Here is a 53,291-nt window from a genome sequence, read left to right as displayed (position 1 = left end):
ACAAGGTTTTAAACAAGGGTAAGCACTATAAGTAAAACTTCGAAAATTCCTTGCCTTACTATGTATTATGTGGTCCAACATATGATTATATTGAGTGTTAGGGTAGACAGTGTTTTTTTGCATTTATGAAGTGCCCGCCACGGTTTTCAGGAAACTTGTAACTTGGAAGCCCTCCCAGTGTTGTAAATATGCCCGCCAGCCGCAACAGGAGTTTGGTGGGTTTAAGCTCTGAATTATTTCAGTGTTTTCTTCACATTATTTAAGCTAGCAGTCCTAATGATGATAACGTATGGTCGTAAATCTTACAATTGAAGTTAGGTTATATTTAAAAACTACGACTTTAATCGTCTATTCGAGTTTTCGAAAAATAAAATAATTTAGTCACATTTCATCCCTAAAAAAATAAACTGGAATAATCAATTATACATCTCCTATTAAAGATTTGTAAAAATCAAACAAGTACAAGTATGTATAATATTATCTGTAAGCTCTTTAATAATTTGTTATTTAATGTAGTGAAAATCAATTTATTATTATGTAGGAAATCCTATCAAATTGTTTTTCTTATCTGTCTGTCTTTTAAGTCGTCCATATCAAAGTGTATCTTACACTTACACTGCTATACTGTCTCTCATCTCAGATAAATTCTTGCTGTCAATCAATTCCATTGAGGGATTAAAATACATTAAGTGCATCTGGAATAATTTTGCGTGTTCTTTTTGCATAACCACTGGATAAATTTGTTCTTGTAAGTAAAGATTCAAATTTATCAAGATTTTACTATAGAATACTTTAGTCCAATCGCAAGAAATTGCGTGATTTTTTAAGCTTTGGAGGTTTGAATTATTTATTAACATATTCTGTTATCAGAAATGAAAGCGCAAAGCAATTAATAAAAAAAAACACATTGGTGGTGTGTTTTTGATGAAGGACAGAAAATTTACTGTGCACCTGCGTCGGTGCACACTTTTTTTAATTATTCAAACATAGGTATATCTACATAATAAAAATCGGTCCATAAATGACGGAATTATCGCTGGACATACATAAAAAAAACATACATACAGCCGAACGTAGTACCTCCTCCTTTTTGGAAGTCGGTTAAAAATTAAGCCTAATCAAACTGGAAAATATATTCTATTCTAAAGATATATTATATTATAAAGATATATTCTATTCTATTCTATTCTAAAATATACTTAATGTGATTCAAGATTTTTTACTTCTCCATATATTTCGCGTAAATCGCTAGTAAAGGGCTAACTTGTTAGGAGGACGTTGAAAATCCATACCGTTTTAGGATTCTACACGACATCGTACGGGAACGCTAAATCACTTGACGAAACATCTAGGTAGGGTGGTAACTAGCCACGGCCGAAGCCTCCCACCATTTAAGAAAATCCCAATCTTTATGTTGGTATGTTCACTGTGCCACGGAGGCCGTCAAAACTCTCTCTACTCGTTATAAGATACCTGGTCCTGTAGTGGACCATTGTAACAGGCTAAATAATTTAAATTATCTCAAAACTTTATTTTTTTAGTCAGCAAGGTTGCCAAAATTGGGTACTTTTGTTTTTTAAAAAATATTTGCCATATCTTTATGTATAGGCATGCCTGCGGCCTGTAGACGAGCACTCACTGAAAAAAAAACACGTAAATCGATAGGAAAATTCAACGTTAATTTGTTGTAAGACAACCTTGTACGTAAAAGTCGGCGCGTTTGTACGCTGAATACAATCTAAGCGCGTATGCATCACCGTTTAGACAGGCATCAGATTGTTCCCCCAAGTTCCATTATTCAAACCAGTTTGGTGCATCTGATCGCACTTCCTCCTTCATCCCTGAATGTACTGTCAATCAACTCTTTTGTAACAGTTAAGTGCATGGTGTGGCAAGTCATTTGTTAGGGTATTTTATTTAATGCATATATAGCAGACGCGCGCGACTTCATTCGCCCTTAGACCTCCTTAATCCGGCCGTGTTGCAAAATCTGTTCTTAGTGGAAGCTTATTAACTACTCGTATAAACTCAATCCCAATATGGTTCTATGTTAAGCGGTTTTCGAAATTTCGTGATTGACCTTCTGGTTTTATATATTTAGATCTATGTAATTTATACTACAAAACGTTACGTGGTTTTTCCAGCATAGCTCACGTTACTATGGGGATATGGGGTTAATCTACGTAACTCGCTGATAATGTAGCTTCCCATTGATGAAAAAATTAAAAAAATAGGTTTAGTGGTTTAGGCATGAAATAATATTTTATAATATTACTTAGAATATGTAAACAAAAACATCAACTACATACAAGAACCATGATGATCCTTATTTATAGGGTCTAAAATATATCCTGTGATACTCACAAATAACGGCTTTCTATTGGTAAAAGAATTTACACAATCAGTCCAGTAAATTAAGCAAGAAAGAAAGAAAATTCAGAAATAAGTAATCACCTTACAGCCTTATATATTCACAAACACACAAACCTTCTTTATTTATAATTTGATATTGATAATAATTAATAAATATAAATAGACCGCGGGAATTAATATATTTATTAATTATATTGATAATTAATAAACATAAATAAAATTCCCGCGGGATTTATGAAAAACTAGCGGACGTCCGCGACTTCGTCCGCGTGGAATTCAGTTTTTCTCAAATCCCCCCTATGAGTTAAGTTAAATTTCTATTCCAAATTTCAGCCAAATCGCTGCGGTAGCCGCAGTGTAAAGGAGGAACAAACAAACATACAAACTTACATACACACAAACTTTCGAAGTTTAGTTATGAGTGTATGAATGAAATATTAAAGTCTATTTTATATGATAATGGCTGATATATGTGATAAAGCATATTTATATAAGATAAATTTAAACGATTTCTTTACTTAGCTTAGCTTAGCTTTATAATTTTCTTAAGTCAATGTTATAAGCCTTCATTGTTCCATGCGTAAGTAACAAACAAAACCGAGAAATCAATATAACCAAGTTAGATATTTTTGTATGAAACGATTGCAAAATCATATTAATTCAAAACATACATACAGCCGAACGTAGAACCTCCTTCTTTTTGGAAGTCGGTTAAAAATTAAAGAAATTCAGCGTAGGTACATTAGGACGTACAGAAGAACTATGTTACAATATAAAAAAAAAATTTATTTCTTCAGCTTTTATCTCTGCGTGCAATGAAGTGCTTAATATACATTTCGCGTTTGGTCCAGTCATTTCGTAGAGCTATTGTGGGTGGGTAGGCTAAGGGACTTTATTTTTTTTGCATTGCGTTTACTTAATTATGCGAACCCCGCCAACGCCTCACAACAAACTATTTTAATTAATCGCTTAATTTATTTACACATGCAGTCATTAATGGAAATTGTTCTTTTTTTTTGACGCTACCATTTGCACTTCGAATCTGAATACGCGTAGGACCACTCTGGAATTGTTGGCGATGCTTTGTTTTACGAAAAAGAGGTGCTGGGTTCAATTCCCAACTATGGCTATAAGCAAAACTTGCTGATTTTGAATTATTAAGCGTTCCGATAAGATGCCGTAGAGAAACTCGACTAAGGTTCATCTAGACTAGGATGACTAGGTTTGAATATAATAGACTTTTATGATACATTAAGGTAAATAAGGTCAATATTAACTAATTTCCACATAAAAAACAAAGATAGTCTGGATATTTGCAAAATAAATAATATTATTAAAATGTATTAATTTTATCGTAATTAGATGAAAATTCACACAATTAACATTCTTACATTAAATGTGAAGTTTTTCTATAAAAAAATTATAAACATAGACGCACAAATAACAAAGATATTAGTGATTTTGTTTGAATGTCCATACAAATCTAACGATCATTATGACCTACGACGTCACTAAATCGTACCATTTTGATTGAGCGTTTTTTAGGGATCCGTGGCAGCGCCGCAAATCTGACCCTTTAAGTCCCTGTAGCTCCGAAGGTAATAATTGTAGATACCTTGTTACTTTTACAAAATTGCTTAACTATTAGCATACTCCTAATTTATATTCAATTTAAAAATCTGAAATCGTCCCTAATTGTAATATTGCTTAGCATTTTAGTTGTTAAAACATTTCTTTTTTAAATATTCAAGTTGTTATTGTCTTGTACCATTCCGAAACAAGCCTCCTTCGTACAGATACGCCATACAAAACCTTTTAGGGAAAAACTTTGGGTTACTGTCATTGAACGAGTAATATAAACTTTTAAAAGCTATTTTAGGTATCACAAGGAAATGCAAGCGCCTTAAAACGAAGCGCAAATAAAAGTAACAGGACGCAATGGCTGTCTCACCATAGATGGTGGCTAATTGCCATTGAACAGTCATCGACATCCCAGTCCCTACTGGGGAATAGCTATTGACATTTTATAGATACAAAATAATGTAAGAAATATTTTAAAGGAAGTTAGTTGTTGGCTTTCAAGAAAGCCTTTTGTTTTAAATTCCTATTGGATTAACTGTTTATGTTTTTTCAAACCGTTTTGCTTGTCATTTGTAGTGACGGTATATAATGCTACTCAAATTCAAAATAACACTTTTTTGTTTAAAAAATAATTGAAGCTTGTTTTGTTACTAATAAATTAAAAAGTCTATAAGCGTTTCATTATAGTCATTGTGTTTAGCCCAGTGGATAGGACCTGTGCCTTCGATTCGAAGGGCATAGGTTCCAATCCAGTCCGGGGCATGCACATCCAACGTTTCAGTTATGTGCATTCTAAGATATCAAGTGTTTCAAACGTGAAGGAAAAACATCTGAGAATTTTCTTAATTCTCTAAGTGTGTGAAGTCTGCCAATCAACATTGGGCCAGCGTGGTGAACTATTGGCCCAACCGCTCTCATTCTGAGAGGGGACTTGTGCTCTATAGTCTGTCAAAAATGTAAATAAATTAGTAATATGCTGCATAGCAGTGACTTAATAAAAGGGTGGATTGAAAGAAAGAAAAGAAAGGAAGAAAGATATACGTAAAGATGGTAGAAAATGGAAAATTCCTTCGCCGATACCAATTTTGTAAGGACTCCACAGGGTAGGCAGTGCATGTTTGCATGTATGAAATGCACGCTACTGATGATGAATAACCGATATGCGATTTCGAAGTAATGGTATTCTTTATATGGAAAGAATTTGCAACTTATTGGTCGTTATTTTAGGTTCTTATGCAATGTCGGGGATCTATAAAACTTAACTTATAACATTTTGGAATTTTGTGTAAATAGTAGGTATTAAACATTAGCGTCCTCCTGATACTAGAATGTAAATGAATGTTTGAGTGAAACGCTACAAAAAGTAAACTTTCTAGCGAATGTGCGCCAAGAAAGTGATTTTAGTATTATGATTTGCACGCTAGCTTTATTTATTACTTTACCTACTTGATGCTGTCACATAATGAAGATGTGAGAGTATACAACGAGAAGTTAAAATGTGCTACTCGTATGTGGAGACTCGTTTTGAAACAAATCACGCCTGTTGGATACACTACAGCTCATGTTAATTATTGCTTTTTTCTTTCTTTTCTGTGATGTGATTATTATATTATAAATGCGAAAGTAAGTCTGTCTGTCTGTCTGTTACCTTTTCACGGCTAAACGACTGAACCGATCAAAATAAATTTTGGTTTATTATGATAAATGGATCCTTGAACATAGACTACTTTTTAGGGTATAGGGTATCCAAAGCTACTAGAGCAATTAGGATCCTATGAACTTTTTACAGTGCGCGTGCGTGTGACAATTATGTGCGGTGGATTTACAAGATTTAGGTCCTGGGTTCGACTAAGGTTTTCTTAATTGATCCAGGTCTGGCTAGTGTCTTTGGCTGTGGCTACCACACTGCCGGCAAAGACATACCGCCAAGCAATTTAGCGTTCCGGTAAGATGTCGTGTAAAAACTGAAAGGTGTGGATTTTTATCCACCTAACAAGTTAATCCACTCTCATCTTAGATTAAATCATTAATTACCATCAGGTGAGATTGTAATCAAGGGCTAACTAGTAAAGAATAAAAAAGGGAGATCAAGAAGAGAGAAGGGGAGCGGTAACAATAATTCCTTTATACGCAACTAGATTTTCTATCGCCTCTCGATGGAACCGACACCCAGACGGTGAATCCATGGAATGCTAATTGTATACGTCTCACCATAGTAAACCTTAAAGCCCTTTAAAAAAGAGGCCTTCAAGGTGTTATAAATATACCTTTATAGTTTTGTTGATACATACGTAATTTGACCAATATTTCCAGCAATTAGATTAATTATTATTCATACTTTGTTAATACAGTGGCCCACATTCTCAATAGGTTGTGTAACATCCAATTTAATTAATTGACGTTAATATACAATTAAATGTAATATTACCCTATTTTCATTTAAACAGTATATTTCATTATATTGCAGGTAAATAATTCGTAAAAAAAACACAAAAAGAAGTTGCAACATCATTGCGTTAAATTGTTCAAATTAATGTTCTATTTGCTAACGATTATGAGGTTCTAACGATAATTTTCTTGCAGAACACGTAGCTTTATAACAGGATCCAAAGGTTCCCAAGAACTCGTGAGTGAGCAGTGCGACTGTATATAAATATAAATAAGTGGGAGGGAGATGGGCAAGGCAGTATAACCTTTCGCTAAGGCGTTCAGCTGCTAAGAACGGAGGACAAAAAGTGTTATTGTCAGTGCACTAGAGAACGCTGTGAGAGCATCAAGTTCCGATAACGATAAGTCATATTTGACGTTTTATTGAGTGTTAGTTTGGGAGTATTTGGAGGGACGCAAGATGGCGTTCAGGTCGACAGTGGGTGTTGTCTTTCTGGCATGTTTAGTAGGTAAGTTTGAACTGTTGCGCTTCGGAATCCCATTTCCGTTAAGCACAACGTATGGTTTGCATTTCAATTGCCTTTCTTTTACTGACATATACAGTTAGTATGTACCGTATCATATATCTTTTTTGTTTGGCTTTGATTGGTTTACTTCAAGTCTTCAAATATCAGAGCTATTTAAAAGTTCATTTTCTTTATCATCGGTTGACCTTGGCGAAACTTACGCTATCAACAGTCTATTAACAAGAATCTGACATTCAAACATAAGCCATTTAGAATAATTTATACGTATTTTTAAACGCGTTTGCGTAATCTGATGTATGTGTCGTGTGTAATATCCTGTTATAAGGCTAGCAATAATCGTAACCGTGTTAATAAACTTATAATTCGTAATTTCCAACGTATGTGGAACATTATTTATGTCATTATGTCAGTAGTTTATATTTGTAAAACTAATTTAATCATAGAAACGTGATTATTTATTAAGCTATTTAATTAATAATAATTATTCATCGATTTTAGTTGGGAAAATTTCTTGGCACAGTTTTCCAAGGTGATCTCGTCTAAAGGTGAAGTCATATGGGAATGATGGCATGTAACCCTGATCCGTGCGTGATTAGATTACCTATTAATGTCGTTATAGGTATACATATACATACTATTGTATGAATATAGTTTAAATGTTTATTAAGTCTCTAAAGGCTATACAATGATTAAGCCTTTCAGAAAACAACCTGGAAAATGCTTTTTGTGGCATATTCATTGACAGCATAGTCAGTTAACATCAGTTGAGTTATCAGTCAAACACTAACTAATCAGCAGGACAATTCACTAACTTTGACGTATGTTAGTTGACATATACGAAATTGTGATTGAGAGATACTGACAACCTGTCGTGGATATCATACAGTAGTAGGTTGTTTATAAATACCAAATTAGTGAATAGATCAGCTGATGAACATAATAATAATTTTATAATAAAACATTATATATTTTATAATACGAGGTCATGCTACTCTCTAGCCTTTAATATTCCCCAAAATGTACCGGAAAAATCATAAACATTGGTACATTTTTCATGAAATTTTTGATATTTTGATTCAATGACAAGTCCTTAATTGCGATCCCAATGACGATGCAGATAGAATGATAGCGAAGTTTATTCTTCCCATGCCTCTGACCATTCTACATGGCATCATACTAGTGCTTTAAGCCGTTTGGCGGGATGGTACGTATTTGCCGGTAGGATGGTAACTAGCCACCAGACATACTGCATGCATTGACCTGACCCGGGAATCGAATCCAGAATCTCTCAGTTAAAGTCGACAGATTCACCAACTGCGTCAGAGGTTTCTACATATAGATTATTTTATTAAGATTTTCTTCCTCGTCTATAATAATCCATACTAATATTATAAAGCTGAAGAGTTTGCTTGTTTGTTTGTTTGATTGAACGCGCTAATCTCAGGAACTACTGGTCCGATTTGAAAAATTCTTTCAGTGTTAGATAACCCATTTATCGAGGAAGGTTATAGTCTATATATTATCCTGGTATTCCTACGGGAACGGGAACCACGCGTGTAAAACCGCGCGGTGTCAGCTAGTACTGAAATAAATACAAACTATTCGAATCTAGAGTTTGCAAGGTCTCTAAAAACAGCCTTAGTTCTAAATGTCAATATGATTATTATGAATATTGGTTGGTGTCAGCTTTCGAGCGGCTTACGTAACAGAGAAACTGACAAAATAAAACATTGCTACATATCTTTGTTCACTTAGCGTTATAGCTAAATAAATAAAACTACATTGACCTTCAGTTAACAGCGATTGTGTGCGTAAAAACTGAAAGCCGGTGCATTATTTTAAATAGTAATCTTAAGCAATAACGTTATCTGATAGTCGAAAGTATAAAACACAAAGGTCAAAATATGCCAACTAGCTTAAGTTCAAAATTCGCGTTGTATTTTATATCCTAAATTAAATTTAGGTATTTTTTACATTATACAAAGTTAGTAGTAGTAACTAGTTAAGCATTTTTTAAAAAAGCTCGTCTGGGGATGTACTATAGTCATGTTTATTTCTGCAGCCCAATAGTCTTGTTGTGTTCCAAGCTGAAGTACATGGTTGTCGGTGTAATTACTCGCTTATGAGGCTTAACACAATTTGTCTCCGTTTGATAGACATATTGCTGCGTGTTGTTTATTATTAAGCGACGTCCCACGGTTTCATCTACGTAGTTCCCGTTCTCGTGAGAATACGAAGATAAAGTATGGTCTATGACACTCACAAATAAGGCTTTCTAGAATTAAAATATATTTTTTTAAAAGGTTTAGTAGATCGAGAGATTATTCCTACAATACCTCAAACTTTACTTCTCTATAGTATTAGTATAGATTATTGAAGATACATCTGCTTGATCTGGAAAATGGTATCATCATAGAAAAGTTCATATATGGGTAACATTATCAAATGTGTACATCGACAATGTAGTTCAGTGTAAACATTCTATATTTTAAATGATGATTTATTTGTCCTAGTATTGGAGAAGTAACAAGTGTACTTATCTGTAAAACTCCTTACATTAGTATAGGGTAACCTTTATAACACGTAATGTCAACATGATCGTATTTAGACATATGCTTACGTATGTGTCGTTAGGTAACGGAGCGACTGTCTCTTGTTGCTACATTGTTTTGTTCTTATAGCTGATCTGTTAGTGGAACATCACGGCTTTATTTACCGTAAAATATTTATTAAATACGAGTATATTAGGCCTAAATTATTTCAACTTAGGACATGAAAACTGTTTATGATCTTTAAAAGTAATTATTATATTAAAATGCATTAATTATCAACCAAACTTTTAAATGTTTACTGAGCTTATAATTATAGTAATAAAAAGAAATAATCAGTCATCAGATTACGAGTATTAATTAATGTTACAGTGAAAGTTGATGATAATCTCTTCGTTTTAAAGCTTAATTGGAATTATTAAGTTGAAAAACATTACAGTGCACTTTCATTCGTTATTACGTCACAGTATGTGTGTCGACAGAGTACGTGAAAATCATAATATGAGAAAAAACACATTTTGAAATAAAATCTGAGATATAAAAAAGGCTTTTAAGGTACATTTGATTAACCATTATGGTTAGTTAGCATAGTAGTTTTTATTGTGACATTAATTCGATGTTACATACTACGAGTATGCATATTATAAAATGTATTTAAACTCATAAAATAAATAAATAAATGGTTTTATTTAATTTAAATTAAATAAATAGAGATGAGATAAATGAACCATAGAGATGGTTAAATGAAACGCATTTTTTATATTTTGAATCAAAAACCTATTACAAATTTCTAATCACTATTTCTGACTTTCAAACCCTTCTGGGATTATTAATCCAAGCTTTGTTAATGCAAATTTAATTGAAAAAAATCGAAACACTACAAGATATTATGATGAATAATTTATTTATTACATAATTTAAAGCACTCTAAAGCTAGTTCAAAAGAAAGTTTGTGTAAACGGCCTTTCAATGATATTGAACTCGAATAGGAAGTCTGGGCCCTCAATGCAAACCGCTATCAATAAAATATGCTCATGCCACCGTCAGGAAATGTTGCCTATAGCCGCACCCGATACATTCACGAAATGTTTATAAATATAAATGTATTATATACTTGCTATATTTAACTATATTATTATTTTCTCATTGAAACTAGCTTGCACTTGAACTCAATGCCAATGCCTGTAGGATGTTGTTTTAGTTTGTAGTGTTCTTTTTTTAAAGTGTAGTGTAATGAAGGAATTTGAAAGTAGTTAGGCGACTAATCATAGGTAACTTTGTTGTGTATGGAACGGGATTGGATAGCTTTGTCGCTAAGTGTACCTGGGCCTTGTTTTTTTTTTGGCTTGTATTTAGAATATGTCACTAGCGGAAGTATACATGTAATTCAGGTTTGTCGGATAATTATTTTGCCAAATTTTATCTGATATAATACATAGTAATGAAAGACACATATAGATTATAACAAAAATTTGAATTCTGAAAATCATTTAGTAGCCTGATGGCCTTTTGGTGTTTATTCATTTTTTAATTTTTAGTATGTTGGCTAAAAGTTCAGACAGTCGGTTTAAAATTTTAGTATTTATATACTTAAATGAATAATCAAATTGATGATTTTTCGACTATTATAAAATCTTTTCATGCATTATTTTATTTTATTCGTATCTCAAAGGCGGAGTTATCAGTGAAAGACTTAACTGTTTTCAACATTTCCAAGAGTTACCATCAATCAATTTACATAAAACCATGACAAGTTATACAATTAAATAAATAACATTTTAGTTTTCGAGTTCATTGCGAAAAGACAAACAGTGCAGAATAGATGTTACGATTAATTTGTTTTTTCAGGTATTTTTACTGATGAACCAATCTCTTATAATATATCTGTTAACTTTCAGTATTAGCGTCATCAGCAGTACCAAAGAACTCAAAGCGGAAGCCGGCGAACGCGCCGGCGCGGGTTGCGGAGGATGCTGAGAGAGATGCGGAGATCACAAACTCTTGTCCCGAAGATGGATACTTCGCGGACGCCGAACAGTGCGACAAATACTATGAGTGCAGGTAAAGGATGACAAACAACAACAGTTTCAAAAGATTCAAATCTAAATAGTGATAGTAGTAAATGGGCCCCAGGAACAAAATATTTATTCATGACCATACTGTTACATCAAGCGAGTCGCAGGGATTCGCTGGATGCATTCGGCTCAGTATCGTGATGTTTGGAAGTCCCTACAAAAGGCCTATGTCCTACAGTGGACGTCCATCGGCTGACATCATGTCAGCCGATGGACGTCCACTGTGATGATAATGATAATACTGTTAAAGTGTTGTGTACCACTTCAATCAAAATAATATGTCTAAAAGGAACTTATGACTATGCCTTATAGTTAATAGTATTAATATTTTTTTTATTTAATGCTAAGAATACTGAATACATCAAAGAAGTTATCAAATAAAGTATAAATCAAGTTTTATTTTTAACCATTTCTAAGGAATCTGTACCTAATCTTATGTTTCGTCAGTAGAATGACGAATAAATTAAATAAATTAAAACTAAGAATTACAAATATATTAATAAATATATTTATCAAATTAAGAAATTAATCGCAAAAGACTCGGCTGAGTGCGATGTACAATTGCTGATCAACTTTGCTTAACCTATTCCCGTACGATATTAGAATACTAAATAGTATTACCGGTTTGTATTCGTAGTTATAAGTTAAGGTTATCCACTACTATAATAAAGCTATATTGGGGCAATGTAAAGTAAATTAAAAATATAGCTTATGCTGAGATTCATACCCGTACCTAATTGTTTTGTATCTACCTACTACTAGTAATTAGTAAATAATGTAAAAAAAACTATAACCCGACTACGTAATAAAGTGGTCTTAAACGGACGAAACGAAGATATTTCTGATAGCAATTGGGAAATGCATAGACTCTAAAATGTTTATGGTAAGGCCATGGTAGTTTTTAATCTTTATTATTTATTATGGACCAATTTGAATCAGTAAATAAGTCAGTAAAGTATATAGATAGCTAAATAATAATTATTACTACGTTATACCAGGTTATACTATGCAAAGTACTCTGGTTTCTCGCATAGTTGCCTAAATAGTAAGGCAATATTTGCCATTATTTTTAAATATGACTAATATTCCCATTTCCCTGCAACTATGTAGTTAGAAAAGACTGTGTTAGTAGTGTACGACAATACTTTCAGCGGGCGGGATTCCAACCACGACCCCTCGCTAATAAGTCCGGCCCCTACCGTTGAGCTGTTGAGGTTTTTTTGTACAGAGTGACTAAACATTTTCTCAATCAAAATTTAATGGACATGTGACATCATTTGTTAACAAATAACGCATGCGTTGATGTCTTTTGTACGTACAACATGAATGCACATCATGAGAAATCCAATATTCAAAACTGAGATAATATTTGAAAGGAATTTTCCTTATTTAATTTTGACCAATGGATTTATTTGCAATCACTCGCGGTATTCAAACATACGTAAGGATGAGTAAGGTTAACCTTTATAAAGTTCACTTGTCAATTTATTGAAGTTTTTGTTCTTTTTTATGTGTTTTTTTTTTGCCAATGATCTGGCGGAATTTCCCAATAAGATTCAAAATATTTATTTTGAAAGTGACCCTTTAACAACTTTATTTATGCTGAAACAAAAAATATATTGATATTAATAGATGCACAATGGTTATGTGGAAAGGTAAAGCTATTAATTTTCCGTGAAAAGAAGAAAGTTAACATTTTATATGTTCATAAAAATATTTATATTTTATATTTCATTCCTTATTTTTTTGGAGTTTACTCTTTATGAATCGATTTTTCATATATAGCCCCCGGTATAAAAAAATATGGGCAGTAAAATTCGATGAACGAATGACAGCGTTACGTTTTGTGCGCAACCTATTCTGCGCACCTTTCTGCGAGCGCACACGCCACGGCGTTCTGCTCCTCGGTTGCGCACCTTTCACTTTTCAGGCCTTAGTATTGAGACGCACGTGCGCTTCGGGTAACATACACCTATATAGACAGTCGATCTAAAAGAGTAAACTCCATTCGTGCGTCGGAGCTGACACACACTTTTTTATTTAAAGTTATAAGCTGTAAGTTTTGCTTAATTTTTCTAATAATAATAAAGTATTATGTTTATTTCAGAAATGGTGAAATAATCGAGAAGCTGTGCCCCGATGGTATGGTGTTCAATGACTACGACTCCAACGACGAGAAGTGCGACTTACCGTTCAACATCGACTGCTCACAGAGACCTAAACTTCGTAAGTATCGTCGTCGATATCAACCCATATACGGCTCACTGCTGAGCTCGAGTCTCCTCTTAGAATGAGAGGGGTTAGGCCAATAGTCCACCACGTTGGCCCAATGCGGATTGGCAGACTTCACACACGCAGAGAATTAAGAAATTCTCTGGCGTGCAGGTTTCCTCACGATGTTTTCCGTCACCGTTTGAGACACGTGATATTTAATTTCTTAAAATGCACACAACTGAAAAGTTGGAGGTGCACGCCCCGGACCGGATTCGAACCCACCCCCTCCGGAATTGGAGGCAGAGATCATATCCACTGGGCTATCACGTCTACCACTACGTGATGATCCAATCTAAGATGGAAGCGGGCTAACTTGTTAGGAGTAGGATGAAATTCACACTCCTTCTACAGGACATTGTACCGGTACGCTAAATCGCTTGACGATACGTCTTTGCCTGTAGAGTAATAACTAGCCACGGCCGAGGCTTCCCACCAGCCATACCTTGACTCATTAAGAAAATCCCAATCGGCTCAGCCGGGGATCGTACCCAGGACTTCCGCCTTGTAAATCCACCGCGCATACTACTGCGTCACGGAAGCCTAGTAGTCAAGGACTAACTTGTTGAGTATAATAAGAAAACAGATAATAGTGATATGATGACACACATCATTAATATTTTAATTTAGTCGCGCTTTGTTTAAATAACTAAGAACATATATTAAGTATGCACGATTCCAATTCGCATTGTTTAATATTGAAAACTGTTCAAATGCTTTAATTTTAATTCTTTAGGATTATCAATTATCATTGATTTAATATTGAATTATGGCAGTAAAATAGAAATCTACAAGAATTATCTCGTATATACATAAACATATCTATTTTAATTGAATTTATAATGATTCTTATTACAATTATTACTATTTTTGCGCTATTATTTGCAATGATTGTAGTGTGTTTTTATTATTGTTATTCATTAGGATCGAAGGGCGTCTTAAGTTGATATCATAGTAATTTAATCAAATTGAAATTATAATTAAAGTTAAAAGCAATTAACAAACTTTAAGTTTGTTTCTGTTATCTTTCCTAGTGATACTTCAAATTAAAGTAGTACTTCAAATATTCCTCATAATCTCCTAATCTCCTGTCGTAGACTACAACAATACATTAAAAAAAACTCTCTACATTACTAGCCTAAGGATTTATTTTATCATCATTATCAACCCATATTCAGCTCATTGCTGAGCTCGAGTCTCCTCTCAGAATGAGAGGTGTTAGGCCAATACTCCACCGCGCTGGCCCAATGCGGATTGGCAAACTTCACTGTTCGAGACACGTGATATTTAATTTCTTAAAATGCATACAACTGAAAAGTTTGAGGTGCATGCCCCGGACCGGATTCGAACCCACACCCTCCGGAATCGGAGGCAGAGGTCACATCCACTGAGCTATCGCAGCTCAGGATTTATTTAGGATTTATTTATTCTATAAATAATATACCATTATTTTTATTGTTTATTCTATAAATAATATACCATTATTTATAGAATAAATAAATCCTAAATAAATCCTGAGCTGAGCTTATATATATACACGTAAAGGGAATTATGTATTAACTTATTACCTGGTTATATATTAATACAATTTATTATTTTGTATTACCTATAACAAAATCGTACTATGGTTCATAAAAGATCCTAGATAACAAAGGTCAAAACCCACGTGAACATGGATGCTAATCATTTTATATACCACGTGTTTGTCATCGCAACCCGTTGGTGGCATCAGTATTATAATGATCTCTGTGCTAAAGGTTAACTTTGCTCGGAACAACTTTCCAATCTCAAGGGAGCTGCGACCTTGGTGGAGTCGGAATTTATTGAATAACAGCTTTTGTAGCTAAATGGATTTAGTAATGTAGACAGAACAACAACAGAATTTCCAAAAAAAAATTGTCTGGTCTGAGTTTTTATTCGATTTTAAACAACAGTATTGCTATGTCAAAATATGGAGACAAAAGTCCTGGCTAATAATATTCTACACTAATTGTCCATTCCAATTTAATAGTGTACTAAGTCATTATTCAGTATTCTACCAATTAAGTTCATCACAATTTTATGTTCCGTATTACTGACAAAATATAAAAGGCCTATCTTCAGGGATAGGTCTTTTATATTTTCGCTAAGAAATCACGAGCTATACAATTAATTTTAGAACTATATTAATTTATAAGTTATAATAATATTGTCAATTAGCTCTAAGGTTCAATTGGTATAATTTACCTCATCGGGGGATAAAGTAAAATTCGAGAATACAAACAATATTTTCAATCTTCAAATGTATCTGAAGAGTAGATATCATCATCTCCTATATATCTAATGTAATAAAAGGATTATCATCTAAATTAGATCCTGTACCTCGTTTAGTTAGTAGTACCTCGTGCTCTGTTAGCAGCTAGTAGGTGTTAAAAAGACCTATTCGAACATCATAACACAGAGTAATTCGTTAAATCGTTGACAACAGTCAACTTTAACGCTAACTTCAAGCAGAGGCGTCCCAAAAACGTCCTTTATGATCCAGACGATGAAATGACGACCGACAATACTTCCCGGGCAACACAATCACAAGCATCACAACATCTTCGCCGGCGAAGACGAGGTCCCCGATATCTAACGTCACCCGGGTTTTCTAACTCACGATCTCGGGGGCGTCCGGACTGATACACTCAGGTCACAGTTACACCTTCCCGAATGGCCCTCTCAGTCGAGGTCCGAGTCTCATAGGAGACGCCTTTAGAGAGCCGTTCTGTCCTCTATCTTTATTTCAGCCTTCGGGTCTCATCAGGCGATGCTTCTGCGCTCGCCCAAACCCCCCGGTGACGCCGTAGTGTCCCACATGGGGCCATCGGCACTTACTCAACACGAAAAAAAAATCGTTGACTAAAACTGTAGGACGTCAATAGCTTATGTTCTCTCAGTTACTGAATTTCATAGCATTATGTTTTTTACAGAGACACCAATCCCGTCCCTCCACTGCGTCCGCCAGAACGGCTACTTCTCTCACGAGGAGCCTCACGAATGTGGCAAGTTCTACTACTGCGTGGACGGCAAGTTCAACATGATCACGTGCCCCAGCGGGCTCGTGTACAACGACAAGAGCGGCATCTGCACCTGGCCTGATGAGGCTAAGAAGAAGGGATGTGGTGCTGCTGGTATGTTGAACTAGTTGTTCTATTTGCATTACCAATTTTAACCACCATTATCACCATTATGCGCTTGCTGGAAAAGTGTTATTTAATGTATTACTTGCTAAAAAAATGCTACGAGTATTCAGTGGCGTGCACTTTATACATGCATTAAAGTACTGCGTACCCTATGAGATGTTTTTCATAATGCTTATCAAGTATAGATTTGCCCAAATTAGTTAATTTTTCTTACTAGTGTATACCCTGATCGACAATGTTATGCACACCACTGCGAGTATTTAACACGATCGTATCAGGTTGAACGTTAGGTTTTTTGTGATAAGTTGAGTTAACTACGTTATTTTAATTTATTAAATGGTTTAAGTGATAACTTAGGCGATTTTATTTTTTGTTGGGATGTTAGATTGATGAGCACAAATCTCACTACCGTATGTATATTTTACAAACTGAAATACATCACAAATATTTGCTTGTTCAAAGTATAAATTATATTATCTCGTCGTATTTCATAACGCAATATCTTACTAGTAAAATTCATACAGAAGAATTACAATTACATTTTCATCATGTATTTACATTTCATCACATAGTGATGAGAAAATCTTACAAAACCGAAGAACTTATAATCAAGGTCATAGACACTCCTTTGCTGAGTTTGTTTGAGAACTCGCTCAATTTGCCAGGTCTAACTTGTAATATATTCTTCTAGTAGAAAGAAGAAGCAACAACAAGATCGTAATGTTCCTGGACACTTTACAAGGTAGGTTAAATTCTAATAAGTTTTCTTTGTTTTACAGATGTGTTCCAATTCGACTGCCCCGCTGTGAACGAGACCTTCGGTCTGACCCACCCCCGTTACGCCGATCCTGATGATTGTCAGTTCTTCTTCGTGTGTATTAATGGTAACACGCCCCGCCGGTCGGGCTGCAAGCTGGGACAGGCCTTCGATGACGTCAACAAGAAATGCGAATGGGCGAGAAAAGTGCCTGAATGGTAAGTTTAATAAGTGTTACATTTGTTAATTATCTAACTAGTTCTTACCTTTTACCCTTAAGCGGGTAGATGATGATGAAGACATTAGTGGTGTCGGAATAACAAATTATTTAAATACTAGCAGATGGCACGCGGTTTCGCCCACGTGGTTCCCGTTCCCGTAGGAATACGGGGATACGTTATAGCACCCGGGGTTAGGGTAGCTTCCCAACAGTGAAAGAATGTTTCAAATCAGTTCAGTAGTTTCGGAGGCTATTCAATGCAAAAAAACACACAATTGAATCTTTCCTCTGTAATATTAGTATAGATTATACCTGACTGGTTTTATGGTGGTAACTAATAATCTAACAAAAGACCAGAGTTAATTGAGTCACTATAAAATCTTGCCTCGACCCAATTAGCTGAGCTTAGTATCTATATTTGGATCCCACAGCATCTCAAGCCAGTGAAATCGATAAAACCTGAATTATTAGTCCTGTGGATAGCTAATGTTAGCTTGACGAGATAAAAGATTTACTACTACTACTACTACAAGAAGGTTTACATGAAAATCTTTCAGGAAATTCCTACTAGCAAAGCATAGAAAATCAGTATGTTTATGACCGCATTTTTTGTGTCCTCTTATTATTGATACCGTGTGTACCTTCTGTTTCTTGTTTCTTTGTAGCTATAGGTACATATCTATACTAATATTATAAAGCTGAAGAGTTTGTTTGTTTGTTTGGTTGAACGTGCTAATCTCGGGAACTACTAGTCAGATTTGAAAAATTCTTTCAGTGTTAGATAGCCCATTTATCGAGGAAGCCTATAAGCTATATATTATCCCCGTATTCCTACGGAAACAGGAACCACGCGGGTGAAACCGCGCGGCGTCAGCTAGTGAGTTTCTAAATTATCAACCATTTTACAACTTACAAGACTGTGAAATGAGAATAACATTGTTATTGTTTACAGCGCTGAATGGTACAAGGGTCAGCTGACGGACGCCGAGTTGGACGCGCTAGAGAACCCTCCCACCCCCAAACCCAAGCCCGCCGGCTCGCCATCCCGCCGCAAGCCCAATCGCCCCGGCAAAGGAAAACAAGTGGTTGTCGAGGACGAGGAGTAGTGATTAGTGATAGTTTTAGCGTAATAAATGATAAGTTTCTAAAGTACATGTTCGGTTTTATTTTGAGTCCTTCATGAACCACATTATGTGAATGGTTAACGTTTTAATATTATTTATTTATTATCATAACTTAAAAGCTAGCCTTACAGGTATTATAAATCTAAAACTGAATTTTATTTACCTAAATATATGTATACATTTAAAAATTAATACTACTTACTATTAACGAGACCAACCACCACTTCCGTTTCCCGTTTTGTTAAACTAACTTGAACTCCATTCAGGGAAGCAAGAATTTATTTGCTCTTATCAACAAAGGAAAATGTGCACAATCTTTTCTGAAAAAATTATTTCTGAAAAATTGCGTACAATAACCAAACAATTTTTTATTAAAACAACAGTTTTAATTTTGTGAATTGCGTCATTACAGCAACTTTTATTTGATTACCATGTAGTGCATTGGGTGATCTCTGATTTCAGCATCCAAGGTCATGGGTTCGTCACCTAGTCACCTAGAGAATATAAATTTACAAATGGTATAAGTGGGGAATATTATTTGTCGTCGTCGTTATCAACCCATATTCGGCTCACTGCAGAGCTCGAGTCTCCTCTCAGAATGAGAGGGGTTAGGCCAATAGTCCATCACGCTGGCCCAATGCGGATTGTCGGACTTCACACACGCAGAGAATTAAGATAATTTTCTGGTATGCAGGTTTCCTCACGATGCTTTCCTTCACCGCTTGAGACACGTGATATCTAAATTATTAAAATGCACACAACTGAAAAGTTGGAGGTGCTCCGGACCGGATTCGAACCCATACCCTCCGGAATCGGAAGCAGGGGTCATACCCACTGGACTATCACGGCTCTTTTATTATTTGTACTCAGCAATTTTTGACTGGCCATTTGATATACTTACGTTAGGTGCTTCAGAAAGAACGTTAAACTGTCCGATCCGGTCGTTATTATTGTAGTAAAGGTTACAGACTAATATTGTCACTCTTAACCCAGAAGAGCAGCATAATGGGGTCTATGCTCTACATCTTCTATATAAAGAGGAAGGCCTAGTCCGGTGGGCCTTTTAAATAATTACTCTGTTTGTTATTAGTAATAGTGATTTTGCTATTTGTAAAATATAATTCTTGAAACGCCTAAATTAAACTCATCAGCAATTCTTCACAAACTATCATTTGATATAAGTTTAAAAATGTAATGAATTTTCTCTTAATTCATCAATTTCAATATTGTAATGTTACATTACATTACTCACGTGTGCCGTAATGTCATGTAAAACGCACATGTGCTGTAATGTAATTTAAAACGTTTATCATCCGTCTAAAACGAACGGCACCTACTTTTTAAAATCTTAGCAATGAGTTTTATGGATAAAATTAACTTTGTGAGATAAAACTTATTAATAAGAAAAACATAATACATAACAATAATTCTCGATGTTCGATGCAAGTCCAAGTCATTCCACAAACACACTGTACAACCTGTCACCTACAAAATCTTTAGATTGTTTCAGCAGACCCCTTTTTTGCTTAGTCTACTGGAATATGGACACATATAACGAATATTAGTGACTGGCGGACGCCCGCGACTTCGTCCGCGTGAAATTTAGTTTTTCACAAATCTTTCGAGAACCATTGTTTTTTTTTAAAGAAGAAAAGTAAAGTAAAGTGAAGTGTTAATCTAGAGTAAAATCTATTTTTATTCCAAATTTCAGCCAAATCAGTTTAGTAGTTGTGACGTTAAAGAGTAACAAACATCCAAACATACATCCAAACAACATGCATACAAAGTTTCGCGTTATTAATAGGATAGGATTATAATATTAGTAGGATTCGTGCTAATTAAAATGTGATTTAATAATTTTAAAGCCGTGCCATTTGCTATTAGTTGCTATTAGTTCCTGTAATATGAATATTCAAGAAAACAAAACGTAAACGTTTTAAATCTTTTATTTTTTTACATATAAAGTATTTTTCTATTTACATTTTTACTGTTCATTATTTTTTTTTATTATTTACATGGTTTTTATGAAAAATATATACAAACATTCATGTTAAAGATAACTCTATGGTAACTAATATCACGCAAATTGTGGTTATGTGGTAACCTTTTGTTGTTTGTAGAAGAAAGATGTTATAATTAATAAAGAAGTAATGATACTTATGTAAATAGTTACACATTTTTCAATTTCATATTAATAAATAACATTCGGTGGAAATTTACTTCCATCTGATATTTAAAAGTAGTTGCAGAAGGTTATTATAAAACGAAAACGAAGAAATGGTATTGTTATGAATTAATGTACCTATTATGAATAATGAAATGTAATACATATTTAACTTATCTATGACGAAAATATCTATGTTTTCCTAGGAACGTATACCTAGCTGGGATATTTAATTATCATCTCATCATATGTATAAATACTCATATATAATTATTATGTATTACAGTTTGAAAGGTAAAAATAAAATTAATTTTAAATTGCGTGTAAAGTTCTTAAATTATTGTAGTTGTAAGTAGTCTTTCTAAAGCTTAATGCTGAAATATATTAATTATACTTATCGAATTTAACAATTTTGAATAAAAAAAATCTCAACCTTTTGGTGGTTTTGGTTTGTTTTATACATTTTCAAAAGATTGGATCAAAAACACTCCTGTTTAAAAGTTCAATATATTGAGAATTCCAAGGTTAAATTTATTAAACAAATTGTTTTAATAATTTGAAAATTTAGGTTGCAATGTTCGTTTTCGTTTAATAATAATTTTATTTGTTACAATTACGCATGGGCACAGTGTGGAACCAGTTCCGGGTCTTCGCATGTGAGGTTTTGGTCGTCGAAGACCTTGCCTTCTCCGCAGGTGATCAGACGAGGGTTGCCTTCAACGCATGTGATCAGTCTGTAGCAGTCACCGGGGACAGGGAAGCGGGGGAATGGCCAGAACTTGGCAGACTGAGTGTTCGCTGGCACCTTTGTTGGGCATTTGAAGCCAACGACAGCTGAAATGAGACAAATGAAATTAATATATACTTTATTTTTAATTACTTATAGTTAAACCCAAATATATAGTCCACCTGACCTAATATCATCATTTTGTATGACACTCTTGACAAATACATCTGCCTATAACCCGTCAATCTGAGTTATGTGACTGTACTTATCCCCCCGTACGTACCCTTAGGCACACAACCATATCCTTTAGATAACTATGCTGCTTGGCCATAAAAACTTGATGTTGGTACCAGTACTTTTTACGATGAGGTCGGACACGGAGTTTCATCTATACTACTATTATAAAGATAATCTCTAGATTTAATCCACTGATTATAAATACTTTTACTACTAGAAAGCCACGTTAGTTATGAGTCCGTCTATATTTTATCCCTGTATTCTCACGAGAACGGGAACTATACAGGTGACACCGCGAGGCGTCAGCTAGTTAAAATATTTTCAAACTACAAAATACACGAAATAGAGAAATTAAACTATAACTTCTACACTACACGGATGTAATTGAAGGCGAAACTAGTAGGTAGGTATGTATTGAGCAAGGACATAACTATCGAATGTGACAGTTACAGGAAAAAGGTGCAATTTGTTAAGATTTAAAATCCCACATATGTAATATACCCGTTTATTTTATTTTATTTCAAAGGGTTTATAAAATGATATACTTATACTCCTAAACCAATAAATATAAAATTGACGTTTTTAGAACAATTTATTACAAAACCTCTTGCGTAATTTTATTTTGTTTTGACTAGTCTTAAATGTTATTTTTAAGATTGTATATGATATATGAATTAATGTATAAGTTTAGCCACGTCTGGTCTTGTTTGGTTACTAAGTTATTTAATGTTAAGCTTTCGGGTTAGGAAAAATTCTTGTATCACATTATATTTCGTATTTTTTATGATTTATGTACAAATTTTTTAAACTGTAACTCTAAAAATGAAGAACCTTACAAGCTTTCAACCCCTATTTCATCATATTCTATTTTTATTTTAGGGTCAAAAAGTACCCTATGTTTTGCTCCGAGGTCGAGGAATGGAATATGACCATTATATAAAAATTCATCTTGATCGGTTCAGCCGTTTGGCCCGAGTAAAAGTAACAGACAGACAGACAGACTTATTTTCGCATGTATAATATTAGTATAGATATAGATACTATAGATGTAGAACTTACAGCTGTAAAACCTTATGTTCCTGTAATTACTCCAGCAACCAAACCCGACTGGAAAGTGTTCTAGTTCCAAAATTTTAGCAAAGAATATTTTGTGGTTATAAATTACCTTCAGGGTTACAGAACGGCTGGAGAAGGTCGGGCCAGTTGCATCCGTGGGTACGTTCGTCGTACACGAGTCCGGGCGTGCAAGGCTCTTGGTGGGGTACTCCGAAGGCGCACTTAATGTAGCTGGTGGAACATTCCGCGCTGTCTGGGTAGATTCCGAACTGGTATTCACAGCCGGGTGACGAGTATGGGGTCACTGTAAATATTTGAGCAAGGTTTCTATTGACTGATTTATACATTACAATGTCAAGGTCACCATCGTCATATAAGACAAAGGATGTTCACTGTTAATTATAAGTCTTTTGTAGGGTCTTCCAAATAGAATGCTCCCGCGGTTCAGTAGTCTCAACTTGTCAGTGGAAGCGACCAATGGCAGGGGATAATTTTAGCACCTTGAAAGATTTAGGGAAAGGGTCATGGTTAAAATATTTTGCTAATAAAGATAAGTGCATCACTATAGGCCTGGCCTTTTAGTGGACTATTAAAATAGGGTGAAAATAAAAGGGCAAGTTATGTATTTAATTTTGGTTATTCTTTAAGCATTAAATCAGACCGTAAGTTTTTTTTCACGATTGTAGAATCTTAATATTTTCATAATGCCAAGTAATATTAGAATCTGTACCTACTTACTTAGTTACAGAGTTTTTATTCTGAGAAATTTTCAGTTAAAATTCAATAAAAGTTGGTGGTTTTACACTCTCGTGTCTGGGAGAGCACGTTGAGCCTTCTGTCCAGGTCATATCATCATATATAAACAGATAGCAGGTCGTTAATGGGTTTATTATCACCCAAAGTCCGCAAACCCGAATTGTAGCATAACCCTGTAGTTAGCCATAAATGAGGCTTAGAATCATGATAATGATGACTAATTTTTTTTTATTCTTTACGAGTTAGCCCTTGACTACAATCTCTCTTGATGTTATATGATGATGCAATCTAAGATAGAAGGAGGTTTGAGATGTTAGGAGGAGGATGAAAATCCACACCCCTTTCTGTTTCTACACGACATCGTATCGGAACGGTAAATCGCATACAATCTATGAGTACTCGTATAAATATGTACTTACAGTCAGCCTTCCTCTCTCCACAGTCGACAGCCCAGTGGTAGTTGCAGTGGTTGTGTACAGCACCTTTGCCATCGAACAGCAGTCCATTCTCACACGTCTCTACGGTGAGCGTGCCGTTTGTGCAGAGGAAGAACTGGTCGCAGAGCTCTGGGTGCGCGTATGCCTGTAATAATACCAAAGGAATTATTAATTGATTATGAAACACGGCTAAAACTCACGTTATACAACGTCAGAGTATGCCCGACTAGTTTTGAACCCATACGGGGTTCTTAGTCATGAGCTGGTTCGTTTCGACAGTATTCAAACTGAGTTTGGATCGTGCCGCGTTGGTAGTCACATTGTTGGGTTCGAAACTAGTCTATTAATATGAATAACATAATAATAACTTAAACTATCGTGAGTTTAAGTTCTAAAATATCAAAGGAATTATTTATTTATCTTCTTTATCTATAAAAATATTTTTCTGTACGTTGGTCTCACTGTACTTGCTAATTCGAAAGCAGGATGACAAAGGGCTTAATAAATGGGTGGTGCAAGTATAAAAATTGTAAATCTTTCACAGGTATAGATTATTGTTAGTGGTACAAATTTATATTCTGTAGACAGTACAAGTATTTCTGCTTGCCTAATGCAAGCTATTTGGCATTTGCGTCACATATAACATGTGAACCGATAATGTTATAATTTGTTACAAGCATGTAATTCATTTAAGTACATTTACTTGATGCCAAAACATGTGGTTTGTAAGAGTTTTTATTTGTAATAAATTAGTTTGTAAAAGACTATTTTCGTTTTGTATTTCAATTTGGCCACTATTTAATGAAATTTACATTACATTATAATTTAGAACAGAGGGCCTAGTGGCAGTTTGATACTGTTACTATCACGTTAACGTAAACGCGAATTTCTAAGGAATTTAAACAGCGCCATCTAGTGGCACTACTGCATAACTATTTCAATTCCACATAAATTTGCGTTTACGTCAACGCGTTAGTGACAGTATGAAAATATTGAAAACTCCCACTAGGCCCACAGTTACATAGTTGTACACTGTAGAGGTCTAAGTAAACCGCGTGTTGAGAGTAATAATTGGTACGAGTAGGTGATACGAGTAAGTTAGGTGTATATTTGATGTTGAGTACGAATAAATAAAATGCGAATTTCATGTGTCAAAATAATTATTCGAATTATATTATTTTAATAAATTATTGCTTTTTAGTTCCACTTACTTGAACTCCGTATTGCTCGGGACAAGCTGGTGCATTTTGTAGAAGAATTCCTGCATGCGCTGAAATTAAGGAAAGATAATTGTAGATTTTTTATTCATATTAAAGTAAACTAAATATAAAGTTACGTGAAATATAATTCACGAAGTCTATATTTCTGAAAATCACCTTGATTTCCAATTTGTACTTTAACTAGCGGACTCGTACGCGTGAAAATCAGTTTTTCCCAAATCCCGCGGGATCCATGGATATTCCGGAATAAAAAGTAGCTCCATAACCTCCTCTATCGTCCAGGGAAGGTTTCATTAAAATCGGTCTATTCGTTCGCATTAGTGTGGCATCGTACTCTCAAACAGATGCACTGATTTCGATGGAGAACTTTTCATTTGAAAGCCAGTAACTAAATAATTAATATTAATCTTTGATCCAGCTCACATTCTGTAATACCACAATATACAATAAAGGTTTCTGTTTTGATGGAAATTTCTGGCAAAAAAGTCGTTATTTTGGTTAATTTTATGACCTTCAAGAGCTTTTCAAAACTTTAAATTTTTTAACTTGTTACATTAATTAGTATATCAGGTTTTAGTACCTGTAACATCTAGTAACACGTTCGTGCTAAGCATCACGATTAGGCAACGCTGATGTGAGGTCGAACGCGGCCATTAATTGTTTCATTAGTCAATTAGTTTGCTTGATTTCTTTTTCCGTGGGTCGGGTATTGTAATGTAATTGGCTATTAGTTTAAATTAAGTTTAGTCAACTCTACAATGCTCGTTCTTTAGTGTAACAATTAATTTATGTCGTGAACAAGCTTATAACGTAACGACCTTATGATATTTTTAAAGCAGATGTTAGTAAAGGTTATAAAAATGAAGCTATCTTAGTATTGCACAACCTATACAAAGATATACTTGTAAATATAGGGTGTTTTAGACTAATTTAATAGGGTGTATAAGTTTACATTACAAAATCACTTCCCGCATTTGTACGCTTAATCTATTAGACTGTACAATGGATTTTAATGCAACTTTAAATTACTTTAATAAAAAAAATTCAGAGTTTCCACATGGACGAATTCGCGGGAATCCATTCGTTAATAAATAGTACAGATTTCGAAAAATCTTACAAAATTGGATTTCTAGGATCATTAGTCCTTCTAAAATAATGGTACAAGGAAGAAAACTTGAATCTTAAAAATGTAAATGTTTATGTGTAATATTAATTAAATATGTGTAGCTCATTAAGATCAAAGATCTAAGTATATTGATCTCGTTACTTGATCTAAATCTCATCGTTAATTAGAGTCAAAGACTTCTGTTTGCTGTATTTACGTAAGTATAGTCCTCTATAAAAGTAATCAGCATTGTAAAAAAAATTGTTGTCGTAGCTATGTATGCACAAAATATTGTTTCTTTTACATCACTTCTTATTTTAATCTGACCCAGTGAAGGTAATTTAAAATTATATGTTTTTTATTGGACAATGTATATGTCAAATAATAAAGTAAAGATATGGAAAAGAAAAATATTTAAATGATAAATACCATGTCCAACCCATGTACGTTTCATTGAACATTATTATTATTAAAATAAATGATTGATTGATTGATTTATTTATTGTAGCAAATCATTTGTGTCTATAGAAATTAAATCTAATGAATAAAATTATCAAAAGAAGAACTGTGTGCATTGATGTATGCTATTTATTGAAATTATCCGTCACCCAATTATTATTAGATATACTTTGAACTTTAAATATTACCTACGGTTAATATAAAATATATTAATCTTTGAAAGAATGATGAACAATAATGTAGGTATTTCAAAATTAAATGAAAAAATATTGTATCACTTTTCCAATTAACAGTACCTACAGTGTTCGTGTTCGTTCTCTTGAACGTAAAGCCGTCGTCACGAAAACGTGTATATCGGCCACGCATCGTGCACTTTTACTTTTCTTCTTATTCTGACAGATACAGTTTAACTATTATGTAACCGACTGTATTTTAATGGAACTAATAGAAGACGCTGCCTTTTTTGCAATTTTGTTTAAAGCTTTATGAATAAGTTGTCTTTTCTTTTTGACTTGAAAAAATAAATAAAAATAAAAATAGATTTATTTCCTTACAATTACAGACATTTTTTTAAAAAAACTTGTAAACCTTAATAATAATATTAAGGTTTACAAGTTTTATAGATTGTTAGTGGGTTAGTTGATATTATCTAATTTTTTACATTATATTTGTAATGTTAATTTTTTATTTTATTATTCTTTTTTGTAAGGACTGCATATAGCAGTTAAAGCCTCCTCCAACTGTAGCCATTATATTCTGTCTCTGGCTGTTCGTTGCCATGTTTTACCTGCAACCCTGACTATATCATCACTTTTTGACTTGACTTGAACTAAAATATTTATAACGCCATTTATTATATTTATTGTTATTTTGCAATGAAATTGTTTACACGAATAAACAAATTATATATTGTCGTAATTTCATCATTAACAGTAAAATTTGATATTCAACTATATAACATTTCAAAAAGTTACTTTACAACTTTTGCAATGAAATTACAAATAAAATGAACAAAATGTTATGACATTGTTACTATAAACTATTTCCGTGACCTTGCAATACTTAATAAAAAGTTATGTCTCGATCTGTCAGTCAACCACAATTACTCGTAAATGGGACGATAAAATGTCGCTAATATTTATATTATTAAAACGACGAAAGCAATAACATAAAAATACATTTATGTTATTCATTTCGTTGATATGAGAAAATTATGCACTGTATCAACATCAAAATTTAATAAAATAATGTGAATCAACACGAATATAAAATCGGTTACTATAAAAAAAGACAATCGTATTTACACTTTTTTATAAAAAAAAAACATATATTTTAAACAAGTATTCTATAATATAATATTTCAACTCCTGTCTAATTGAGAGAATAGCTTGCTATAGGAGTGGATTTAATAAAAGTCCAACCAGTGGGGATTAAAGTCCTAAACCTTTACCGAGTGTTTACGCTATTCAAACATAACTTTTTACATAATATATATTTTTTTTATTATGCTATTCTATTCATCTTGAAAATCTTACAACGATTTGTCATTGAACGTTGTATATTGTATTTATATATCGAAGTCGAGACAAAAAATATGAACCTAAATAAAGCGGCAACAAAGCGTGTTCTTAGCGCTCCATACTAGTACATGTAGAGCGAGCGAAAGTAGTAGCAGCCGCTGGTCAGCCTTGGTACGCAACTGACCGACCGATAGCGTTGTCAGATTACACGTTAGATACTTTTATATCAGTTTTTATGTAATTATTATCTGCCTATATACTTGTAGTATCAAAATCTTTTTACAGATAATTTGTCTTTCAACGTTGCATTTCTATGGGCAAACGTTGTTCTACTTACATAAATGTACCAAGTTCTCGCTCATATCTTGTCATATAAAATATTGGGATGTGTACGAGTTTTTTTCGGGGCTAAGTACCTAGTGATTTGTGTATCGTTTAAGTATTTACGACCAAAAACATAATTTAATTAAAGTTGGTCGAGCTGCTGTAAGCACCATGATGCGATTTTTTTATATAAATAAATGTAGCTTAAGGTCAAAAACTGATATTAACATCTTTCTACTTTTGTTCATTTTAGCTCTAATACTAGTTCAGGAATATAAATAGAAAAATCTACATAGAAAATTTGTAAACGTCGATATGATTTTGTACAACAACGGAAATTTTAAGTGATGCGCAGTCCAAGGGGTTTGTAAATAGGGAAATTAATATTGAAGTAGTCAAGTATTCAAATATAATTTTAATCAAATTGGTTGTCATTTTTGAATATGAACAAAAGGAATAAAGTCTATAAGCTAAATTATTTAAATATCTTTGACAACAAAAGTTTTAAGCTTTTAATTTTGAAATATAGGACCAGTTATCCGCAATCCAAACAAGTATCAACGAACTTATTATATTGAAAGGACTGTTTCTCAACCGATTCAAGAAATTGCTAATCCAGTTGCAGGATTTCGACACTTGTTTAACGTTCATGTTTCCGTTTTAAAATTACCGAAAACTATTTAAATGCATGCTAAAATTCAATTTAGAATAATTATAATAAATTATAAAATAATTTAACTATTATTAATTTATTCGTCCATGTAAATTAACTATACAGTAGTTGAAACTGGACTTTGTGTTGTGGAGATAACTCTATGTACCTAAAGCTACTGAAGAGCAAAAGACTTGCCGGTTTCTTCTCAGCAGAACCAACCTTCCGAACCGGTGGTAGAATCTTTACAAATAGTCAACTGACGTATCAAAAGTGCTTGTAAACTGAGCCTACTTGAAATAAAAGAATTTTGAATTTTGCAAACATTCTACTGTAAAAATTTGGTAACGTTAATAAAGATAAAATTACTTGTTTATGTATATTTAAATTTTAACAATTAGAACATAACGAAGTTGTCACTTTTCATGTATGTTTCTGTTATTAATAACTAAAAAATCATGAAAGTATGTCAACCAAAACATTTTTTTTCTTCAAGGTTTTTTAATAAAAATACTAATAAGTATTTATTATTAGTCCATTCTGTCAAGTGTCGTTGCTTGAATCGACACACTTTTTGTAAGTAACTTTAGATGGAGCCTTCAATGTAAAAAGGTTATTTTATTCAAAGTTCTTTAAAATAAATATCAGCCTTTTATAAAAAAACACATATTTTAACCTAATAGTGTAACTGAAGATGTGTAAATAGTAGAATGTAACTAATGAAGTAAAGAAAACACCTTGATATTATCAAGAACAAAGCCTTTTTACTTCTTGTAATAATTGTAGGAAAATTTTTGCATTGCAAATTGCAGGTTTTTTTTTAATTTTTATAGGACTGATAGGGTTTTTTTTTAATTTGGTGGTTTTTTAGTGACATTTCAACCCGGGTTAGAATGATGAAGTAACATAGTTAACGTATACTGTTGGAAAAGTGAAAAAAATGAAGTAACAACTTTCGCTAGTACAAGTACAAATATTTGAACTTGTTTAACGTCGGACGTTTGACACATAAGGCTCACGAGCCGAACAAAGATATTCGGTTGCACAAGCGCGGAAGACGCTGAGAAACCTGTCCGCATCTCGTTAGCTTATGTAATGCGGCGAATCGGTGATGCCGCGGAAACTTCTATTATTCTAGATTAGATTTAATTTAGTTGTACGTATAAAAAAATATTAAAAATTATTTTTCTAAACAGGGGTGAATGTTTATTGAAATATCCGGATTTTCAGATTACAGTTCTAACTCTTATTCTATATTAGCTACACGTACATTACAGCTAGCCACTATTAATCTTAAATTCAAAATGACAGGAACTAAGCCATAATGTATTTTATAAAAAATACATTGTAGAATTTAGAATCTTTGTATAATTTAATTTAAACTACTGAGCTAAAGCTCTTCTCAACAGCATCTGCCTTCCAAACCGGTGGTACAGTCTCTACAAATAGTCAAACGTTATGTTTCAAAAGTGCTTATAAACTGGGTATACTTGAAATTTGATATGTTATATAAAATCAATATTTTCCGGATGAAGATCCAGATCCAGATGAAACCAGTTTCAATTTTCGACTAATATCTATTTTAAATACTAATCTTATGCAAATAATTTATAGTTTTTTAATTAACAAGATGATAGCTATTATTATAATCTCATACGCAAGACACGAGTTAACAATAATAATTATTATAAAAAATGTTTATCGTTAAAAGAAGATGTGGTTACAAATTCATAGTTAATGATTAATCAAACCAATTACAAATAAATAATTGATTTGATGTGGAAGTGTCAAGTGTATTACGAAGGTTATACAATATGGTAAACATAATGCAAATGGGAAGGTAAATCACGTAATTTGTAATGATTCAACCCGGCACAATGGGAAGTAAACAATATTGTATATTCTAGACGAATCGTACGGAGAAAGCTTTGTTTATGTATTTAGAAAGAAAGATGCTATAACGACCGAGATGCATTTGATTATTATGCTCTTCAGGAAATTGCGAAGGCTGTTGGGTTGTGGGCGATTGTTCGGAAACTCTGATCTCTGATGAAACTCGAAATAGTCGTCTAAGTGAAATTCAATGTAAATTATATTTTATTTCATAGTTTGATGGTTTAGATCGCAACCACTGAATTTGGTATCGATTACATCATACCCATACCCAAAATTTGGTATCAATTACAAACAAATTTGTAAGAAAATACTTGTATACATATCACAAACAACTTTAGCGATTAGTATAGTAATTTAAGAATGCAGTTAATGATACAATTAAACTGAAAATAAGCGCGCGTTGAACTCTTTTCTATGGACAATATACAATGGGTGTAGTTTCCACGCTATGCTTCGAACGTTGTAATCTTTGATTGCTGATAATAATTTATTAGCTATTAAGATGTTTATTCACAATAGCTTATGTTCAAATGACATGACATATTAAGAATTATAAATATGATAAATTATGAAATACCCATTAATATGTTTATCAAAATTAGCCAAAAACGGTATTTGGCTAATTTTGATAAACTTGGCCCTATAAACTTTAACATTTGTGAAAGTTTTGATATTTAAATAAATTACCTTTTAACGTAACCGCGACCTACATTATGATACAGGTTCAATAATTAAAAGTTTGAAAGTCAAATTTATACGTATACCTAAATCTGGGTTTTATAAATAACTGCTAATTAATTTATTCATATTCATAAATTCACCTGTTACATATTTAATTTGATCCTCTTTGATTTGAAGATAATCAAAAACTTTATATAATACGTGCCTTAATATTTTGTTTTCTTAGTTGATTGTATTTATTACACATATTATAATTTTTTATTATAAATATTGTCAATAACTAATCACACAATCTATGTAGCGTTGTAAGAAAGAAATTATAAAGTTCATGTTTAACACATCTAGATTACTAGTGTTTGAGTTTACCAACTAAAATAGTCAAAATATTAGTCACAAATCAATCATAAACGTGACGGGATTGTCAATAGATATATTATTTGTCTGACTCGGTTTGCAAAGTCAAGTTATTTATGAAACCCTATTCTACAACTATCTTTTTTGGTAAGTGATTTATGTCAAAGAAAACAATGAACTCATAATTGAATGAGCACAGCTTATTTCTTGTTTACAGGACAAAATTTAGTAGTAATTTTAGGCGAGATTTGTAGCGGAAGATAACATATTTATCATAAATATTAGATAAGCCAATGTACAGAAAATAGATATCAGAAGTGAGATAGTACTTTCTACTAAAGATCAAAGATGTCAACATTTTGACCTTTTGCTGCATGGCTCTACACTTTATCATCATAATTATCAGCTTACTTTACCGACTCTCTACCATGGCCAGGATTCGCCCAGAATCTTATGATACAAAGCTCTAAGGGCTAACCACGGACAAACGAGGCAGTCAACAAAACTACATAGATACTAAGCTATTTACCTGTAATATAAATTAGCAGGTATTAAAAACATTCCGATCGATGTGATTTAAATATGAATAATAGGAATGTTCTAATTCCTTGTTATTGTTTTAGAAATATTGCTAAATCGATTGTAGATTTAAATTTAAATTTATAACTATTGTGTCATTATTATTAATAATATCATAACTTTAGTTCCAAATATGATTTTTAGCGGGTCGGCGACTTGGACAGGTGAGGGCCTTGAGTGTGAACAATTCCGGCCCCTTTCCAATCGGTTGGGCAATACGAAGGATTAATTAGCACTGATTTATTAAGTCGAAATAGTATGTTGGTATATGTTAAAAATATAATAATTGCATAAGTCCTAAAATAAATTCTAAGCCTCTGTTAATTAGTATCAAATTAAAAGCGGATTTCAATGAATTTGCTTTATATTTCAATAAAATTAAGCCCAGAAGGCAGGGCCTAGACTTTTTCACAATGATATATAGGTATATACAGCTGCATTTTTTTATCAGTTGGTGATATTGATAATAACATTAAGAGTAGAAATAGAAGCAGTAAATGTACTTAGTAGTAGAAATGGTAGTATAATATGTTAATACTTAAATTAAAATATACTGTGACAGACAGATAGACATGAGGGATATTAATTATAAAAGTAAAAATTAAGTATAAGCGATTTTCAAAGATTTACTTTGCAGAAAAATGTTAATAAGTATATTGTATCGTGAAAACTTGCGCTGTTTATTTTAGGCAATGAGAAATATGTTTCGTTCTTAAAGTAATTGTCGTAGAAATCGAAGGAAGCGATTAGTTTTAAGTAGTTTGTAGTGCGTAATTTGTTACTAATAATAACAACTATATTTCCATTGATTAAAATTGTAATAGGATAAAATTATTTGTAGAAAACAATCAAATTTCAAGATTGATTTTCTCTTATATAAAAGTAACGTAAATCTCGTACTTAAACTCGTAGGAACAAATGGAAAACGGTTTTTGATATTTTATTTTACATGAAAATATATACAAGCATTTTAAGTTATATTCAGGCGTGGCTTTTAAAATTATAGCAACCTATGCGAACCGTTTATAGCACCGGCGTACCACTTCATTATTAAGTATTCCAAAACCCTTTCCAATCTTGAGCAACCGACTATGAAGGATAATTCCAGTGTTTGTAACACCATTTGTTCGATTAAATTAAAACAGTATTTCCTAAACTTTTATAACAGAATTCGTAGATTACAATTTATTGTATTTATTTTGATATTTGAAAAACAAATGGCTTATTACAATCTATACTAATATTATAAAGCTGAAGAGTTTGTGTTGTAAGTATTAGATATCCCATTTATCGAGAAAGGAAAAATATTATCCTCGTATTTCTACGAGAACGGAAACCACGCGGGTGAAACTGCGCGGCATCAGCTAGTCATAAATAACAATAGTAAACTTTAGTAAACGTTATGTAATGATATGTGTTTTTTATTTATAATTAATTTTTGTCATGGGAAAATAAGCTCTACCACCCCTTTTCGAAGTAAGTAAAACAAAACTGTAGACTAATTTAGAATGATAAAGCAGAAATTTACAAAGTTTCTGTAAGTAAATGTAAAAGTATTTTATAAAATAGTACATACATTTTAATATATAAATGCGAATGCATGCATCACGAAATTTCAAAAACCGCTTGACGTACAAAGATGAAATTTGGCAGGGAGGTAGTTTATAGATAGTAGAAGAGAGAGCCGGATTAAGGAGATCTATAGGCGGACGAAGTCGCGGGCGTCTGCTAGTAATTTATTGTAAGTATAGGATATATATAATAAATATACGTTTAACTTTACAGGGTATGTAAAGTTAATCGTATATTTATTATATAACGTTATATTCAATAATATATTATTATTGAATATTACTTATACGTTCGTGTTCTCAATCTTTTTAACCTTATAAAAAACTTTTCAATTTTGCCGGAAACACTTGTCAAAATAATTGTTTACACGAATGTAATATAATCGTGTCCAATAAAAAATCGATCGAATGGTAATATTAAAAAATAAAATGCGTAATAGCGTATGTTAAATGTCGTTTAATATGCTACCATCCAGTTTTTGATCTTGTAATACAAGTTTAAAAATGTTATATAAAACCGATTAAATACTAGTTGTTTAAGTAAGATATTCTGACGTTATGCGGCAATAAGAACAAAATGCTACGTAGCCTCGAAATAAATTAATAGGTGATCTAATCTTTACCAAAAATTATATGCTAAAGGTCGTCCAAGTAATTAGTAAGGTAACCTATATTTCTAATGGGAAAAAATGTTGATTTCTTGAAAGACTTTTAACTTCAGCGAGGTTCACATATTGTTAATGATGAAACTATGAAATAAATGAAATATAAATTATATTGAAGTTGAGTAAATAGCATCTTAGAGATGAAAAAAGAAGAATGCAGTTATGTTGTTTAATTGTCAAGTATGATTTTAAATATTAAAATTAATGTAAATGCATAGAGATACAGTGATAGTAATAGATATAGTCTAAATAGTATGCAGGTACAATAGGAATAAAATCTATAAAGGTAAAAAGAAACGTTTTTATAACAAATGATTTTATAATTGCCACTTAATTATTTAATTAATATGTCAGGGTCACATAACTTCAACGTTGTTTTCGCACAGGATGAATAGCTTTTGTATTAAATAGAGCGACTATCTGACCTTTGCTAATTACAAAAAAAAAAGAATAACGGATTAGGAAAAAAAATATAAAAATTCGAACAGAGAAGAGAAAGAAAAGAGGATAGTTTATATATGTGTGTCTTTTTTATTCTTACCATAGGCAACGCAGAGGGCTAGGATCGTGAATGCACTGGTGGTCATTGTGTCTGTGTAACGTCCGCGCGTGGTACTGGAGCCGGCAGCACTGGCGCGTGGTACGATTGCCGCTGCTACCACCGTCGACGCGGTATGTGTAGAGTGGCAGAGGTTTTCGGTTTGATACCAAAAAAGTCTGACGGCGGTAAAATCATTTAAAAAATCTAAAGTTAGGTTAAAATTCATTTTTAAGTTCCACGTAAATGGTAGAATTTAGTCTTTGCGAAATTAGGAGGTTTGTTATTTTAAAATTCAATAGAAAAAAATTAATACTACGTTATTGGTTAGAGAAAAATAGAGACGATAAATAATAAAAGAATGCAGTGAGACTTATTATAAAGAGAAAAAAAATAATAAAATTGAAACTGTTGATCGTTACAGTAAAATAATTTAATTGTAACAGAATTATGTAGCCTTGGTGGAAAAGTAAAATTAAACTAAACACTTGGAAATCTATCTGTAAAAAAAAAATTTAGCTGAAATTAATAATTATGTATATATTAGAGAAAAAAACAATCCATGTAGTCGTATTTATGACTGATAAGTCTCCTTAGAAATAAGTTATTTCTAAATGTAAAATATTTTCTCAACTAAAATAACTTGAAATCTCTTGTTGAATTTTAATTTGGCTTATTAAGAATGTTGAAGCTTCAATATGCTCTCCAGGACCCCTGAAAAACATCCAAGTTCGATGCCCGCCCGCTGGACTATTTGTCGTATCTATGACAGTATTTTCGAACTAATTGGAGAGGAACGATAACATTTTTTATATTTAAAAATTATCTTTTGTAAAAAATTTAGAATGGACTTAAAGTAAGAAACATCAGGATCGTACTATGAATAAGACATCGCAGTTTAAGTTGCCGATTACGAAAACGGGTATACACTTCGCGGCGTGCTTTGTGTGACAATATCACACCGACCCACACTCACTAGAAGGGGCATGCTGTCATAATGCGTACTACTTAATCATTATACCTATCTGTGTGACTTCGAATCACGATGACCAGGACTCGAAGTCCTGGGCCTGTAGCCATGTGGTACGTAGATTACGTTTCTACAAACGTTTCACTTTCGAAACTAACAAAATGTATGGGAATGACAGATCTGAACGATAACTTGATCACGTGATCTGTCGATAGCAAACGTCATTCCCATACATTTTTTAGTTTTCGAGGCGTTAGCGTTTGTAGAAAGAGAATTGACGTGCCACATGGCACCCAGGACATCAATGATCTTTTCTTACTGCTAAGAAATTTTTAAATCGGCTTAGGTCTGATCTGGCGGCTTAAGACGTATATACCAAACTATCAGATGCCCTGCAGTTTCAACTGTGTATATTTAGTAGTTTTCTTATGGCGAAAGAACTTTTAAAATTAAAAAAGATAAATCAACAAAAAAAAATGACGTCTAAATAAATCTAATTACTATTTTTTACACGCTTTATAGCTTCAGGTGTTACTATGTATGTAAGAAATTTTTATTTATTTATTTGAAATGCCAACAATGACAGCAGAAAACATTAGATATGGAAATTTTGCACACGCTATGAGTTCTGATGACAATACATGACTAGCTTAGAAACGTTACAAATCCAATATGGCGGCCTCCCCAATCACTTTAACTATGTAGGAAAGACAAATCTTGGAATCTTAATTTGACCCACTTCCTGGTCTTCGTGTCGGATGAAATTTTGCACACGCTCTGAGTTCTGATGACAATACATGACTAGCTAAGAAACGTCACTACAAATCTAATATGGCGGCCTCCCCAAGATGGCGGACTAGCTGTTAAAAATCCACCCCCATGATATGGATATCAAATGAAAGGGTTTGCTGTCAGAAATACGAAAAAAATTGTCACGTGACTTAGATTCAATATTTGTAATTTTTAGTGCGTGCTAAAAGCGTGTTTTGTAGTTTTTTAAACTATTTAAAATTATTTATATTCAGGTGCCTACTGAAATTTTACAGCAATCCACAGTAATGTAAATAAAGGTATAAGATAAATAATGAAGCAATTCTTTCACTGCACAGGTCACTATCTACTTCCATGCTCATACTTTTGTAAACGCGACAGTGAGTTTAATTATTATTTGTTTGTTTGTACACTAAAGCAATTTTAGAATTTTTTCACCAAATTTACATTATTATTAGTCATTACGTGGGTATATTTATATTTAAATTGAAATCTGAATACATTATATTTTTTTTGAGATTTTTTCTTTTTTTATTCTTTACTGTCTAAGATGGAAGCGGGCTAACTTGTTAGGCGGAGGATGAAAATCCACAACCCTTTCGGATTCTACCCGAAATTGTAACGGAACGCTAAATCGCTTGGCGGTACCTCTTTGTCGGAAACTAACCACGGCGGTAGCCAGCCAGACTTGAACCAATTAAGAAAACCTCAGGCCAGCCGGGGATCGAATCCAAGACCTCCGTCTTGTAAATCCACCGCTCATACCACTGCGCCACCGAGGCCGTCAAAAGAGATATTTCAATTTGAGTTTAAAGTTTTGGGGCTAAGTTGATGATGATGATTGACAATCTAAATGTTATCCAAAATTAACCACTCTTGTATAACATATTATATTACATAAATATACACATATAACTGGTGTTGTAGACTGGTCTTTGTTTCATTAGTAGGTCTCGAACTATTACCGAATATAGCTCGTTTTGAAACTTGTACAGTAGAACAGATTTCTTAGAACCAAATCAAGTATTAGCATTAAAGTTCATTTCATATTGATACTATTTTGTTAGTTTTTGAAAAAATCATGCGTTGCTTTAGAAGGTAAATGTTTGTAAAACTCTCATTATCATCATCATTAACAACCAATATTCAGCTCACTGTTGAGCACGAGTCTCCTCTCAGAATGAAAGGGGTTAGGCTAATAGTACCACGCTGGCCCAATGCGGATTGGCAGACATCACATACGAAGAGAATTACGAAAATTCTCAGGTAAAATAAATAAATAAATAACGACAGACCAGGATTTAAACCAGGACCAGGAAACATACAGGACATATCCACTAGTCTATCACGGTTTCACAACTCTAGACAATAACTATTGCAAGTCTCGTAACCTAAGCAGCGCCATGCCATTGTTTCAGCGGCCGGGAAAAACGCTATTTTCAGCGCAATATTTATAATAATTGTTTAGCCAGACATGTGTTACACTTTTTTTCAGTAAATTTTCTCTTCAGTGAAATTTACAATTTCGCTGATAGTTTTTGAGTTATAGTAAAAAAGCTGGTAGTAGTAGTATAATAAGTAGCCGTGGCTATATTTGGCCTACAGGCAAGCGATTTAATGTTACAGTATGTTGCCGTGTAAAAACCGTCAGAGATACGGGTGGAATAGCTCCTAAAACTTAGCCCGCTCTGTAAACTGCTACGTCACTTAACATGATGTGAGATCCCAGTTTAGGGCTGACTTATTATTCAGTAAAAAAATAACCGCGTCAACGACTTTGAAAGTTGGGTTTAAAATATTTATTATTTCACTAAGAATTAACTCATTCACTTATGTGAAACTTACAGGCTAGTACATTTCAGTTTGAGCGTACAAGAATAGTAAAACGTAGTAATAATAGTAGTGCTAACAAATAAACTATAAACAATAATATAATAACAAATATACAGTAAGAATTATAACGTGATAAACAAAAATACATAATAATTCAATTTTTTAATGACTATTTGTAGGTAGTCATTGAAAGAAAAATATCAACAGCGGCCGGTCGACATTACCAGAGAAAGTTCATTTTGTAAAACATACAAAAAATTCTAAATATTTTTGTTTGGTATTACTACCATTACTCAACAATTCGACCTATGATTGGAATTAATTGAAAGTTATTTCAACCTTGTAGCTGTGGTTTGTAATAGATGTGGATATGTAGTGCAAAAAAATAAAACAATAGTTTTTAAATTCTATGACACTATTTATTTAAATTTTAAGACTAATATTATATCTTACTAACTAACGTTTACGCCTTCTTCGGCAGTTTGTTCTTCTCTGTGGGTTGTCCTTCATAATAGTTTTCACTGGAAACAAAGATAAAGATATTTTATGAAGTGTTTGAAACTTTTACAGAAATTACTTTTCTGATTTAGAAATGATAATGGAAAATTTGTAAAATATTTTTAGATTGAGAAATAGAAACTCTAGTTCCTATTATACTATAAAAAACATACGAGCTGAAGTATATATTATTCTTTTTGTGTTTGGAATTTGGTTATTAAAATGGAAATTAGATTTTACCAGTTGAAAACAATTTGTGTAGGTATTAAAAAATATAATACTCTCTGAGGAGATATTCGTATTTCTAAAATTATTTTTAAACTCAACCTTTTTGTATGTAATAAATTTAGACGAGTTTTTGGGACTGGACATTAAAAATATATTCTGTGATCAATTAACTGTGATCTGTGTGAGGAGTTTTTTTTCGGATTCGGAAGGAAAATTTTATATGACAAATTTATAGCATTGCAGTATCATCTTTATCACAAAAAATATGGAATAATTGGTTTTAATTTAAGCAAAATGATTCACAAAAGCAAAATGATATAAAAAAGTTATGTAAACGTAAAAGAGTCTTACCATCCTTGCACTTTCTCTGGTTCGTCACACATGAAAGTTTCCTCGTTGTATACTTTTCCTGAAGGACAGCTGCCCTTCTGTGGCTGGACGCCGTTGCGGCAGATGTAGAACTTCTGGCAGTCTTCTGGGTGGGGGAACGTGGGGTGAGGGAGAGCACGGCCGTTGGGTCCCATAGTGTCACCGTCGGGGCAAGAGAAACCGTCATCTAGAACATCTGTGAAAGGCAAAATTGTTTGTTATAGATATTCGGCGGTGATACAGTTTGGAATGCCGTTATGGCATTTGTGTTTCCTGAAATTTACAATTTAAACATCTTCAAGGCAAAAGTGAATAGGTATCTTTTAGGTAAGCGTGCTCCAACTTAGACCGCAATTCTTTCCGTCAGGCTTAATTGTAGTCAAACGCGAGCCTATTTTACCTAGCCTATCCTACTTTACTTATAACTAACCCTGTGTCGTTAGAGCTCATCAGAGCTAACGTCCGAGTGACTGTTATAGAGTTATATACTATCCCCGTATACTACTATATATATCCCAAGCCACAATTGACCAGTCCAGACCGGAGAAGCCGCTGAGTTACCTACAAGTTTCCTAGAGATGATGGCGCCTACGGCACTTACACAATCAGAAAAAATAAAATTGACCAGTGTAAATTTTGCCCATTTATGACAAAACACATCTAAAAAATATAAGTTTTTGAGAAATTGGAGTTTTTTTGTACTCCCATATTTTTTGCAAGTTATTGTGTAATATTAATGCGTTTCTCGATATTTTTAAGTGTTAAATCAATAAATAAATCAAAAAATCAATAAATGCCAGTATATTCGTATGTGCCAGGATCTATGATAGTTACTGTAAAATATTGTATCCGAAGAGACTGTAATGTATTCTGCACCATCTGCACCATCTCAGTCTCTTGTTGGAAAAGAGTGACTGAGCACTGCAGTATGCTTCCTTGATTTTCAGACTAAAGGAATGACTTACGAGTATGTTAGAAGTAGGTAAAGCTATAATAATAGAGCAATAAGTCTGAATGAAGTAAAGTATATGAAGCTTACCTTTAGTGATTTGGTCACAGGTGCGCTGCACTGACTCCTTCCAGTCACAGTTTGAAGTCTCCTCGTCGAAGTACAGTCCGGGAGGACACGGGAGCTCGTTGGGAATACCCTCCGAACAGTAGAAGAACTTGTCGCATGCCTATGAACCATTAAATTATCATATTTACCTTAATGTAAAAGATGTAGTATATTTTTGTGAATTTAGACTAGTGAATGCCCGCGAAAAGTGGAATTTCCGAACTTCAAAATTGACTATCTTGCTATATTTACGGGACAAAAATTAATGTACGTACTCTATTAAAATATTTAAATTAAAGGACAATCATTAAAGTTTTTTTATTATTTTTTTACTTAAAAAAAAATTATATATAAGGATGAATGTGGCTATGTGATTATGTGGCTACTTTTGTAGGTAGCTTAAAACCTTTTTGTGTTTCAAGGTTGTAATACTTTCATGCGTTTGAGTATTTCACGTTATTGGTATGGTATGGAATAACTTTATTATTCAGGATGAGTAATGCATAAAAATACCTATTTACTATTAACTTAATATATACGTTATTCCAGTGAGGGGATATTTTTACCTGAGGGTCTGAATGCTTGAAGTATCCATTTTGACGTGGACAGCCTTTGTTGCCAGGTTTTGGTTCCTCTGTAAATGACAAAGTAAACAAGCATTACTTCATAGTATTTGGATTTGAATGTTACGTCAGATTGTTTAGAAATAACCTTGCTAAGATGAAAACTTTCGGAAGTAATTTAATAATTAACGGATACTGAATTAATTGAAATTCTTCCGGCAGGTGATTTTAATTAAGAAAAACAACACGCATGCCATCTACCTATTGTTAAATAGTTATAATAATTCAGAAACATTACCTAATGTGTGAACAAGTCATTAAAATTTCATCATATGCGTGGTTTGAGAGAAGATCCTATAGAAAATCCTAAAAAACATTTATTGTTAACTTTCTGTGTTATATAACTTATCTTATATTAACTTGAATAATCTTACTTAATCAAAGTGGTTTTCAGATAAATGACATATTATGTTAGTACATTCAAATTGGCAGAAAAATTTCGAATTTCGGAAATTTATTAACTTTATTTTATTTATAAATACACAATTAATATAATTTTAAATGCTCTACAGCAGGAGCCTTCTTGGAACTTAAACTTACCATGTTGGTCCAATGTGGGTTAGCGGACAAGGTTAATGGGCTCAGATCTCTTGACTCATAGTCAAATAATTAACCTCAGGAACAATGTACTTACGTATATGTACTTATGTATTTATGTACTTATGTACTTATGTACTTACGTAGTTCTTTTCTGTCTGCGCAGTCAACGTTAGAGGGAATGTCACAGAGCTCTTTGTTGGGGTTCTCATCAGCGAACACTAAGCCATCCGGACATAGTTTTGCTTCCGCTTTGCCTAGAATCAAAAACAAAAGATACTAAATATTTTTCCCAGGATTGGATGACCTTCGCACTGTATTGTATCTAAGAGTTTTACTTATTTTGTATTTAGGAACTGTTCTCAGAATAAAATAATATTGCAATTATTTGGGTACGCAACAGATTAATGTTAATTAAATAAAATGACACTGCGTTATTTTTTTAATGTTACTTTTTAACTTTATCAATTTATTTTCGTTATGAGTTTTTTTGTTGCGCCAATTTTTAGTATCGATATATTTTTATTTACTCTGTTCGCTGTTTTTGAGTCATTACATATAGACAGATTTGACTTTCAAAAAAAGCTTGTTGACTAAAACCTGCTTGTAATGAACGAATTGAAATTATTATTTTATATTATCACTCGATATTTGCTCTCTTGCAAATTTAACTTAATTATTGGATAGAAACAGGCGTTACTTCGCGGAAGTTCATCGTGAATATATAATAATTTATTTATTTTGCTATTATCCGTGAAAAGCCGACGAACCGACGTTGTCGCATGGGTTTGTCGGCTTTTCGCGGATAATAGCAAAATAAATAAAATATTATATATTAACTTAATTAATTTATTTTAGCGGACGGCTGCTACTATGTTCGCATGAAATTTAATTTTTCACAGATCCCGAGGCAAATATAGATAAACCATAGAACCGGCATAAAATGCAGCCTTTATGTTGATCAATGGTTATTGATCCTCTATTAATCTAAACAATTATTCCTTATATGTCAGTTATCACACTATCACACTAATTCTTCTTTCTTTTCTAATATATAAAGGCGAAAGTTTGTGTGTGTAAGAGTGTATTTTTGCGCTGCGGCTGCTAAAGCGATTTAGCTGAAATTTGGAATGACGATAGATTTTACTCTGGGTTAACAAATAGGCTATTTTTCATCCTGGAAAAATCCACGATTCGCGCGGGATATGTGAAAAATTGAATTTTACGCGCATGAAGTCGCGAGCGTCCGCTAGTTTACAATAAGTAACAATTACAAAATGTTATGCTTAAGGAAATTAAATGAATATTCAAAAAATTTAATGCGATTGTATCACTGAATAACTTTATCGGTGCAAAAAATCTAACCTAGAACAAAATTATTGCATTATCACTGTCAAGAACAATGACCTAGCTTTATGTTACTTTTCTACTATTTACTAACGTTTTTACTGCCTACAGTTTCATCATTACGAGTACTATTTATAAATGTTTTGCTTGTTTCAAATAACTATTACTAAATCAAACAATGACTGTATTGTACACATTATGTAATAATAAATGAAATGAAAAACTTTTTCAAGACCAATAGTGTAAATTAATTTAAATTGTGAATAAATTTGCCTAACTGCTTCATTAAAGATACTTTACTTGAGCTATTTCATATTTCTGAAATTATACAAATTGGAAGTTGTTTATTTCAATAAATAAATTTAGTTTGGAACACCTGTTTGTCTGTTTGTAGTGACTTTACTACCAGTTTGGATAACAGACTCTACAGAAAAAGCCTGCTTGAAAGTCAACAGTTTTGTTAAATAACTATTTTTAAGTAAAACTTTAATTACCATATTACAAGTTACTTTAGTCTGTTCGTTTATCTATCAAAATAATGTAATAGTAAATAAAATAGTTAAAAAACCGTACAATAACCTCCAATCTAACCAGTGGGTACTTTGACCTCTGCGTTGGACAGATTTCGAAAGTCGAGAGCACTGTAATGCTAATAATAACATACCTAAAGTTCTTGCTGTTCGTAAAGCTAGAAACGGAAATAGGTATAACTGACTCTTCACAATAGCATTTTTTTATACTATTAACTAGCTGACACCGCGCGGTTTCAACCGCGTGGTTGCCGTTCCCGTAGGAATATGGGGATAATGCATAGCCTATAGCCTTTCTCGATAAATGGGCTATCTAACACTGAAAGAATTTTTCAAATCGGATCAGTAGTTCCTGAGATTAGCGCGTTCAATCAATCAAACAAACAAACAAACAAACAAACAAACTCTTCAGCTTTATAATATTAGTATAGATTAAGAATCAAGTTGGCTTACCTTGCCAAGGTATTTTCTAGTTACTACATATTCTATTACTAAATCAGAAAATGCCAGCTGGTGCTAATGCGTGTGGAAAACCTTGGAGCAACACTTCGTAGTACATTCAAGGAACACATTTTCCAATTGCTACCCTTGCACATGGCTTAATATCTTCGCCTTAGGTTACGGAAAAAGTTCCGTAACCTAAGGCGAAGATATTAAGCCATGTGCCAGTAATTGCAATGGCAACTATGCCCTTCAGACAGTACCATTTTTCCAGCGTTAGAGTTGTCCTAACGTACATATTACCTATAGCTTGGCAACTTCGTTCGTAACTGATATATTCCCGATATTGCGCGCAGATCGGGGGGTGTGTTGCGATGAAAACCCCACGACTGATGCACGTCACTTCCCCGCACGCACGATTTCACACCCGCGCAGTCTTTCCCCATGTCGCCCGCATATGATGGGAGTGTTATCAATGAACTTGATAGACTATACACACGTTGGGATAGCATCAGTATCACTTTGTTCTATGAATTCAATGCCGACAAACAAACAATCTTTCTTTAGCGAAGGTTGGCAGTCAGTTTCTTGAACTCGTCTCTATCCTTTGCGAGGCTAAATAATTGTGCGGCGCTCGCGATCCCGGTCCACTCTCTGATGTTTCTCAGCCAAGACTTCTTCCTGCAACCAACGCCTCTTCTACCAGCAACCTTTCCCATCAAGATGAGCTGTAGAAGCTCGTATCTCTCGTGTCGTAGCACGTGCCCTAGATACGCGACTTTTCTCGTCTTGACGGTTTGCAAAAGTTTACGCTTCTGATTGACGCGTCGCAGAACTTCGGCATTCGTCACTTTGTGAGTCCAACTGATATATAATATGATTCTGATGTATAATAGTAAAATATCACGACTTCTAACGTATTTTCATTGTATAAATAAAAGAGAACTAATTACTAATAACGTCTCTCATGCATATATACTTACTCTACGCTACGTTAGTGTGAAGGGGCTTTATTTTAAAATTATACTAATCGCAAAATAATTTATAATGCAGACATTAATAGCAAATATTCGCGCAATCACGCGTATGAAGGTAAGTGACATTTGCGTCTGGTAAGACACCTTTCGACACACGATACTGACCTTTGCTGCATTTGTAGTAAAGGTCACATTGGTACGGGTCTGCATAGAAGCCGCTCTTATCAGGGCAGTCGAATTCTTGCGCAGAAACTGTAAAAAACATTTTAATTATTATTAGGTATTATATCTTTATAAAATCAGAGTCAAAAAGTCAAAAGTCTTTTTTTAAATACATATTTATTTAGAGAAAACTTTTGTTAATTTTCTTATTTTTATACATTAGTATATATTTAAAAAAAAACGTTATAATAAATCAGCATTTTTATTACGATTACAACTTGCGATTGCCATACAACCTGCAACTAATAAAAAATGCGTTATGCCTCTTATAAATGATCGTAAAGTGTCTATAAATAAAGTATTTTGACGGCCTCCGTGGCGTAGTGGTATGCGCGGTGGATTTACAAAACGGAGGTCCTGGGTTCGATCCCCGGCTGGGCCGATTGAGGTTTTCTTAATTGGTCCAGGTCTGGCTGGTGGGAGGCTTCGGCCGTGGCTAGTTACCACCCTACCGACAAAGATGTACCGCCAAGCGACTTAGCGTTCCGGTACGATGTCGTGTAGAAACCGAAAGGAATGTGGATTTTCATCCTCCTCCTAACAAGTTAGCCCGTTTCCATCTTAGATTGCATCATCACTTACCATCAGGTGAGATTGCAGTCAAGGGCTAACTTGTAAAGAATAAAAAAAAAATATATATATTATTATTATAATAATATTCTTTGGCAAAATAGTGAAACTAATTCGCTGTCGTACACAAACTGACGTTTAATCGATCTTCATTCGTTTTGCAGGGTTTTTATATCAATATTGCAAAATTAAGAGAGTGATTCTTTGTACATCTTTCTGTTTATTTGAATTACAGCAAGTTATCTCATCTGTCATCAGAACAATAAATTTGTTTTGATTTTGTAATTACAATGAAATGGATTTGCATAGATAAATATTTACGCAGTATTTGGTCACTTCCTATGAATGGATTTGGATTCGACTTTACAGAATACGAATATGATTTATAGGTATTATATTGCAAAGGATCTTGCACCCACGTCATATAATTGAATATTAGTACAATACCTAACTGGATGTCCAAGCTTTGCTCAGTATTTTTTTTGCTACGATTTTTAAAATAAAACCTTGCTAAATCATGTTATCTCCCAAAAAAACCTCGAAGGGTCGAAGGGCTTTTTGATTGATTAGTAAATATTTATTCATCAAAATTTTCGTTTTAATAATATTCGTTAGATGGTATTTTTTTTTTTAAATATTTGCCATGTCTTTTAATATTTATATGACCAATATTCCCCTTCAACTAGACGGGAAAGACTGTATCAGGAGTGTTACGACAATATATACCAACGGGGCGGGGATCAAACCAACACCTCTCGGTGATGAATCCGACCGCTCATACCATTGAGTTATTGAGGCTTTAAATGAGTTTTATACTCAAGGAAATTTTTGACATGAATAAAATATATCGATTGCGATTGCCGAATTCGCCCCAATTCACGGCACTTACACACGGTCCGCATAGCACAATTACAACTTATACGTTTCGAAAATCCGATATGCCGTGACAGCGTTCAATAGTAAAATTGCCCTTGCAAAACGTGCATTAACAAATTGCACCCAACATTGTTAGGACGTGGCGGTGAAAGGAGGACGAGGTGTCGAGCTTAGGTTTTAATAATTGAAAGGATGCACGTTTACCCGCGTGCCATATTCAGTTTCATGTAGTCAACCCTTGCACTATGTCCTTCTATAGAGTTGTAAAATAAAGATCCTATGTATTAAATACCTAAATGTCTAAAGTACCGACCTACTTATATAACCGTCCTCGACAGTCATGTCGAAGGAAAAAGGGAGTAACACAAAAAAATCCATGAAGTTTCCTCAAGGTCAGTGAGCTTTCAGTCAGGAATTAGTTCGCGTACATTGTGTGAACGCATTCTTTGGTATATCGAAGAAAATTATGACATAATCGTGCGTAAAGTACTACCAGTAAATATAAAGTTTCTAAAAACTTTGACCCCTCTTTATTTTATTCAGCGACAATTTTAATCGGAGATACACACTTCGATTCCACTTATAAATGATTGAATTGATGATGAAAATGATTCCTGTATCATATCCTAATCCTTAATGAATGATAAATGATATGATAACAAGCCATGATACTTAATAAAATTGTAATAAGAGATATATTTAACAAGAACAGGCACTACGTGGTAACCACGTGACTGCAGTATGCCTGTACAATCATCATCATTAACAAGTCATATTCGGCTCGTTATTTAGCACGAGTTTCCTCTCAGAATGAAAAAGGGTTAGGCCAATAGTCCTCCACGCTAGCCCAATGCGGATTGGTAGACTTCACACCTAAGGAATTATTTCTCAGGCATGCAGGTTTCCTAATGATGTTTTTCCTTCACCGTTTGAGGCACGTTAATCTCTTAAAATGCATACAACTGAAAGTTGGAGGTGCAAGCCCCGGACCGGATTCAAACCTATGCCCTTCAAATCAAAGGCAGAGGTCATATTTACTGGGCTATCATAGCTACCACTGGGCTATCACAGATACAATGCCATTACAATCAGTTAAAATAAAGGTTATTGATTACTTTCACGATAAAACACAGTTCCGTATTAATAAACTAGCCTGTAAAGGACGCATGCTCAAAATTCTTAACGCATACAGCCCGAAGGCATAACGTTATAATGTCTAAACAAGTCACAGTCAAACTTGATTCTATTTAAATGTGCAGTTACTTGAGAGACATTTATAGCACCCACTGCAAATGTAAATGTAAAAAGAAAGCATTATATTTTATCTATTCGTTGCCATCGTATATTAAATATGTAAATTCTTATGCTTAAAAATATATAGATAATAGTATATAGGTATTGTAAGCCTCTTGTTTTCCATTTTCTAAACACACTTTTCATGGTACGTAAAAAAACTGTTGAACCAATATACTTTGGTACAGAGATCAAACTTTTGAAAAGGGTATAAGCTACCTTTTGTCTAATATTTAACGAAGTTTTGTATGTTAGTCTTTGAGGTAGAATAATCTATTTTCTATTATTCTAATGTATGTATAGCCTGGGAAGACGAATTGGGCAACTGTAATGTCTTCACGGGTATTGATTAAGTAAATAAATAAATAAATTTTTGTTTTGGTCTTAGGAGTTGAATTCTTGGGAAATACCTTATAAAAGCGAAACTCACGCCTGCGATGTTTCAGCGAATCTAATAATGATTGATTGATTGATAATGGTATTTTAGATATTATTTAAAATGGAAAGACCAAGATGACCTTTATTTTATGATATAGTTTCCTGGATAAGAAACCACGTAACGCAATATTTTACTTGTTTCACGAGATCTGTTTAAAAAATTATACTTTTTATACTTTTTATTCGTATTACCATGGACGACGTATTTTTTTTTGTATGAACTTTTTGTTATCAGTTTGCTCTCGTTAATTTTGTAACGATCGTTAAAACGCTAACCACAAACTGGAAATTTGCAAGCGTCCTTGAAACTCTACAGTTACTTTCGTAAACCTTAGCAAAGAAATTGTTATTATTCTTATATTTAAAGGATAGCTTTACGAAATACTCAGCTATTTAAAAGAAATTGTTATTAATTTTATATTTCAATTATTTTATACTACCAGACGGCGGTTTCACCCCTTTAGTTACCGTTATGGTAGAAATATGGTGTGAAAGTATAGCCTTTAGCCTTCCTCGATAAATGGGCTATCTAACACTGAAATAATTATTCATATCGGACCAGTGATTCCTGAGATAAGCGCAGTCAAGCAAACAAACAAACTCTTCAGCTCTACGAGTATAATATTAAGTATACATTACAAAATACTCAACTATTGTTCATTTATAAGAAGGCATATAACTGTAACCACAATGTCGCAACACGTGTTAAAGCTTTTACTTGCAGCTAATGCGACGCTTACTGAGGCTTAGTTCTCTAAAATATTGTTACGTACAGTCACAATTTCTTAGAAATTCAATTCTCGTTTCTTAAATATACTTAAAATTGGTAAATTGATTATGCAATTTCAATCGTAAGTTATTATTACGACTAAGTTATCCGACATACGTTGTCCTGACATAAATTACTTTCTGTAGACTTATATCTCATTAATTGACAATATTGTACTACATATGTAGTATAGTATATGTAGTGTACTATAGTATATGTAGTGTAGTATAGTATATATAGTCGTATGTGTAGTACGAGTATGCAATTGTCATATGACGGTTTCACCCACGAATGCCATCTATTTAATGTAGTTCGTAGTGACTGATTCCGATATAATATCAAATGTCTAAATAGACTTTTTCTAGTTTTTACCTCTATCTTGAGTTTTGTCCAAGTTCAAGTCCAAGAAGAATTAGTTTACAGCTGTAGATCTCGAGTTTTAGCCTTACGTACTAACAGCTATTATAATAATATATAGCTAAAGCTAACATATAGATAAATAATAAAATAGCTAATATATAGAGGACTAGTCGACACCCTGCGGTTTCACTCTCGTAGTTCCCCTCCCCATGAGAATACGAGGATAAAATATATATATGTCTTTCTAGTGATAAAATATTTTTTTTTAAACGGTTTAGTAGATCCAGAGATTACACCCTACAATACCACAAACTTTATCTTTAAATATAAGTACAGATTAAGTAAATGTTAGTGGAGGTTTCCTATTACCAAACGCTACCTTCTATTGAGATATTCATTACATTGATATTCAGTGTTAAATAGTCTATCTTATCAAATAATAATTAATTGTTATATTACAATGCATTGTAACAGTTATGTTATCTTCAAAAAAATGTGGCACCTTCACTAACAGTAATTGTTGTAACCGGAACTGAGTTTTTTGCATTGAATTCTTATTTTATACTGCTTTGAAAAAGTTATTAAAGTTAACTGTTGTCTAAATTGTATAAAAGATTTCGTATTTATTTTTAATAGACGATACAGAGTGTGCTTAAAGTAAAATACAATAAATAAGACTTACCAAAAGCGCACACAGCGAAAATGACTAAACTTCTCATATTGGACGAGTGTATAAAAACTTAATATATTTAAAATATATAAAATATTAACCCGGGTACGCGTGCGTTTCCCGTCGAAGGTTGCTCGGTATTGCCCGCACGGCGCATTGTGGCCGGCGCCTGCGCCGTTCGATACAACACATTCGTCCAAAGAGGTTGCTTTCCCTGAAACTTGTTTCGATTTTTGACTGATTTTTTGACATCAACTACTTAATATTACAGTTTGACATGTATTAATTATCATGTGTTATTTAAGTATTACAATGTGTAGGTAGTAGGTACATTAAGTATAATGTACAATTGACAATAGTGTTACATTTTGTTTAACTTTATTATCTCTCCTGTCTCCAGATGAGTCTGATTAACATTACGTAATTATTTATTTTATTTTATATTATTATTGTGTTATAATATACAAATCCGTACCGTGAGAGCTCAGTAGATTTGAGCTCTGCCTCCAATTCCGGAGGGTGTGGGTTCGAATCCGGTCCGGGGCATGCACCTCCAACTTTTCAGTTGTGTGCATTTTATGAAATTAAATATCACGTGTCTCAATCGGTGAAGGAAAACATCGTGAGGAAACCTGCATACCAGAGAATTATCTTAATTCTCTGCGTGTGTGAAGTCTGCCAATCCGCATTGGGCCAGCGTGGTGGACTATATATTATAAGACTAGGGCTGAGCCGAACTCTCCATAGCAATTGCATCGTTTGCAGCAAATTGCTTTAAAAAAAAATCTATGCGCAATTAAATTTCGAGGTTAAGAAAATGAAGTGTGTATAATTTACAAAATCGTTTCCGAAAGCTCTGTTTTTCTGCAAAATCACTTATCCTGTGATAGAACCACTACGTTCTGACACTTGACTTTTCAAAGTGCTTGTTAAGATCTACTTTAAATAAATGAATTTGAATGATAATAATTAACTCATTAATAATAATAATAGTAATGTGAATAGGTTCTCCACTTTGAAGCCCTGACCACCGGTTGCTTGGGCACTCAAATGACCCGCAGCGGGACGGTTAAATATTTTTTATAACTTTTTTAAAAACATTGTCTAAAATTTAAAAAAGGACCAATTAATAAATATAAAAATAGAAATAGAGAATAATTATTAACACAAAAATATGTAGTTATCACATTTTTTTCAAAAGACGCAATTTTAATGTACGCACTCTATTCTGTCGAATGTGATCATCTTACTCTATATAACAGATGTATAATAGGAGACGGGAAAAATCACGCCGCATGCAACTGTATAGAAAGAGCGGGTACAATCCAATATTAAGAGCACCGCACCTCGAACTGCCAAGGTCAATCTCATGGCAAAGTAGTTTGGGCTTTCATTGGGATTATGAATTTATTTTATTTATATTATTGGCAATACGAAGGTTTTATGTGACACTAGTGGACGCCCGCGACTTCCGCGTGGAATTCAGTTTTTCGCAAATCTCGCAAAAACCATGGATTTTTTCGGAATAAACGGTAGCCCATGTTTTAATCCTGAATATTATCTTAGTTCGGCCAAATCGGTACTGTAGTTGCGGTTTTAAATAGTAACATGCATCCAAACAAACTTTCGCGTTTATAATATTAGTAGGATAGAGTATGTAGAGGATATGAATTGGTTTCGAAGAAGTAGTTATCTTTCACTTATGATTTAAATGGATTTTTCCGAGTATTCAGTCACTAAAGGCTGTATTTATGACCTTGACTTTTTACTTTAACTATTAATGTTTTCTTATACACTGTTTATTATCCTAAGCATCAATAAATAAAACGTATAAGAAAACTTAGAAAGTTCTATGTTTAATATTCATGGCAGGCTCTTCTAACAAGTCAGAGTCAATGAACTAATAAAGGAGTTGTAAATAAATAGTTAATTTTCTGAA

The 53,291-nt window shown here is 33.3% G+C and overlaps 3 protein-coding genes across 3 annotated transcripts; 1 reads left to right on the top strand and 2 right to left on the bottom strand.

The window, feature by feature from the left end:
- The first annotated feature begins 6,680 nt into the window (after nucleotides 1-6,680).
- On the top strand, nucleotides 6,681-19,060 carry LOC112057162 (protein obstructor-E-like). Its single transcript, XM_052881213.1, has 6 exons — nucleotides 6,681-6,851; nucleotides 11,317-11,479; nucleotides 13,601-13,719; nucleotides 16,719-16,919; nucleotides 17,711-17,906; nucleotides 18,861-19,060. The coding sequence occupies exons 1-6, from the start codon at nucleotides 6,803-6,805 to the stop codon at nucleotides 19,012-19,014; spliced, it is 882 nt and encodes a 293-aa protein (XP_052737173.1). The 5' UTR covers nucleotides 6,681-6,802; the 3' UTR covers nucleotides 19,015-19,060.
- Nucleotides 19,061-21,687: 2,627 nt separating this feature from the next.
- On the bottom strand, nucleotides 21,688-36,081 carry LOC112055330 (protein obstructor-E). Its single transcript, XM_024095393.2, has 5 exons — nucleotides 35,977-36,081; nucleotides 25,621-25,679; nucleotides 24,392-24,554; nucleotides 23,326-23,520; nucleotides 21,688-22,030 (listed from the first exon to the last, which is right to left on the bottom strand). The coding sequence occupies exons 1-5, from the start codon at nucleotides 36,020-36,022 to the stop codon at nucleotides 21,810-21,812; spliced, it is 684 nt and encodes a 227-aa protein (XP_023951161.2). The 5' UTR covers nucleotides 36,023-36,081; the 3' UTR covers nucleotides 21,688-21,809.
- A 3,863-nt stretch (nucleotides 36,082-39,944) lies between these two features.
- Nucleotides 39,945-51,522, bottom strand: LOC112055331 (protein obstructor-E). The gene is made up of 7 exons (XM_024095394.2): nucleotides 51,365-51,522; nucleotides 46,320-46,406; nucleotides 43,003-43,116; nucleotides 42,266-42,333; nucleotides 41,682-41,820; nucleotides 40,625-40,838; nucleotides 39,945-40,068 (listed from the first exon to the last, which is right to left on the bottom strand). Exons 1-7 carry the CDS (start codon nucleotides 51,399-51,401, stop codon nucleotides 40,011-40,013), a joined length of 717 nt encoding a protein of 238 aa, XP_023951162.1. The 5' UTR covers nucleotides 51,402-51,522; the 3' UTR covers nucleotides 39,945-40,010.
- Nucleotides 51,523-53,291: the final 1,769 nt, after the last annotated feature.

This window comes from Bicyclus anynana, chromosome 4 (genome assembly GCF_947172395.1).
Source record: "Bicyclus anynana chromosome 4, ilBicAnyn1.1, whole genome shotgun sequence".
In the NCBI taxonomy this organism is placed as follows: Eukaryota; Metazoa; Arthropoda; class Insecta; order Lepidoptera; family Nymphalidae; genus Bicyclus; species Bicyclus anynana.
Note: the sequence above shows the minus strand (reverse complement) of the source record. Positions and strands in the feature narration are given on the sequence as shown.

Bases quoted from the DNA above. Each gene is read 5' to 3' on its own strand.
- LOC112057162 (XM_052881213.1), top strand. From the start codon at position 6,803: ATGGCGTTCAGGTCGACAGTGGGTGTTGTCTTTCTGGCATGTTTAGTA. The intron at 16,920-17,710 runs GTATGTTGAACT...TTTGTTTTACAG, and splicing joins GAAGGGATGTGGTGCTGCTG to ATGTGTTCCAATTCGACTGC. The intron at 17,907-18,860 runs GTAAGTTTAATA...TATTGTTTACAG, and splicing joins GCGAGAAAAGTGCCTGAATG to CGCTGAATGGTACAAGGGTC.
- LOC112055330 (XM_024095393.2), bottom strand. From the start codon at position 36,022: ATGACCACCAGTGCATTCACGATCCTAGCCCTCTGCGTTGCCTATG. The intron at 25,680-35,976 runs GTAAGAATAAAA...CCTTAATTTCAG, and splicing joins AGCCCTCTGCGTTGCCTATG to CGCATGCAGGAATTCTTCTA. The intron at 23,521-24,391 runs GTAAGTACATAT...AAATATTTACAG, and splicing joins TGGAGAGAGGAAGGCTGACT to TGACCCCATACTCGTCACCC.
- LOC112055331 (XM_024095394.2), bottom strand. From the start codon at position 51,401: ATGAGAAGTTTAGTCATTTTCGCTGTGTGCGCTTTTG. The intron at 43,117-46,319 runs GTCAGTATCGTG...TTTTGATTCTAG, and splicing joins TTACTACAAATGCAGCAAAG to GCAAAGCGGAAGCAAAACTA. The intron at 42,334-43,002 runs GTAAGTACATAA...TGTCATTTACAG, and splicing joins CGCAGACAGAAAAGAACTAC to AGGAACCAAAACCTGGCAAC.